The sequence below is a fragment of the Suncus etruscus genome, chromosome 9, assembly GCF_024139225.1.
Source record: "Suncus etruscus isolate mSunEtr1 chromosome 9, mSunEtr1.pri.cur, whole genome shotgun sequence".
NCBI classification, from domain to species: domain Eukaryota; kingdom Metazoa; phylum Chordata; class Mammalia; order Eulipotyphla; family Soricidae; genus Suncus; species Suncus etruscus.
The window spans coordinates 104286787-104358875 of NC_064856.1; the positions used below are offsets into that span (position 1 = coordinate 104286787).

The 72089-nt window shown below is 37.1% G+C and overlaps 1 protein-coding gene and 1 non-coding gene across 2 annotated transcripts in view; both read left to right on the top strand.

Annotated features, from left to right (window-relative positions):
- The window catches only part of MS4A1 (membrane spanning 4-domains A1), a 6388-nt gene extending 4108 nt beyond the window's left edge, over positions 1–2280 (top strand). The window contains exons 5-6 of the mRNA XM_049780853.1: positions 521–622; positions 2071–2280. Of these exons, the coding sequence (XP_049636810.1) occupies positions 521–622; positions 2071–2280 (312 nt within the window). The remainder of the gene's footprint in view (positions 1–520; positions 623–2070) is intronic.
- A 48713-nt stretch (positions 2281–50993) lies between these two features.
- On the top strand, positions 50994–51126 carry LOC126019321 (small nucleolar RNA SNORA51). Its single transcript, XR_007499048.1, has one exon. It is a non-coding gene; the product is annotated as a small nucleolar RNA SNORA51 (small nucleolar RNA).
- The last annotated feature ends 20963 nt before the right edge of the window (positions 51127–72089 follow it).

Consider the following 72089-nt stretch of genomic DNA (forward strand, 5'->3'; position numbering starts at 1 on the left):
AATACCAGTCATTAAGTTAAGAAAACTCCTGCCTTAAACTTAATTAGCAATATTACTAGAACTAGTATTAACATTGTTATTATTGAGATGAAAGAGGAAGAAGTACCTAAGTTGTTATTAATATCTTTTGCCTCAATGTAGAATTTAAATGTCGAAAATTGCCTATACCAAATGTAGATTTTGCTATAGAAACCACTCCTCAGGTGGATGCAATCATAAATCTATTTTATGTAAAATTAACTTGTTATCAGTTTCCACTTCCTTAATCTCTATCAGCAGTAAATATCAACTGCCTGTTACGTGCCAGGAGAGTTTTCCAGGTTAAGGTCAAAAAAATAGTAATAGCTCTAATTATTAGAGTCTAATAGTTATTACTTATTTGTTCAGTGATCACTCTAAGCACTAATGTTCAAACAGTGTTTCAGGGCCCCTATTTGGTGCCAACAATAAAACCAGGGTTAGCTACTGCTTCTATCAGATTTACTATATTTCAACCCTCATTTTTCTGCTAATTTTTCAGGGCATTTTTGCAGTGATGCTGACATTTGCCATCCTCCAGAAATTTGTGACAGCTGGTACAGTTGAGCATGAATGGAAAAGGCTATGTTCTAGATCCAAAGCTGTAAGTCAGAATCACTCAGGACAACTTTCCTCTGGGAAAATCAAGTCTACAAAGGATCATTTAGGAAGAATGTAATATGGGAGTTCCATGAAAAATTAGCCTTGGCATATTTTTGGAAAGCAGAGTCTACCAAAACTCAGAGCAATTTTTGTTTGCTTGTTGTTTGTCTTTTGGGGACACATCTGGTGATGCTCAGGGATTACTAATGATTCTGTGCTCAGAAATTATTCCTGGCAGTTCCCTGGGGGTGACCATATGAGATACCAGGGATTAAGCCTGAGTCAACCTAGTTTAAGACCGATACCCTACCTCTATACTATTACTCCAGCTCCTAGGGAAATATTTTTAAATTTGAAATTAGTGCTAGATGAAACAGAGGACACCATTTATAAGATATATATGTGTGATAGTGATAGAAATAGTGTTGATGATGCCAGTAGAAGTAGTAGAAGCAATGGAGTCAAAGACAGTTGCAGTATTTCCTGAACTCCCAATAAGAGAGAAACTGGACCTCATGTTCACATGAGTTTAATGATTAGTCCAGATCATCCATCCCTGAACTCTTTTTTATTCCATATCTAATGAATCTTGATTCATTCTTGACATCAAGCATCTATTATTGATTTTCTGTTTGTTTTTTTTTATTTTCCGAGTTTAAAAAAATCCAAATGACTATTGTTTCAGGCTCGTAGAAATTACTAGCCTTTCCACCTGATTACTCAGTCTTTCCTCTGCCCCTGACATTCCCCTTGGCATCAAATCCTTCTTCCAAAACAACAGGTTCAAAGATGCTCTATTCTTTGGGGATAGGGATATCTAATAATTTCAATTATTAATAACTTTAATATGAAGAAGTAAATTCAGTTAAGAAGATCATTTTAAAACATATTTGTTTTTATCCCTTTACTAGTGAGGAACATAACATGAAAAGAATGAAATTGGTTTTCCTACATTACTGCCAATAAAAGCAAGTCAAAACTAAGGGCCAAATTTGACCATTAAAGGAGAGTTCTTTCCAAGTATTGTAATTCTATTAAGCAAAATAGCAAATAAAAAAATAGCATTTGGGGAGATAAATTTTGATGATTGCAAAGTATTTGAACACCTGAGAAGTCAATATATCTGGGGTCATATAGAAAATAATGTATTTTATTAAAAATAAAGTATGTTACAATAGGTGAAATGGGGCTGGAGAGATAGCAGAGGAGGCATGGCCGTATCTTGCCCATGGTCCATTCAGATTCAATCTCTGGCACCCCTATGGTCCCCTGAGCACTGCCAGGAGTGATCCCTGAGTGCAGAGCTCAGATCAGCCCCTAAGATCACTATGTGTGACCCAAAGCTCTAGCCCCTCCAGAATAGGAGGAATTTGATCAATATTTGTAGATAGCATTGAAAAATGTGCTAACGGTATAGTCAAGAAAAGTCTGTTTGATTCTGTATTCCAGAATGTAGTTCTCCTCTCAGCTGCAGAAAGAAAAGAACAGGAAATGGAGAAAAAAGAAGGCATTGAGTTGATGCAAATGACTTCCCAACCCAAAAATGAAGAAGACATTGAAATTATTCCAGTCCAAGAGGTAGAAGAAACAGAAATAAACTTTCCAGAACCTCCCCAAGACCAGGAATCCTCACCAGTAGAAAACGATCTCTTAAATTAATTTTTCAGTTTCCTCTTTTCAACAATATTACTCATAGTTTCCAAGAAGCATGTTCACACCCCCTATGTTTGGGGGCCTTCAGCATGTGTTCTTCATAGCATTTCAGGTCTTTGCAAGGAGTAACCATAGAGCTTTTTTTTCTCTCTCTCTCACTTTCAGAGCAGTTTACCCTGAAACAATATATGTTGTCATTTCTCTAGTTGGAGCAGTTTCCTTGCTTTCAAAAGGGCAAGATAAGTGCTTAAGTGCTTTCTAAAAGAGTTTCTCACTAGAGTTTTTCTGGAAGAGATATTTTTAGGAGAAGTAGTGGTAGAAATGGTGGCAATAGAGGTGATAGATGGTATCCAGTAGGTGCAAACCCTACCCAGATTCCTTCTTTGACTATCATTTTGACTATCAATAAAATGGTTATTAAGAATGGTACAAATGAGAGGCCGGAATGATAGCACAGCAGCATTTGCCTTGCAAGCAGCCGATCCAGGACCTAAGGTGGTTGGTTCGAATCCCGGTGTCCTATATGGTCCCCTGTGCCTGCCAGGAGCTATTTCTGAGCAGATAGCCAGGAGTAACCCCTGAGCACCGCCGGGTGTGGCCCAAAAACCAAAAAAAAAAAAAAAAAAAAAAGAAAAGAAAAGAAAAGAAAAAAAAGAATGGTACAAATGAGTTACAAGTCAAATTTTAAGCCTTGGAGATTAAAAAAAAAAGACTTAGGCAGTCACAGTTGAAAATGCATACATTATTGTAGCTGGTTCTTAGGTTCTATTAAGTTGTACTATAAACAGTCTCAGAATTTGCATGCTTGAACATCTCTATAATTGATTGCAGCGCACTCTCTATCTAATGACCCTTACCCATTCCTTTTCATTAGCTGTATGCTGAGTGTTATCGGTTTTTGGTGGCTAGACAGAATTTGCAATATCTCTTCTCTGTGGTATTTCTACTTTTGTTAAGGTCAAAGAATAAAAGATATTTCCTATGGTTAGAAAACAGAAGACAAGCTATTTCTGTTTGTGTCAAAGTTTATAATGGTCTCTAACTGAATAAAATTTTATTGTATTCTGCAAAGAGCTATTCCCAAATAAGTGTTTCTTCCCCAGTCTTCTTTCCTCTGTAGTATCAGGAGGCCGTAGGAAATCTCTAGGTCTGGATGGTGAGCTATCTCATTCTGATACTGATAACTGATATCAGTATTTTCCCATACATATATCCAAGAAAATTTTCATGGAGTAAATCTTAACAGCATTTATTCTCTGAACTTCAGAATGGAACAAATATACAAAAGGTACTTTGTATTATTAATACCTTCCTTATTAATACATAATTTGGGAGGTACCTTATTAAACTGAGGCTCTTTTTCTTTTCACTTGTTTTCTTTTATTTTTAAAGATAGATAACCTGTCTATCTTTTTTTTTTTTCAGAAACTTTATTTATTTATGTATTCATTGATTGATTGGTTTCTGGCCCACACCCAGCAGTGCTCAGGGGTTACTCCTTGCCTGCACTCAGAAATCACTCCTGGCAGGCTGGGATACCATATAGGATGCGGGGAATTGAACCGGATCCCTCCCTGATCAGCCGCATTTAAGGCCGCATTTAAGGCCCCACCACTGTTCTATCTCCCTGGCCTCACTTGTTTTCTTTTTTAACCGTTTCCATTGAAGTATGAGTATTTAGAATATAGTTAACTTTACCTTTACGTTGAAATAATATAGTAATATGCTATGTTGGAATAATATATAACATGACATATTATATATTCTATATATTTTTTTGTTTGGGGGCCACACCCAGTATTGCTCAGGGGTTACTCCTGGTTATGCACTCAGAAATCACTCCTGGCTTGGGGAACCATAAGGGATGCCGGGGGATCAAACCACTGTCCGTCTTAGGCTAGCATGGGCAAGGCAGACACCTTACTGCTAGTGCCACCACTCCAACCCTATATATTATATGATATGTTGTATATTGTAATATATTACATAACAATAAATAATATATTAATCCAACACTGCACACATTGCCAGTGAACCAACTTTCCTCCACCAGTGTTTCAAAGGCTAGCCACCATCCCTCCCATATAAGCTTAATTCTATAAAAAAAATTTCCAGGTCCAATAACTTTGTCCATGTTTCATTCCCTTACTACATTTAAATTTCACATATGAGAGTGATATTATTGAACTTACTATGAAGGTGGTGATACCTACACACACATAGATGGTTAAACCTAAAACAAAATTCCACAAATTTGTAATTAGAAACTTAGAATTTTATTGAAAGATATAGATAGATAGATATAATATTATAATATAGATATATATTTACATATAAAATATAGAAAAACGATAGATAATCATCTTGAAAAGGCTAATTAAGCATTGTCAATCATATGTGTTATTTATTTGCAAGTTACATTCAGAACTGAAGATTAACTATGAGCTAGACACACATTTCCTCTAATAATTTAGATCAATAATATAAAATTCTTATAACGTAAGAATTAACATTTCAGGCTTTACTGAAGCCTAAGAACCACTGGTACCCATGGGGGAAAATTCATTATTATTTTACTTTTAATAATGAATATTCAAAAGTTCAACAATCAGAAGTGGTAGCTTAAGTTGAGTTCATTTATAGAATTCATTTTTTTTAAATACCAGACACAAAATTAAAATGCTACCTGTGTCACCTCAGCCTTTGATCCTACTAGTTGACCCCTTGGCCTTTTACTGTGATCCCCATTTATGTGAATTTTACATGTGGTCCCCTTGTAATATCCTGAAGGTTCATAGGTCATATGTCAAATTAAAAAACAGATACACAGTTTATTTAGTCTTCAAGGACTGTTGAATTGGCATGTGCTATAATGTGGTAAACCATAAAAATATGTAAGAGAAAGAAATCCTATGCAAAAATCATACACCGATTCCATTTATTTGAAACACTCATGAATGGTAAATTCATAAGCACATAAATCATATAGTGGTTTCAGAAGCTAGAGTAAACTGAAAGTATTTTTTTAGGGAGTTAATGGTTACCCAGATTTATAAATATATTTTAAAACATTTTAAGGGTAAAATTTATTTTGGGGGGGGGGGGCACACCCGTTTGATGCTCAGGGGTTACTCCTGGCTAAGCGCTCAGAAATTGCCCCTAGCTTGGGGGGACCATATGGGACGCCAGGGGATCGAACCGCAGTCCTTCCTTGGCTAGCGCTTGCAAGGCAGACACCTTACCTCTAGCGCCACCTCTCCGGCCCCAAGGGTAAAATTTATAATGACAAGTGATATGCCAATAAAAGCAACTTAAGGTAAAATAGTCATAACAAAATATTCCAGTACTTAGAGAAAATACTTGCTCAGAGATAAGAGATAATAGATGACTTTAATGAAACTCGCAGAGTATCACAAATAAATCTTGTGAACTTACAAGAATTTGAGTTTACTCAGAGAGAATAGGCAGAAATTAGATAAGAGAATGTGGACTGGGTATTTTAGGTATGGGAAGTATAATTTATATAGGCTATTAAAAGGAACATTCTAATTAAATTTAGAGGTATCAGAAGAGTAACCTAACTGAATCATTAGTCTTAACTCAATTTTTAAAAAATAAGACAAGGAGGGGCAATAGCACAGCGGTAGGGCTTTTGCCTTGCTCGCTGCCTATCTAGGATGGACTTTGGTCCAATCCCCTGGCATCCCATATGATCCCCCGAGCCAGGAGAAAATTCTTTTTTTATTAATATCTTTATTTAAACACCTTGATTACACATTGGGTTTCAGTCATGTAAAGAACACTCCCCTTCACCAGTGCAACATTCTCATCACCAATGTCCCAAACTCCCACCTCCCCACCCCACGCCAGCCTGTACTCAAGACAGCCTTTCTACTTTCCTCATTCATTCACATTGTTATGATAGTTCTCAATGTAGTTATTTCTCTAGCTGCACTCACCACTCTTTGTGGTGAGCTTCATGTCTTGAGCTGGACCTTCCATATCTGTTTTATCTCTAAAATTTATTGCAAAATGTCTTTTATTTTTCTTAAAATCCATAGATGAGTGAGACTTTTCTGCACCTATCTCTCTCTACTTATTTCACTCTGCATAATAGATTCCATGTACATCCATGTATAGGAAAATTTCATGACTTCATCTCTCCTGACGGCTCCATAATATTCCATTGTGTATATGTACCAATTTCTTTCTTTTTTAATATAATTTTTATTTTGATCATAGTGGCTTACATATTGTTGACAATAATATTTTAGATAAATATTTACATAACATCAGGGGGGATTCCCATCACCCAATTGTCCTCCCTACACCTCCGTTTTTGTCCTATCTCCCGTATCCTCTTCCCTCACTCCAGGGCTGCTAGAATATGTGGTCTCCTATGTACCTATCCTACTACATAGTAAGTCTTGCACCTGATTGATCCAGGTGCCTCCCTTATTTCCCCCTCTAACTGGGAGGCAGGCCTAGCTAGTTCAATTTGCGTGGTTTTGTTTGAAGAAGAGAAAAGTAATAAACTGGGGTAAAAGTCTAATACTTCGAAAGTGGGTGGAGTCCTTCTAGAGGCTCTTATCATCAATTTGAGAGGTGAAGGAGAAAAAAAAGATGAAACATTCCATCAGTACAAAAAAAAGTGTCCAATATTCAGTGAGGACTCCAACAATAATGATAAGCACCACACACGCACACACACAAAAAAAATCAAACAAACGAACAAAGGAAAATAAAAATCAAAAACCGCCATGGTCTTGAGGTAAGAAACATGACATAGCCCATAAAGAAAGAAAAGAAGAGGAAAAAATAGGTATAACTGGGGACAACAGCATCAATAACCACATCCAAGGTAGTCTATTGCATCACTTTGGTCCTTTAAATACTTCTTTTTTTTTTTTTTGGTTTTTGGGCCACACCCTGTGACGCTCAGGGGTTACTCCTGGCTATGCACTCAGAAGTTGCTCCTGGCTTCTTGGGGGACCATATGGGACACCGGGGGATCGAACCGCGGTCCGTCCTAGGCTAGCGCAGGCAAGGCAGGCACCTTACCTCCAGCGCCACCGCCCGGCCCCTAAATACTTCTTTATTTCGTTTTTTTTTTATTTTTTTAGAAATGTGTCTGTCCTACATATACATATGTGAACACATATATTTTTATTCATATATATATATATATATATATATATATATATATATATATATATATATATATATATATATATATATATATATATATATATATCTCACAACCACAACCAGGGTTGTGGGAAAGAATGAGAGTTTCCAGAAGAGGAGTGGCCTTGTGAAGAATGCCCCAACTGAGCTGTCAGAGAAAGAAAAATCAGCGAAGATAAAGTAGAATTGACAAAAGCAGGAGTGTGCTGGCAAAGTCAATAGAAAGAAAACAACCCTGTTGGCCAATGAGCTGCCCAATCTAGAAGAAGGTCCCATTCCCTGACCTTGGACTGTGTGTTCCACTTGTCTTTCACAGTCTCAGAAGCTTTCCAAGAACATACCCCTGAGACAAAAGTTGTTGTTGAGAATGTGGGTACATGACTAATCCTAGTCAAAAACCACCCTATGAACTTTGAAGATTTAGCAAAAAACTGTAGAAAACTGTGGCTATTCTAAAAACGTTCTCCCTGCTTTCCCTTTTCTCCTCTCACTTTTTTTCTGAGTTGTACAACTTCACCCATGCTTGGTTAGGGATCCACCTAGATTTAATTAGTATAAGGACCCTTACCTATGTTAACCCTGTCTCATGTGTGAATTACCTTGTATTGTTAACTTTGGTTAATAAAACTAGCAGGGAGGTTCAAGGGAAGCTAGCAGGCTCAACTCCATCCAAGAAGCTGCTCAACCCTCTGGCCCTATGCTCTTTCTCCCGTGAATCCTTCTGTTTCTTTCACGATGACCCTATTGTTGACCAGTCCATTTCAGGGTCAGAACAAATACAGACTACAACTGCTAACAACCCACCAGCAGTACGCTACTCATTTATCTGCTGCAGAGAATAAAGTTTGTTAAGAAAGTTTCCTTGGGACCAGAGAGATAACACAGCAGTAGGGCATTTGCCTTGCATGTAACTGACCTGGGAGGGTCCTGGTTTTATTCCCGGCATCTCACATGGTCCCCCAGCCTGCTAAGGGTGATTTCTGAGTGCAGAGCCAGGAGTAACCCCTGAGTGCCACTGTGTGTAGTCCAGAAACAAACAAACAAATAAATAAAGTTAAAAAAAAAGAAGCTTCCTTGTTTATTAAAAATCACTATGGCAGGCCGGATAGATAGCATGGAGGTAGGGCGTTTGCCTTGCATGTAGAAAGATGGTGGTTCGAATCCCGGCATCCCACATGGTCCCCTGAGCCTGCCAGGAGTAATTTCTGAGCATAGAGCTAGGAGTAACCACTGAGCACTGCCGGGTGTGACCCAAAAACAAACAAAAAACAAAACAAATAAACAAACAAAATCATATGGCAGCAATATGCCTCTGCTATTTAGCTAAAAACACAAAGAATACAAATTCAATAAGATATGCATCAATATACTCATTGAAGCATTGTTTTCAGTAGCCAAAATATGGGGTGGGAGGAGCAGGTTAGAGAAACTCCTAAATGACAATCAACAAATAAATCCATAAAAATGTGATATACTGGGGGCCAGAGAGATAGCATGGAGGTAAGGCATTTGCCTTGCATGCAGAAAGACAGTGGTTTGAATCCCGGTGCCCATATGATCCCCTGAGCCTGCCAGGAGCGATTTCTGAGTGTAGAGCCAGGAATAACCCCTGAACCCTGCCAGGTGTGACCCAAAACAAAACAAAAATGTGGTATAAGGGCAGGAGCAATAGCACAGCAGAAAAGGAGCTTGCCTTGCAATCAACTGATGTAGGTTCAATCTTCTGCATTCCAGACTCTTCCTGGAGCACTGCTAAGAGGGACTACTGAGTGCAGAGTAACCTCTGAGCATTTCCAGGTGTAGCCAAAAATAATAAATAAATAAACAAAAATATCAGGCAAGTAGAAAATTTGCTCTTCTAAGTAGTGAGTGAGTTTGGGATAGCAATAAAATCTATATAGGTTCTAAAAACAGAAGTTGTTCTATAACCAGTCCTTTAGCTGCTACCAAATAATAAGACTACACCCTTATGTAGTGAAGGAATTGAGGCCAGCTAAGATGCTGAAAGACACAGGCAAGCCCAGAAGAGACTGGATGTCCCACCTCCCAGGAAGCAAAGACAAGGATATGAAGAGAGCCAGCATGCTGGCACAGTAATCAATCTTTTTCCTTGTAGATGGCTGGCCTACATTCCAACCTGCTCCCTTGAGTACCACCAGAAGTGACCCCTGAGAATAAAGCCAGGAGTTAAGTCTTGAGCACTTCTGGTGTGGCCCAAAACACAAACCAAAAATATATAAATGGAGACCAGCTTAAGTTCAAAGTCTTTTTCCCTTGACAATACCCTAGCAAGAGACTCTTAGCAACATTGAAAGCTTCAAGTTGGGGCAATTGATGGGAAAAAGCACACATATAAAACCAACTTTGAAAAAAAAGCAAAATATTTTAATTCACAATCTGTCTTTGCCTAGAAATTCTTTTCTGTGGACTAAAAACAAAAGTCTGAACACAGATGGAATTTGAGACTAACTGATCTTGGAAACACCCACCCTCCATACACATGTACACAGTGGGAAAGAAATGAAAATACCCTGCCTTTGGGAAACTTCTATTACTGAAATGCATTAATTTTCTAGCACTAGTAAGTGGGTCAAGGGAATACTGAAAATATAAAGTAAGGGATACTTCCACTCACTTCAGAACTAGAACTCACTATATAGCACTTCTAACTTTCTGACATGCTAACAACTTGCTGGCGACTGTGGATGAGAGTTTTTCCATGTTCTGAATCTCAAAATCAATATATTCTCAACTTCTATAGGAATAACTACAATAGCCTCGCCAATGCAATTGAGACTAATTTGACGGTTGCACAGTTTAAGCAACATTTCTTCATGGACTAGGTAACATGAATGAAGAGATAAATCATGAGCCATTACTGCATCAAAAAACTTTAATTACAAAAATAACTCTGGCAGCATTTTTCAATCACTTTTTAAAGTCGAAGAGAGGCCCAGACTCACTGCTTTTATATTTAAAGGAAATGAAACTTGGTAAAATTATGCTTTTGTATGTTGCAGGAAACAGCTGCAGTGAGCCCAGGTTTGTTCTAGAAACCATCCAAGTCATAAAATGGCAGAAAGTTTTATTGAAGTTTTACATGGAATTTTTTTTTCTTCTAAGTAAATTCTCATGAGGTGCTTGTCAAAAAAAACAAACGGAGCTATGTCTTGGCTGTATTATATATAGACTTTTGATCTACCAAAGGGAACAGTTAGAGATCTTTTTAAACATTTTCTTTTCTACACTTTTTATAATTATTGAAACTCTATTTCAAAGAGAAACTTTAAAATGAGTATCATTGGGCCCAGAGAGATAGCACAGCGGCATTTGCCTTGCAAGCAGCCGATCCAGGACCAAAGGTGGTTGGTTCGAATCCTGGTGTCCCATATGGTCCCCTGTGACTGCCAGGAGCTATTTCTGAGTGGACAGCCAGGAGTAACCCCTGAGCAATGCCGGGTGTGGCCAAAAACAAAAACAAAAATAAATAAATAAAAATAACTAAAAATAAAATGAGTATCATTGAACAAGAGAATTAGATTTCTTTAGCTGAATGAAAATTGAGTTGGGTATGGATGTTGATCATTTTTTAATTGAGATACAGTGCTTTACAAAATTATTCATAATCAAGTTTCAGGTATACAATTTCCCAACCCCCATCCAATCACCCAATATCAGGCTCAGGAGATCATATAGGGTGCCAGGAATGAAAACTGTGTTGTCTATATGCAATGTGGGTGCCCTACCCACTGCCAGTGGTTCTCAAACTTTTTAAATAGGGTGACAGTTCACTGTCCCTCAGACCATTGGAGGACAAGACTATATTAATAATAAAAACTATGAACAAATTTCTATGCACACCGCAAAGATCTTATTTTGAAATGAAGAAACAAAATGGGAACAAATGCAATATGTGACCCGCAGGCCGTAGTTTGAGGACCACTGCTACTATCAATATTTACAGATGGCAGGATAGTATACATATAAGACCCTGCTAATATCATCAGAAACTGTCAGAAACAATAAACAAATAAAAACTTAGAGCAGTATCTCAAAAAAATCAGGTACCTGAGAATCAATTGAACAAAGGGTATAAAAGACAAAACATTATTATTATTAAAAGAAATAGAGGCATACTTAAGAAAATGGCAAAATATTTCAGGCTCATAGCTGAACAAAATTAACATTGTCAAAATGAACATACTATACCAAAGCATTATACAAGCTCAATAAAATCCATACCAAAATTTTGATAGCATTTTTAAAGCCTTAAAAGGAATACTGCTTAAATTTTTATACAACTATAACTTTCCAAATTTTTCAAAGAAGCACTTCTTTTAAAAATATATGAGTAGATTGTATTTCTTAAAGTTATCCAATAAAACTATCATAATTTAAACAGTATAGTACTGGACTAAAAAACAGGCTTTTAGATTAGTGGAACAAAATTGAAATTCTAGAAATAAAGCTTTAGAATTATGGACAATTCATTTATGGCAGAGAAGCCATGTACATTAACTGGAACATGAAAATCCTTGTCATATATGTTGTTACAAAATCTGACTTGCAACTCAACCCCTATTTCACATCTCATCCCAACATTAACTAAAAATTAATTCAAAACTTCAGTATTCAACTCAAACCCATAAAATACATACATCAAGATAAACACAGGCAGAATTTTTTCATAAAATCGGCTTAGAATTATAAGACACCCTGATAATAAGGAAACTGCAACAACTTGATCTATGGGCAGGCTGCCCTACCTCACCACCCAAGAGTAAGATGAAATCGAAGATGCTCCATCCTAGGATCTGTGCAAGAACAAAGATCTCTAATTACAGAAGAGTGACTACAACAACCATGAATGAACAGTACTTTTCCTGGGACCACAAAAGACTTTATCCTAGGCTTCATGCTAGAATCATGTAAAAACTAAATCTCTAACTACAGAAGTCTGACTTTGACAACTATGACTGAGCAGAACTTTTTCTGAGAGCATAAAAAGAGACATTGAGGTTGGACAACCAACATGCCTAAAGCCTGTAGTTGGTCTTTTGATAGTATGCTTCATGGGTGGAGACACTGTGTATCTCTTAGGCCAATGGAATTTCCTTTCTAATTTCCCCCAATGTTTGCTGTGCCTGTGCAAAAAAGTAGAGAATAGGAAAAAAAAAAGCCACATCTGCCCCTCCCCCATTTTTCTTTTCTTCTTTTAATTGTATTTATATTCTGAATAGGGGCTCCCTCCTTTTTTATAGAACCTTAGAACCTGAGTCATTTTGTTCTGTCTTATATTTCTATGTCTTCGTACAAATTGAGAAAAGAAAATAAAAAGATGGATGGGGCCCAGGGGCCAAGCAGTCTCGGGAAAATTGAGTGGATAAAAGAAATGGTCAGATCTAAATGCCCAAGCCAAAGTCAATGAAAGGAGAATCAAGAGACCCAAATTACAGGAAAATTTGTAACAAAATGGATCTGTTACACTAGTAGTCCTGTGAACTAAGAATGGAATTATGGGATTCGTGCAAGGAACTATGGTGGATGGAGGTCAACATTGGTGGTGTTAATGGCCCTAATTCACTGTCACTAAATGCCTGAAATGCATACAACTGTGAAAGACTTGTAACTCACAATGATCTACATAAAAAATTTTAAAAATAGACCTTAGAGGTCTCTTTTCATGATCCCACTCCATTGACAAAGAAAATAAAAGCAAAGCAAGAGAAATAGCTATCAAACTAAAGTTTGGCAAAATAAAATGTGACTAAAATAAAAAGGCAGATCACTGAGTGGAAGAAATTATTTGCATCCTGTATATTTTTTAATATCCAAAATATCTGCAACCGGTACATCTTTTAACATCCGATATATAAAGCCCTCATAAAATTCATCAGTAGAAAACAATGACATCAGAAAGATGAGGAGAGGAGATGGACACTTCTACAAAGAAGACAAAAATAATAGGATGTGAAATTTTTTTATCATTTTTAATAGAAGAAATGAAAAGCAAAACAATGAGCTATCATCTCACACTAGAGAGAATGGCTATTTCAAAAAAGAACAGATAGGGGCTGGAGAGATAGTGAAGCGGTAGAGCCTTTGCCTTAGACACTGAAGGACGGTGGTTCGAATCCCGACATTCCATATGGTCCCCCAAGCCTGCCAGGAGCGATTTCTGGGTGTAGAGCCCTGAGCGCTGCCGGGTGTGACCCAAAAAACAAAACAAAACAAAAAAGAACAGATATAACCAGCACTGACAGGATTGTGATGAAAGAGGAAGTGAGGAGGGGATTTTCATCTAGTTCAGCCTGTCCGGAAAACTCTGTTAATGCCTCAAAAAATTAAGAAATTTTCATACATGCCCAAAATTCCTATAAATGCCTCAAATGCCTTCCCTACATTCTCTTCTTATGTAAATTCAAAATAAATCCAAATCACACTATAAAAAAATTAAGAAATTAGAAAACATGATGCAGAGATTCCAATCCTTGGCATCTTCCACCAGAATACAAGAATATCAACAAATAGGGGCCGGGCGGTGGCGCTAAAGGTAAGGTGCCTGCCTTGCCTGCGCTAGCCTAGGAGGACCGCGGTTCGATCCCCCAGTGTCCCATATGGTCCCCCAAGCCAGGAGCAACTTCTGAGCACATAGCCAGGAGTAACCCCTGAGCGTTACCGGGTGTGGCCCAAAAATCAAAAAAAAAAAAAAAGAATATCAACAAATAAAGATCTATGCATTCCGATGTTTGTTGCAGCACTCTTTACCATCACCCTGACCTATAAATAATCCAAATATTCAATGATAGAACTGAGTAAAGTAATTTTAGGTTTTAGGTCCAATGAAATACTCTAAGAAAAGGAGAAATATTTCTTTTGGCTATAATCTGTATAAAATTAAATGGGGGGCTAAAGTGATAGCACAGCTAATAGAATGTTTGCCTTGCATGCTGCCAATTGGGTTCAATCCTTGGCATCCTGTATGGTCCCCAAGCTCGCCAGGAGTAATTTCTGAGTGCAGATCCAGAAATAAACCCTGAGAACCACCAGATGTGAACCCCTAAAAGAGATTTAAAGGGGGAATGAGTTCAGCCTAAGGAATCATAGAAAGGCACATTATTTTACTCATTTGTAATATAAAAGAAATAAACAAGAGCATGAACAGTATCTTCGGCTAATAAACCCTTTAACTATGACCCAGAACATAGAGAAGGGGATTGGATGTTGAGGAAATGAAATTTAGATGCATCATTATATCAGCATGCTTTCCTGGACAAGTGATTAATCTATCTGCAATTCAGTTGTAGAAAGTCAACCTATGAAAAGGATTTTGAATTAGAAGGCAAAGCAGAGCTTATCCTTGAATAATATGTTTTTTTCTGCCTAGTTCACTTATACAAGTATTTTCCCCAACAATAGGTTCTAAATTCTTGTATTAAGTCAGCAACTCATGTCTGCTGATTCAAAATAGGTGGACAAAAAGATATAACTAAAGGTCTTGAACATTTATGGACTTGAGTAGCTATGATTGAGGAGGAAGGGGTTTAGGGAAGGTACACAGGCCAACTGATTAAAGATAATAAGAGATAGCTCTAGTTAACATTTGGGGAGTCAAAAATTATGTATAGACAGATTTTCAAACATACAGTAGTTAACTCCCTAGGTCCCAAGTTGTACAGACTCAATGGCATGCTTTTTTTTTTTGGTTTTTCGGGCCACACCCATTTGATGCTCAGGAGTTACTCCTGGCTAAGCACTCAGAAATTGCCCCTGGCTTGGGGGGACCATATGGAACGCCGGGGGATCGAACCGCGGTCCTTCCTTGGCTAGCGCTTGTAAGGCAGACACCTTACCTCTAGCACCACCTCGCCGGCCCCCCCTTTTTTTTAATGGCATGCTTTTAATAATTGTTATTTATATAATAATAGTAGCAAGTATTAAAAATATCCCTACTTTATGCAATTTCCTTATTTTATCTGGAGATCATTTTGGTCATAGATTACATAATTACAACTCTATGAATGCTACCAAAGGAATACATTCCTTCTATTGGTTGAGAAGATCCTAAATGTTAGAAACACATTTTCTAGATTTTTCAATAGCCCTTGTTTCTGAGTTCTGAATTCTGAGCTGCATGTTGATTCATCATCCCTTCGGGAAATTAAGATCTTTTCTTTCCAAACTTAATGGGTAACTAGTAATAGCAGTCACCTGTCTTTAATGTTAAACTCAGCTTTACAATCATGCTTCTAATCTAGAGCCACAGCAGAGTAATCATGAGATGATGGAATGCTGTTTTATCTCCTGCCCTTGGAAGTAGGTTAAAAAAATTACCAAATCAGTAAAATGCATGAAAATCACTAACCTAAAGGCTATATCTTTAAATAGAATTTACTGCATGAAGATGGATTTGGAAGGCTACTTAGAAAGGACATTAGTCATTTAAAAATAGTTCTGTTTCACTTTATCCTTTCTGCTTTCTAAATAACGTGGATAACAACAGTCAAATGCCAGACAATTGTTCCAATTCTGTGGATTAATAAAACAACTTTTGTATCAAGGTCTGGAGTGATACTATAGCAGTTTGATCCCTGGGATCTCATAAGGTTCCCCAACTACCACAAAGAGTGATCCCTAAGTGCAGAACCAGAAATAAGCCCTGAGCACAACTGGTGTATCCTCATTTTAATTAAAAACTTAAAAATAAACTAAATTTAAAAAAATATAAATATGCAATGCTAACCTCTTGTTCTTTTAGTTATCTTTAGGCTTCAAGCAATTATCAATTATTTAAACTCATAAAGTACCTTTTGTCATTAAAAATACATGATACGTTTATAACCACTGAAAAAGGAAATATTCAAAAGATCAGTGAATGAGTCATTGTATTGAGACACTGTTTGATGCAGAATCATAGAATTGCAGGCCCCTGCCTCAGACAATGCCTTTTCTGCTACAAAACATTTATTGGGATTTGTGAGACATATCTGAGAGTAAAGAAAAGAATCACATGCCACTATGAAGATTTCAAATGAAAGCCCTGAAGATAGGAGAGATAGAACAAAGAGCAAGGCACTTGCTTTGCGTGCAACCAGCCAGAGTTCAATCCTGGACTCCTTCTAACGAGCCCTGAGCATTTCCAGGTGTAGCCCAAAAATCAAAGACAAATAAAAGAAAGGGGGATCAGAAGATGATTTTCAACAGGTCAAATGTCCCCTGAGCATCATCAGGAGTGATCTTTGAGCAGAATCAGGCATAAGCCCTAAACATAACTTGTATAGCCCAAAAACCTAAATAAATGCATAGCACAATGCCGAACCAAACTGACTCGGGTTTGATTTCGTCATCCCATATGGTCTCCTGAGCCAGGAGCGACTTTTGAGCACAGAGAGGACTAACCACTGAGTGAGCGCCACCGGGTGTGGCCCAAAAACCAAAACCAAAACCAAAAACAGGGAGGTGGAGATGGGAGGAGAGCAACTTATGTTAGTAGGCAGTAAATTTACACGTTCAGTATAGTTAGCAAGTTTCAAAGACTTGGTAATTCTCCAAAATTATGTCTTTCTCTGTAAAATATAATTATTTATATACAAATGCTAAGAAATCTACCTAAAACTATTATTTGCCACTCGTGGGTAGCAGATTTATGTTAGCTGCTCTTTCCAATGTTTTTTTCTCTCATCAATGTATTTTACTAATGATTTGGGATGGGTGAAAAATTGCTGGAAAAAAAAATAAGCACTTTTGTGTTTGGGAGCATCAGGAAAGATTTCCTCAGGAGAAAGGTGTGACATTTGTTTTGTGCTTTCAAAAAAATGTAATAACCTTCTGTATCCAGTGAAGTATAAAGGAGAGTTTATGGGTAAAGGACTTTGGAATTAAATAAATAGAGGAGACAGCTAGAGAAAAAAATGTACCTATAAAATGCAGATGACTCTCTAAGTCAGGCAGAGAGCTTGAGGAGAAAATATAGAAAATAGAGCAAGCCAAAGGAACAAGGTAAGTTCACTGAAACATCTCTATGTTTGGGCATAAAAATTATCTTTTATTCCCAAATCATGGGTATAAAATGAGGGTTAAGAGTGGACTGGGGTGAGAGGGAATGCTATTCTATCTGTTTTAGTTTTCCATGTCCTGGCATTCCATCTTCTAGGTTGGAGAGAACTGGTTTGGGGAGTGGTCGTGCTGAGATTTAGAATACATCCAGTATGTGCAATATTTGTAACTGGGTCCAGGCACAGGGGCCACTATTGTAGTTCTTAGGGACCATATATGATACGAGGAATTGAACCAGGGTTATTGCATATAAGGCAAGCATCTTAATACCTCTAGTATCTCTACTGTTGCAGAGAAACTATCTCTTGACTCCAGTAAGAAGTGAGGAAAATAAAACACTGAGAAAAAGAAACAGTTCAAAAATAAAATCTTGGGAGGGACTGGAGAAATAGTAGAAGTAGGATGCTACCATTATAGCCTTGCCTGAGGTGACCAAAAATCTAGATTACCCAGCCACCCCCAGCAAAAAAGAAAAAAAGAAGATGAAATGGTAGGAATGGAAATAAGAAAGAAATAAAAGGGCAAGGAAGCTACTACAAACCAAGAGAAAAGAGGTTCAAGGGAAAATTATCAAATGCTAATGCTAAAAATATTCACTTAAAGAGGCTCAAATTATGCCATTCCATAAAGATTGGTACAGGGGGGAAGAAGCAATGTAATTTTGCATATATATGCTGTGATGTGGCATTTCAATAACACATAGCATGGTACAAACCCTGGAGCATTGGTCTCCTACTACTTTTCCAAGTAAATTCCTTTATTTATTCTATTTTAATAAATAAATCCTTTAATTGAATCACCAGGAGATACACAGCTACGAAGTTGTTCGAGATTGAATTTAAGTCGTACAATTTCCAATATCCATACCTTCATTAATGTCCCTTGGTTTTGTTGTTTTCTTCTTCTTCTTCTTCTTCTTCTTCTTCTTCTTCTTCTTCTTCTTCTTCTTCTTCTTCTTCTTCTTCTTCTTCTTCTTCTTCTTCTTCTCCTTCTCCTTCTCCTTCTTCTTCCTCTTCTTCTTCCTTCTTTTTCTTCTTTTTTCTTTTCTTCTTCTTTCTCTTCTTTCTTCTTCTTTCTTCTTTTTCTTCTTCTTTCTTCTTTTTTCTTTTCTTCTTCTTTCTCTTCTTCTTCTTCTTCTTCTTCTTCTTCTTCTTCTTCTTCTTCTTCTTCTTCTTCTTCTTCTTCTTCTCCTCCTCCTCCTCCTCCTCCTCCTCCTCCTCCTCCTTCCTTCTGTCCTTCCTTAATTTCTTTTTTCCTTTTAGACACTGTGGTTTTCAATATTGTTACAAAAAGGGTACTATGCATATCACTTATATCCTTTCAATCATCCAGTTCTTGTCCAAAGTGATCATTTCCAACTCTCGTTGTCATAATGGACCCTTCTCTGCTCTAACTGCACTCCCCCACTCTTTGTTGCAAAATTCCTACCATAACCTCATCCTCCTGGCCCTCATCTCTATTGTCTCTGGATAATATTACCAGAATATCTATATGTGTATAATTATCCCACGTATAAGTGCAATCCTTTCCTAAGGCTTTTGATGGGTAAAAACAAAACTCCGGTGGTGCAAAACAAGGTGACTCCTTTTTACTAGATTAGTAATATAATTCTCAGAAAGTCTATATTTGTCTATCTGTGGATGTGTTCTGTGATACTATGGAAAGGACCTAGTATTTATGTGTTTCACTGTTGACTACCATATCTTTTCAAAGGCAGTAGATAATGTTCCTCTCTAACATTAAAAAAGAGACAGTATTGTTGAAGAGAGATAGAATCCAGAAAAAAATAAATCAAGTTTGCTAACTTTCCCTTGAAATAATATCACTTAAAGATTATTTAAGATTAATTTAAAAAGTGAAATATGAAGCCAGGGAGATGGCTCAAAGGGCTGGAGGACATGTTTTGTAGAGGGGGGCCATGGGCTAGATTGTGGTCACCTCATGATCACCCAGCACTGATGGGAATGCCTCATTTACCAAATAAAATAACAAAATAATGATGATAATAATAATAATAAGCTTCTTCCATTCAGTTATGTCCTTATTCTTTCTTATTAAGGCAAATCTATTTGAGGAAGGGAGAGTCAAGAATTTTCCAAGTGATCAAGACAGATAATTGGTACAATCTATAAAGAAGAACTTTACAGTTTTCCTTTTCAAGTTTCATTTACAGAAGTATCTCTTCAACTGGATAATTGCAGAGTTATTATCACATAGCACATTTTTCCTCTCATTTTGTTACAGTACAGCTGTTGGCACAGTAAGTCATATATATATATATATATATATATACATATACATATATATGGACTGGCTCAGCTAAACTCTTTTATAAAATTAGCACTGAATCTAATATAATTTCCATATGGCTATTGATAACATGTGTCCTAGACAGAACTGAAGTTCACAAAGTAAACATCTGAAGAGAAATTACAAAAAGCAGGAAAATCAAAGGCCTTGAATTTTTTTTATAAGATTGTTCAATGATGGGGCTGGAGAGATAGCATGGAGGTAAGGCATTTGCCTTGCATGCAGAAGGATAGTAGTTCGAATCCCGGCATCCCATATGGTTCCCAGAGCCTGCCAGGAGCGATTTCTGAGCATAGAGCCAGGAGTAACACCTGAGTGCTGCCAGATGTGACCCCCCCCCAAAAAAAAAAAAGATTGTTCAATGAGTCAAAATGTTACAATGATCAATAGCAAAGGAAAAGGTCATGATATCGGACACATAATTATCTAATTGAATGTACATTTTGGGAGTTTAATTGTATACATTAAATAACTCAAATTTAAATAGTGACAACCACTGCTTAAACAAAAAAATTATTAACCTCAATCATAATGTAATTGCTACAGTTTGGAGCATTTGTATATTTTAATACCCATTTGTTTTACTTTATATACTGGGCTTTATATATATAAATATATATTATATATAGAATAGAATATATAATATATAAATATAATATACTTTTCTAATAGTTTTACAAGATTTTGTAATTCTCATAGCAGCCTTCATCTTATTTTATAGTGAATAATGGGATTTAGAAAAACTTTAAATTAGGCAATTTTTTGTTTGTTTTTTGATCACACCCAGTAGTGCTTAGAGGTTACTCTTGGCTCTGTACTCAGAAGTCTTTCCTGGCAGGCACAGGGGATCATATAGGATTCCAGGATTCGATCCACGATCCATCCTGGAGAGACTGCATGAAAGGCAAATGCTCTACCACTGTGCCATCTCTCTGGTACCAAATTTAGCAATTTAGACAATTGCTCAAGAGTTACTGAAATAGAAAAGTAGGTAATAGATACAAGAGTTTGAACACCATGTGTTCATAGAAACCAATTCAAAGGATGTAAAACTTCTCAAATTCTGAAACTTCTGAAAGCTATAGAAGTCCCTCCCACATCACAACTATAAAACTATTTTTATTGCTTAAAGTAACCTTTCATGAATTAGAATTGACTTACATTTGTAAAAGTTAACCCCTTGAGACACATGTATCTCCTTTGTATATCTCGGATGTATTCCCTTAACATCTATAACTCTTTTCGAACATCCTCATATAGTGACAATTTTGCCCACTGGATTTATTATTTGATTGTTTGATTTTCCCCCTTTGAGATCTGTTTTATAAGTAAAACTTGTAGAAGAGTATCTCTGTATAGATTTCATGTTTGAACCAAGTTACGGGGAATGTTGGACTTTATTCGTCAGCCCCCAGATGTACCAACAAAATCTTGTGGCATAGCACATTAAAATGGGAAAATCATACATGGAAAAAATAATAAAATGGGAAAATAATACATATGCAAACAAGTTCTTATCTAGTAGAGATCAGAACACAAAGTTGGTAATGTAATTAGGCCTTTTACCCTGAACATTGGCATAATGATTTGGCTTAGGCCTCAGAAGAATGGGCATCGCCCACACACACCTGAACAACGGATACCATCTATGGAAACAACCACAATTGTCTATAACATTATAAGGATCCAAACCTCTACTAGGGAAGACCTACCACTGCTTTGGCATTGACTTACTCCAAAGAGTGCTCCCAACACCCAGACGACTCAGCAACAGTCTGCATGCAGGGCAGATCGCTCCGCATTTAATGGTATGCTGAAACTAGAGGATGCTCCACATCAGCTTGACATTGATGAAAGAAATGTACAGAATCCAGAGTCTTTAAATATAAGAATCTGATACCAATGATAGCTAAAGTGTGAAAAAGTTTCACCGGGACCTTGAGAATGACTCGAGTTGGACGGACTGGTATGCCTGGAACCCAGAGTCGGTCTTATGCCAATAAACTTCTGGGGTGAGGCCTTTTTGTAATCAGGTCAAGGATTTTTTTTCCATTTTCCCATTTTTCTGGACCAATGCAAACAACAGCCATTGCCACTATCACACCTTTACTATATCTTTTTACTCTTATCCTTTAAGAAAATAAAATACAACTTACTGAACTTAAAAACACATAACTGTAGTAGAATGCCTGTCTCGAATACAGACAGGGGATGGGAAGGGGGAGGGAGTAATGTTACACTGGTGAAGGAGGGTGTTCTGGTTATGACTGTAACCCAACTATGATCATGTTACTTAAATAAAAATTATATTTAAAAAAAAGAAAAAATGTTAACCCCTTGAATGTTATGTTTTTGAAATATGGTTTTGCACTTCCATTTTCATTTGTTAGTTATGTACTTGGAAATGTGCTAACAAACATCTTAAAATCATATATGCTTTTTATCACCATTGGATTGTATTCTTGGTATTTGTATTAGTTACCTATGTGCTGCTATAACAAATCACACAAATACAGTGGTTTCAAACCTCACAGACTCACTATGTGATATCTCAATAATAAGAAGTCAAATACCACTTTTACTGATCTAAAATCAAGGCTTTGGTATAGTTGTGGTCCTTTCTGGAAGTTCAAGGAGAGAATGCGATTTTCCAGTTTTACCAGTTCCTAGCACCACACATGGTAATTGGCTCAAAGCCCTTTTCTCTCTATCTTCAAAGTCAGCAGCACAACCTTTCTCTAATTTTATTTCTATTTCATCTCTCTTTCATTGCTTCTTCATCTGCCTTTGTCTTCCACTTTGGGTAAGAATGGTGTCCTATTTTAAGATTAACTTCTTTTTTTTTCTTTCTTTTTTTTTTAGTTTTTTATTTTTAATTATGAGAACAAAGATGCAAAAAAAGAGGACAAGGTAAAGTTACAGTGGAGGACAATCACCCATAACATAACTCTCAGAAGTTCCCTTGCTGGTATCTTAACTTTGAACTTTCAGCCAAAGATCATTAAGATAAATAAAACAGAATCCATGTACAATTACTTTGTCCCTCGAATTCCCAGATTGTAACACATTATAATATTTCTTAACAGCACACAAGGTAATCTAAGGCCATAAAACTTATGTAACTCCTTAAACATTAGAGGCATAGTATTTTTTACATTTCCATGTACATGCATAATATAGCTTAAGTTAACCTCAAATTTTAAGTGGTTTTTTTTTAAGGATTAGAGTCAAAGGAGCACAGTAAAAAACGGTGTTAGAGTGGCAATTGTTGTTTGCATAGGACCACCAAAATATGAGGGGCATGGAAAGGAATAATCTTGGCCTAAATACAAAAAGACCCTACCCCTGAAGTTTCCTGGCATAAGACCAACTCTAGGCTCCAGGCAAGCTAGATCGTCCAATCCAAGACATTGTCTGTAGTGCCAACACACTTTTATTTTTCACACAGTCTCTGTTGTTGGTAAGATTAACTTCTTATTAATTTTACTTTCACTTGTAAATCTTTTCCACCTACCAGTAAGCTAATATGTATTTACTTAGTCTTGAATTACAATGTGAATTTGCTTGGAGAAAACAAAATAGTGCATTTATGTAATTATTTGGAAGATTATTTGGCGTAGAGCAATCATTTCTTTTTTCTTTTCTTTTTTTTGGTTTTTGGGCCACACCCGTTTGACGCTCAGGGGTTACTCCTGGCTATGCGCTCAGAAATCGCCCCTGGCTTGGGGGAACTATATGGGACGCTGGGGGATAGAACCGCAGTCCGTCCTACGCTAGCGCTTGCAAGGTAGACACCTTACCTCTAGCGCCACCTTCCCGGCCCCGAGCAATCATTTCTATAGTTCTTTTTTTTGGAGGGCACACCCAGTGATGCTCAGGGGTTACACCTGGCTATGTGCTCAGAAATCGCTCCTGGCTTGGGGGATCATATGGAATGTCGGGGGATCAAACCAGGGTCCATCCTAGGTCAGCCACATGCAAGGCAATTCCCTACCACTGAGCCACTGCTCCGGCCCCCATTTCTGTTGTTCTTCAGATACAATAAACTTATGAAAAATCCATATACACATATAAATATGTTTAAAAATCAAATAGGAATTGAAAATAATGGTATTGCCCATTCTCTTCTTTACTTTCCTCAAACAATATCACATACAATATTCCAAAATGAGATAAGAATGTTATTAGTTTTTACTATTTTCCTCTATTTGTGTAGATAATTGACATTTGATACTGTATTCTTTAATTTATTTTCTTGGTAAATAATCATTTTATCTTCCTTTGTTCTACATAGGACATAGATATGTCAGTCCAGGCAACAAATTACACAAACTATGAAGTCACACCCCAAGGAAGAAATGCTGTGGTTCCTATGTTTCCAAGTTACATGAACCCAAGATCACCTGCTCCGTTCAGCATTTCCAGAAACATTTTTACTAACAATCCCTATAGTGAAGAAAATGAAGAACCATCACATATAACTATGGAAACACCAAAATTTAAGAAAGAAGGAAAAGCACTAGGGGTAAGACTGCTTACAATTCAAACATAAGGTTTGAGTTTGCAAAGCTTATAAGTGAAGAGAAATGTATGTTATCACCTACATCTAATCATTAGAAGGTTCTAAACCTTAGTCCAAATACCCTGTAGGTAGAATTAATTCTCCTATGAGTAAACTTTTCCCTTGTTTCACTGTGTTTTAGTGCAAGCAATATTCTAATTGGTGAGAAAGGGTGAATCCTAATAGGATGATGAAAGCACACTAAAATTAAGAGGACACTAATATTTCTAGCTTCATCTTACATCTACAGAGGAAACCTTGGGCACTGTCTATCTTGACTCTGAAATAATTGTAAGTCTAACTTTTGATTGCAGTTGAATCCCTACTAAATTTAACATTAACAACTAACTTAGAAGCAGAAGTAGTTAAAAATGGATCATCTGAGAAACTTGGATATGAAAGAGAGGTCATTTCTTCTACTAAAGTTCTCTTATACTGTAAAGTGTTTATGACTTTATAAGACACACCTTGAACATTCTTGATCTCATAGAGTACATAGTCACTATGAAAAATACCCCATATAACCAATAAAAAAGCCCTAGTTTAGGGTTTGAACTATGACTTGCACAATAATCATGATCCCCAGTCCCAAAGGTCCGGCAGAGACAATTGTAATGGAATGGGGCTTCTGGACAAAGAAAGACAAAGAAAGACGCTATCCTAGGTGCCATCCTAGGTTCAGTGCAAAGACCAAGATCACCAACCACAGAAGATGGATTAAAATGACACTGAGGTAACAGAACCTCTAGAACCACAAAGACTGACTTCATCATAAGTCCCACTTCAGGATCTGTGCAGATACTGAGACCTCTAAACACAGAGCTCTGATTGTATCACCCTGGACAGAGCAGAAGTCTTCCACACACCACAAAAACACCACCGGGAGAGTAAATGATCCTGAGCAAAGTCTAGAGTTGATCCCATGACAGTATACTCCAAGGACGGAGAAACCCCATATTTCTTAGGCCAAGTGAATTCCTTTTCGAATGACCCCAATATTTACTGTGCCAGGGCAGGAGGGAAAAAACAAAAATACTAAAAGCACAAAACCTTGGTTATTTTTTATATATATATTTTACCTTCATTTATTATTGTTATTATTATTCTTATTTACCTATCTATTTTGGTCGATTTCTCTGTTTGGGGGTGATTATTGAAATTGTTGTCCCCAATTATACTTATTTTTTTCTCTTCCTTTCTTTTCTTTCGTTATGTGCTATGCCATGTTTCTTATTTCAAGACCATGGCGAGTTTTTGTTTGTTTGTTTGTTTTTGTTTGTTTTGTTTTGTTTTTTGTTTGTTTTTTGTGGTGCTTATCGATATAGCTGGAGTCCTCACTGGATATTTGACACTTCTTTTGGTACTGGTGGAGTGTTTCACCTTCTTTTTCTCCTCCATCTCCCAAATCGATAATGAGAGCCTCTAGAAGAATTCCGCCCATTTTCGGGGTATTAGACTCTTACCCCAGTTTATTTCTTTTCTCTTTTTCAGGCAAAACCATGCAACTTGAACTAGCTAGTCCTGCCTCCAGTTAGAGGGGGAAATAAGGGAGGCATCAAGACCAAACAGGTGCAAGACTACTAAGTAGTAGGTTAGATACAGAGGGGACCACATATTCTAGCCGCCCTGGGGGTGAGGGAAGAGGAAATGGGAGGTAGGACAAAAACGGATGTGTAGGGAGGACAATTTGGTGATGGGAATCCCCCCTGATTTTATGTAAATATGTACCTAAAATATTACTGTCAACAATATGTAAGCCACTATGATCAAAATAAAAATTATATTAAAAAATATATATACCCCATATATAGATAAATATTATATTTGCCTAGGTAGAATCATTAGTCCCTTTGTTTTTAAAATACCTCCGAAATGCCACCAAAAACAATTCCCCCAATTACACTGTCTATGCAATTCTAGTTATTCTGTTGTCATTAAATTATACCAGTATCATTGATATTAGTTAAATTATACTAGTATTACTGATATCAAATATTGTAGTCTTCTTATCACACATTTTAAGTTTCAACATTTTAAGGAAGTCAAAACAAAACTGGTTCCCTTCCACCAGGAGCATTTAAGCTGTGGAGAGAGCCCATCTATCTTTCTTCCACCAGATTCACCAATTCCCCCTGCCTTGTTAAGCAAATGACACAGATCAGAAACTGGCACAGCCAACCCCACAAAAGAGTTGAAAGGACTGCTAAGTACAAAACTAGTTATGGTCTCAAAATTTGCGTTCCCCAATTTCTATGTTCAAATACTAGTCTCCCTTGGTCAGTGAGATAGTACAGGGTTAAGGCACGTGCCTTGCAGGCAGTCTAATCTGAATTGGTTTCTGGCACTGGAAGATTCCCTGAGTATTGGCGCCAAGCACTGAGTTAGAAGTCCCTAGGACTGTCAGGTGTGGCCTACACAGCTCCAGTTGTATTCTCTGCTTTATAGCTCAAAGATGATGAAGGTAGGTAGATAGAGTCCTTGTGCCTTTGGAAAGGGCTCTAGAGCGCACCCTAGTGTCTCCACCAAATAAGGACACTATGAGAAGTTGCTTGTTAGGAACCAGGATATTTCTTTCCCTCCCCAATACCTAACCCCCTCCCTAAAACCTCATCCCTCCATTAGAAAGAAGCTATATTGGCACCTTGATGTTGGACTTTAAGTTTCCAAAACTGTGAGTCATAGATATCTTTTTTTGTATTCTGCTTGTTCTATGGAATTTTATTTAGCCAACTGAAGATACTGAGGCCCACAAATAATTCTTAAATCTCTGTAATTTAAGCATCCAAGATTGGGAGGATTAACTATAGTAATTAAGACAAAGAATTTAGACTATTACCTAGCATAGATTTAATACCCAATACGTTATTTTTTTCTATGCACTAATTCTTCCCTTTAAGTGGAAATTTCCAAGCAGAGGATCAACCCAGTGAGAAAAAGTAACCATCAAGTCACAGTTCAAGATTTATGTATTCGTCTTTTGGTTCCTCTCTCAGGGAATGCAAACACACATTTAAGCAGCCATAGCATTTTCTGAAAAGTTCTCCAGGGGTGACCCTAAGAAGTTTTCTCAAAGACTTAGCCATGCTCTTTTCCTGAAATCTTGGTTCTAGAGCACATCACAATCTTTCTGGAAAGAAAAAAAAACATTTAGTATTTTGTCTTTCTCCTTTGCACTTATTTCAGTTTGCATCACTCCCTCCAATTCCAAGCACATTGTAGAAAAGTCAAGAGTTCCTCTTTTTTTTTTTTTAAAGTAGTTTCTTTAAGTAGTTTCCATAGTGCATGTATCAAACATTCTCTTGGCTTGTTTTGCTTCTTGGTTATGACAAATGAAGTGTTCATAAATGCAAAAAAAAATATCTTCTTGGCCCTTTTCTTTTGTGGGGGTATGCCTAAAGTGACATCCATCAATCTTAGTAGTGTTAATAAGAAATAAGCAGTAAATAGCACTGAGAGTGATGCTAATGTTTTTTATTATTGATATGTTAGTACTTGAAAAAGAATATAATTTCAAAACCTTTGTTTTCTTTTTTTTTCCAGGCAATCAGTATCATTATTGGATTGGTGCACTTTGGTTTTGGAGTTGTTCTGGCCTTAATAAGCTTCCCTTCTAAGAATTCTGTAGCCTTCGCTTCTTTTACTTTTATTAGCGGATATCCATTCTGGGGTGGCCTCTGTGTAAGTACATGGTTAGACCATCTCAGCCTCATATATAAGACATGCCCATCACAGCCCATTTTTTTTAAATAACCCTCCATCTTATCAGCTGAATAATTTAAAGAAATGACATCTTTGATGGTCTATAAATAAGAACTTTATTCTTCATTTTACCTTGCAATTTACACTCCTTTCTCAAAGCTTACTCTCATTCAGGTAACCAACCAGCCCTAAGCATTAGCTCCCTATTGCATTATAAATGGAAATGTATGTATCAATTGGCAAAAGGAGACCATTGGGAACAAACTTTAAAATATACTGTTGAGAAACTGAGTGATAATACAGTGGATGGGACAACTAACCTTGCATGCATAGGACCTGGATTCAATCACTAACATCCCATCTGGTCCCTGAATCCCACCAGAAATGGTCCCTGAGTAGTGCAAAGATAGCTATGATCCCTGAATACCACCTTGTCTGGCCTGCAAAAAAAAATGGAACAAAAAATTAACCAATTAAAAATACAAATTTGCTGTTGAAGATCAGAGAGATATATACAGCATGTAGGGGACTTGCTCTGCATGCCTGAGTTTGATTCCCAGAACCACATTATGGTGCCCTGAGCCCTGGCAGGAATGATCCCTGAGCACAGAGCCAGAATTAAGTTCTGACTACCACTGGGTATGATCTATCACACACACACCCTATAATGTTGATTTTGAGAAGAGATGGAGCACTGAGTTCAGAAATCAACAGGATAAGGAAAGCTTATGAGTTTGAATTTTTTATATACAGAAAGTGAGTGGATGTAGGGCCGGGCAGGTGTCATCCAAAAGGATATAGTCTCAAAGTAAATCCTGAAATATGAGAAATATGAAAGAATTGCATGAAGAGAACTGAATCTAAATGTAAACATATCACCTCCCATTTCTAGAAAAGACAAGTTTCCAGGTTCAATAAAAAGGATTTACTATCTAACAAATAAATGTTATTTTTAATCTCCAGTTCATTATTACTGGTGCTCTCTCTGTATCAGGAGCCAAGCAAGGTCATTCTTGTCTGGTAAGTTCGAATATTTCTAGTTTTTAGCCCTCCTTAAAGATTGACTTCATTTTTCCAGGAAGAAAAAAAATGGAGAAGAGAAAATTTAGAAAATGTAAAAGGAAAATAGCACTTTCTCACAAAAATGTATAGTGGTTGCTCCTATGTTGCTGTTGCTGCTTATTTCTGATTTTGAGTCTCAAAGACAGAAATTAGTAAAGCCTGAACTGCTGTTAAATTGTAGCATGCCCTAACAACTGAATGGCTCAGCTGGATCACACTACATTAGTAACTCTTCAAAGGGTATTCCAGAAAGCAGGAAACACCCACTTGCTCATTTCAGTATTAAAAATTCCAATACGGCTTTGAAATTTCTGCTCTTTCTGTTCTGATAATTATTTTTCCTTTTCTTTGCACACATCCCTTATGCCTTATCAGATTTGATTTTTGTTTATATTTCTTAAAATCACTGTGACAACACTTAGGTCAGTACTTAAAAGAGCAATATAAATCATCAGAGACAGTCTTTCATTCTTTGTAATTAACAGTCATTCACTCTTTGTAATTTCCTGGCATACTGGAAATGCTTTTTATTGATTTATTATTGGCTTACAATAGTATATTATTTCAGAGGTTTCACTCTGGGTTTTTAACCTATATAAAATTGTCACTACTTCTGCCAATAAACTTTCAGTGTCATCTGCCTCCAAGATGGTCTCTCCTCTCTCTTTTGCTCCCTTCTCTTTTTCCTTTACTCTGATAAACATCAGTTATAGTTGATCTAAGTTACTTTTGTTCATTCTTGTCAACTCATTTTCTTAGTAATTTATATTTTACATACCATTGAAAACATCTGGCAATTGTCTTTCACTTCCTGTTTTATTTCACCTAGTACAGTTACCTCAATCCCTACTACCCCTTTTGTTCCAAAGGGAACAGTTATATAAAAAAGAAAACCATTTGTCAAGAACTAGAGACAGCTAGTGCTCAAATGGTTGCAACAGTGTAGTTGATCCAACATAAAAGAAAGGAATCTTGTTGCTAATGTTCAACTCATCTAAACTAAAATAGAATGAAATGAAACATAAATTAACTAAATCAGTTCACTTCTAACTAATCATTCCTACTGTGATACAAGATAAAATAAGGTATTTCTGCTTAATGTTAGGATTCTTTCTTCTAATCACGATTGTACTGGCATAGCTTTTATCCATTTGGAGGAGATAGCTTCTAAATTATACCAATCAATTATTCAATGACCCTGATTTTTTGAAAGGTCTTTAGAAGACACCAATGAGGGCTAGAGAGAGTACAGTAGGTAGATTGCTTGCCTTACACACTGCTCATTTATTTTTCAATTCCTAGCACCTCATATGGTCCCCACACACACATACACACACACAAGCAATGCCAGAGCAATTCCTGAGTAAACAGTCAAAAGTAAAACCTGAGCATCACCAGATGTGGACCAAAAATCAACTCTGCTCTGTCTCCCTAATAAATTCAACTAAGGACATAATTTTATACTTATTCTGTTGGATTTTAAATTTTTGTTGTAGAAACTGGGGCAATCCATCTTTACCCACAAAAAATTAACAGAATCCGCATTCTAAATCGAGAGTAGTTCTTTATCCAAACAGTAAGGACAATCTATTTTCAGTAATTCTTGAATTTGTCAGAAATTTTTGTGACTCCACCTTTCTTTTTTTTTTTTTTTTGGTTTTTCGGGCCACACCCGTTAGATGCTCAGGGGTTACTCCTGGCTACGCGCTCAGAAATTGCCCCTGGCTTGGGGGGACCATATGGGATGCCGGGGGATCGAACCGTGGTCCTTTCCTTGGCTAGCGCTTGCAAGGCAGACACCTTACCTCTAGCGCCACCTCGCCGGCCCCGTGACTCCACCTTTCTATGTATAAAATGGACTTACCTCATTTGGTGGCTTTAAGAAGTCAATAATGTCATTCATTTACATACTGATAAGATTCTTATCACAAAAATGCTCCTTAGGAAGTTTATTTGCATTTTTAACATTTTTAAGGGAGCTGTTATAATACTTGAGACTTTTAGACAAAGAGATGAGCTTCAATTTGTAGTTTGATTTTTCTATAGAGTTTAGAAACATCCTACATTGGAACTGTCTACAGAATAGTTATTTGGTGGAGAAGTGGTTCAAGTGATGTCTGATTATACTCAAGACATACTCCTGACTCTGTGCTCAAGGATCATTCCTGGTAGTGCTTGGGGGATTAGATGTGCTGCTAGGGATCAAACAGAGTGTGTTCTAAGCAAGCATCTTATACACCTTAATATAACTCCAGCCACAATATAAATTAGTTTTATGTCAATATTTATGAAAGCAGAGGGAAGAGTATTTTATATCAATTTTTCCAGATTTCAAAGATTAAGAAACATTAAGTTAATTTTTAACAGATGTCAAGTTATTCATTTTATTCCTCTTTGCATTCTATGTATATGGTAAATTTTATCATGTATATAAATTTTACTTCTCTGGTCCCGATGGAAGATTAAGGCTAGATCCTTACCATTAATGTGTAATAACTTTCTCTGAAATTCCTATAATTATTTTATTTAATCAATTAAGTGCATAACTTTGTAAAGCAGGCATAGGTGTTTTTTGTTTTGTTTTGTTTTGGTTTGGTTTTTTTTGGTATTTTTTTTTTTTTTTTGGTGTTTGGGCCACACCGAGCTATGCTCAGGGTGTTACTCCTGGCTATCTGCTCAGAAATAGCTCCTGGCAGGCACGGGGGACCATATGGGACACCAGGATTCGAACCAACCACCTTTGGTCCTGGATCGGCTGTTTGCAAGGCAAACACCACTGTGCTATCTCTCCGGGCCCAGGCATAGGTGTTTTAAAGTTAAGAAGTCTTCTAAATTCCCTTAGATGAAGTTTTCCAATCTTCCTGATGGCAAAAGTTTTACATAAGGAAACTGAGTTAGAAAAGTTAACCAACATACTTTGATATCCAGACAACATAAGAACTGAAAGAATTGTGTCCAGTTGTGACTTTAAAATCCAGTCTATGGGGGCCGGTGAGGTGGCACTAGAGGTAAAGTGTCTGCCTTGCAAGTGCTAACCAAGGAAGGACCACGGTTCAATTCCCCAGCGTCCCATATGGTCCCCCCCCCAAGCCAGGGGCAATTTCTGAGCGCTTAGCCAGAACCCCTGAGCATCAAATGGGTGTGGCCCGAAAAAAAAAATCCAGTCTATGACTCACTAAAGTTATAGGGCAGCGTTAAGTTTAATGGAGTCCCATTTCATTTACTGCATTTATGGTTTCTTTTCCTACCATCTCCATTAGGTTAAAGGCAGCTTAGGAATGAGTATTATAAGTGCTGTCTTTTCTTCCTTTGGACTGATTCTGTTGATGGTAGACGAACTCATCAATGGAACATCAACTCAAAATGCCTGGGCAGTGGTAAGTACTACATGGTATACTATCTTTATTCTTTCTTTCCACTCTAAGTTGTTTTTTTTTTTAATTTCTCCTCCGTAGGACAGCTCTACTGTAAATCTCAGAATTCTGTAAAAAGAGCATCCCAAAATTGTTCATCTGACTGTTGAAAACATGATCAGTGGCGAAAACAGCTAATAGCATCTAAAGATAAATGTTACTTTACAAAGAACTGAAATTCCATTATTAATACACTTCTTTTAATAGGATTTAATTTAGAATAATTAAAGGAATGAGAAGTCTATTGTAAAAAGAGCATTCAGGCTTTTTTCTTTTATTTTGAGAGAAACCCAAAGTAAATTTGGTTTATTTATTTATTATTCCAAAAGATTAGTTGTGCAAAAATAATAAATATAATAAATAAATATGTTGAAGAGGAAATGTCTTTTACTAACAAAAATGAAAAGATCTAGAGAATCTGCTGATCAGGAAGTTTACAGGAGTCAATATATAACCTGACCACATTGAAAGCTAATAAGATGCCAGAGTCCATGTCTAGAATTATGGTACTTAGAATATCAAAAAGAAGAGAAATTTGGGGTTAGCTCTGTTTCATTGACTTGAAGAAGAATATAAGCAAAGTATTACTTATGGTTGGAGGAAAGGGTCCAGAGCAACCAATAAGGGCATTTTCAGTCTCTTATTTACAACCCTTTTTAAAGAGCTAGTCAAAAAGTTTTTTAGGTGGAAGTAACTCTCACTTTAAATATTTTTATCTGTGGTTATAAATTTGGCATTTATTATCTACATCAGATTTCTTAACATTTTAAGGTGGAAGTAACTCTCACTTTAAATATTTTTATCTGTGGTTATAAATTTGGCATTTATTTTCTACATCAGATTTCTTAACATTTTAAGTAAATTTACCATTACTTTAGTAGTTATTCATGATTGGATTTCAGGTCTACCTTTCAACAACAGTCTTCTCCCCGGTGTACACTTCCTCCATCAATGCTCCCCCTTTCCATTTCACCCACTGACTGCTTTGCCTCCATTCTCAGCATTATATTTAGCATGTTCCCCTTCTTGTTTACTTCCTATGGCCAACATGTTCTATCCGTTGGCCTTCTATTTCATGGTCATATTTATGTAATCTTCTCTTGTGGGCCTCCTGGAATAACCAGAGGGCTATATGTCTCCAGTTAAGAAATGCTGGTCGGGGTGGGTGGTGGCGCTAAAGGTAAGTGCCTGCCTTGCCTGCGCTAGCCTTGGACAGACCGCAGTTCGATCCCCCGGTGTCCCATATGATCCCCCAAGCCAGGAGCAACTTCTGAGCACATAGCCAGGAGTAGACCGTTACAGGGTGTGGCCCAAAAACCAAAAAAAAAAAAAAAAAAAAAAGAAATGCTGGTCATGGGGCCGGGCGGTGGTGCTAGAGGTAAGGTGCCTGCCTTGCCTGTGCTAGCCTTGGACGGACCGCGGTTCGATCCCCCGGTGTCCTATATGGTCCCCCAAGCCAGGAGCGACTTCTGAGCACATAGCCAGGAGTAACCCCTGAGCGTCACCGGGTGTGGCCCAAAAAAAAAAAAAAAAAAAAAAAAGAAATGCTGGTCTAGACCATCAGGGTAGAATCGAAACAGGGAGATGAAGTGAGATGGTTCAGTGCGTGGAATATTTCTAATGCTTAGAACTTTGCAAAGATAAGTTACACTATTAGGTAATAAGTTCACCTTTGAAGGAGGTGTTTTTACACACTGGGAAAACCTGGGAGAAAGTATAAAAAATTATACACTCACGTGATTGGAGGCAGGGTGTGCCTTCAGGATCCCTTCTAATGTTTTTCATATTCTAATTTTTTTTTGTTTTTGTTTTTGTTCACACCCTGCAGTTCTCAGGGGTTACTCCTGGCTCTGTGCTCAGAAATCGCTCCTGGCAGGCTTGGGAGACCATATGGGGTACCGGGATTATTTCTTTTTTTTTGTTTTTGTTTTTCATATTCTAATTTTTATTTAAATTAAGCATGTGAAATTGATTTTGAACTATGAGAAATGAATATGGAAAAATGGAACAATTGGAAGTTTAATAAATATTTAATAAACATTTTCATTTAGTCCTACTTCCTCATACCATAAAAGTGTATGTGCAAATGGGTAAATAATAGTCTAGTTCAAAGAAAATATAAATAATAAAAGGTCAATTCTGAGATCAAAGAACTGTATGAGAATGCAGGTTACTTAGGATTTTATGCAGTTACTAAATAAACTGTAACGGGCATTGAGCCCCCTGGTTGCCAAAGCAAAAAGAGAAAATCATAGTACAGCCTGGATATGATCAACATGGATTCAATACCCAGCACCCCAGCAGGTCCTCTGGATATGATTAACCTGCATTCAATCCCCAGCACATATCAGATCATCTGAGCCCTCTTAGAAGTAATCCTTAAGTATGGAGGCAAGAATAAGCCCTAAGTACCAGGTATGATTCAAAAACAAAACAGAGAGAGAGAGAGAGAGAGAGAGAGAGAGAGAGAGAGAGAGAGAGAGAGAGAGAGAGAGAGAGAGAGAATGTAATTCAAAACTTGATTCTTAATGCTTCAAAAATATTATCCAAAGATATTCAGAAAAAGCAAAACTTCTTCTGGCTTTCAGCCCTGAAGGGAATTGTTTTGCTTGACAGGAATGGGGTGGGGGACTGATCAGGATCACAAAGGGCCTCCATCACAAAACATACAGCAAATAGAATAATGTGAGCCTTGAAATGCTTCTAGTGCATAATCCTTGAACACAATGCAGCACAAAACAATTGTGTGCAGACTGGGGAAATAAGATTCCAATTTTTTAATGGCATAGGTAACCCTACAATTGAATGTCTCAGCTAGATGTTTGAAATGAAGTGTTGGATATATGACTCACATATGACATAACTTTCAGACCATTCTTTATCCTCATTTGCCAAAATCATTTAGAGTTTGAGGTTATATGCTATGCTAAGAGGTGGTCTTCCTTTAAGTGGTAAACATTTCCCTATTGTTTTATTTATTTTTGTCTTTGTGCCAACTTAGCAGTGCTCAGAGGAATCCATATAAAATGCCAAGTATTGAGCCCAGATCAGTTGCATGCAAGGCAAGCTTTCTACCCGTGTACTATCTCTCCAGCATTTTTTCTCTTATTTTAACTCCTTTTCTTTAATGCCCAGGATACTTGATCAGGACCTTCTTTTCTGTTTCCCTTCACTAACTCTAACCTACAGCCTCTACAGAAGCTCATTTTCCCTTTGTAGTACAAGACAGCTTGTATGACATGTATCCGTCCATTGGGAACCAAATTAAGACATAAAAAATCTTGTCACATCAGGTATCTAATCATCACTAGTTATTTGCTATCACTATTTATTTAGGATGAATTTTAAATTCTGATCCTGATAGAAGGCTGCCATGTTTCATGGATAGTCATAGTTGATTCAAATGCCTTGACTGTAGCTGAATGTAGGATGTTGCTAAAACACAGAGATAATGTGACTTTGTCACCCCTCAAACTCAACTAGCATTGACTGTTTGAAGAATTGGTGGTCTTCCAGACAATGACCAACTGACCAGTGTGCTTGGAGGCAGCTCATCAAAAAACCTGGAGGAAAAAAGAAAGTGTGTGATCATAATGGTAGCCCTCTCCTTCTCTCATCTACCTTCCTTCAGCTCTTATTTGTCCTCTATTAACCCATGTATAATTTTCCATCTTTATTCAAAAATCAAAACCTCTAAGTACAAGGACCTCATCTACCTTATCATCTCCAGAGATACACAAGGTCTGGCATTACAGTCAGCAGTAAATGTGTGCTGGATGAGTTGCGAAAAATATTGAATAACTTTCCCATCTCATGGTAGGGAATTGTTGGAAGTTTGGGATGAGTTCTTCTCCTTCACTTTTGTTTCTTCCTTTTTTGAAAGGTGGGATTTGAGTTCATGGTGCTAAGAATGGGATGTCCCCTTTCATAATAGAGAAGCTAGTAGAGTCTTTGGCTATCCAACATACTATGGGCATAAATTATTTTTGTTCCTGTCTATGGAACTTCATGCCCCTGGTGAATGGAAGTTATGTGCGAGTCTCCATTGGAAACCTTAGAGATGCAAGTGTACCTCCTTCATTGACCCATTGCTCCTATTCTAATAACTAGTTTCTGAGCCAAATAACCTCTCATGTGCAGGCAGTGAAAAGAACAGGAAGGTGAAGAGCTATTTTTCACCCAGCATGGGCAACAGCAAACCTGGAAAGTCCAACTGTGCCCAATATTGGAAAGCAAACTTTCTTTTATTAAAACATTTGTGATCTACAGAGTCCTTTATAGTTGAATTTTAAATATACAATGAGTCAGGGGTCTTCCCACCACCAATGTCAACCTCCTTCCATTAATGGACTCAGAATGCATCCTAAAATTTATTTATTATTATTTTTTCTTCAAGTCAATATCAAGTTTCTACTTTGTAGATGGAAATGAGGCAACAATTAATATGCAAATAAATGAAAATCTTAATTAGTGGAAAACCACCTATCTTATTTTAAAACAAATAAGTCTATCCATGATTATCCACTTCAAGAATGAGAAAACTGGGGCTGGAGAGATAGCACAGCAGCGTTTGCCTTGCAAGCAGCCAATCCAGGACCTAAGGTAGCTGGTTTGAATCCCAGCGTCCTATATGGTCCCCTGAGCCTGCCAGGAGCTATTTCTGAGCAAATAGCCAGGAGTAACCCTTGAGCACCGCCGGGTGTGGGCCCCCCCTCCAAAAAAAAGAATGAGAAATTGGGTCAGAGAGATAGAACAGCAAATAGAGCATTTGCCTTGCATTCAGGATCAATCCCCAGGATCCCATATCGTCTCCTGAGCACTGCCAGGAATAAGCACAGAGTGAGAAGTTAGCCCTGAGCACTGCTGTCTATGACCCCCAAAACAAAAACAAAGAATGAGAAAATCGTTCACTGTAAAAATAATTCAAAGTGTTGATATGTCTTGAATTAACTTTTGTATTTAGTGTGAAATAGGGGTTCAGTTTTACTTTTTGCATGTACCCAACCAATTTTCTTTTTTTGTTTGTTTTTGTTTTGGGGCCATACCTAGTAGCTCTCAGGGGTTACTCCTGACTCTGCATTCAGAAATCGCTCCTGACAGGCTCAGGGGAGCATATGAGATGTGGGAATTGAGCCCAGGTCTGTCCTGAATTGGCCTCATGCAAGGCAAATGTCCTACCCCTGTGCGATCTCTCTGGCCCCACCTAACCAATTTTCTCAACACCATCTCTTGGAGAGGTTTTCCTTGCTTTTTTACTTCATGTGTCTAATTTTTTTGTCATAAATTAACTTTCTGTATCTATAAAGGTTAAGATATAGATTCTCAAGTCTATCCCATTGGCCTTAGACTCAATCTCCCTTTACTCCATTACTATATAGTTTTGATTACTACAGCTTTGTTCTTTAGTTTAAATGTGATATAAACTAAAGCTTTACTCTTTAGAAAATGTAATACCTCCAATCTTGTTTTCTCCGAATTTCTTTGGCTATTCAAAGAGTTACATGGTTCCAAACAAACTATAGAAATATTTTTTTCTTTGCCCTTGAAGAATTTCAGGGAGATGTTTATGGAGGAATGCATTAAATCTTTACAGTGCTTTGGGTAGGTCACTTAATGGTGTTCATTGTTCCAATTCATGAATATGGGGCCAGAGAGAGATAGCACAGTGGTAGGGCAGTTGTCTTGCATGTGGCCAACCCAGGACAGAACTCGGTTCAAGTCCTGGCATCCCATAGAGTTCCCCAAGCCTGCTACAATCGATCTCTGACACATAGCCAGGAGTAATCCCTGGGCACTGCCAGGTGTGGGACAAAAACAAAACAAACAAAACAAGTGACCAATTCATGAACATAAAACATGTGTTTCTTTGTGTTTTCTTTTATTTACGTTAGTAGTGAACTGTGGTTTTCAACAAGTAAATTTTCACCTCCTTTTTTTGAGCTCATGCCAAAGTAATAATCAATAAATTCTGTTTATATTCTAGATAATCGCTTGCACAGAAAAATGAAAACAATTAGACACATTCATTTTTACTTATGCTTATGATATACTCATGCTTATGTTTCCAAGTTTTTGGCTGATTTTTTATATATAATATCTAGTAAACAATGATAACCTGACTTCTTTGCAAATTTGAATTACTTTCATTTCTCTTTATTATCTAATTGCTGGCTAAGTTGTACAGTCATGCTGAAAAATTAGCATCCTTGCCTTGCGCTTGATCATTATTAAAGACTTCCAGGCTTTTATCACTGAGTATGATGTTGTTGTGGGTTTGTTGCATATAGTCATTATAATATTCTTATAAAATTGAGTTATGTCCCTTTCCTCTATTTTTTGTTTTTCTTAATAATAAATAGGTGTTGAATCTTGTCTAATATCATTGAATGATATCACATTATCTTTTATTCCCTGTTATTGTATGGTATCTCACATTAAATTACATGTTTTTGTCACTCCCTCAAGCTTGGTGAAAGATAAGGCAAGCTGAGCATATTCTTCTTTAGATGCTTATTATGTTGAACAAGTTTACTTCTAATCTGGAGAGTTTCATTTGATAAGTACCTTTTTAAGTTAACTTCATGGGGTCTTTTATAAATAAGTTTTTGCTTTGTTCCTGTGGATCTTACGAGTTTATACTTGATTCTTGCCATTTTAATTATAAAGTGATTTGGTACTCTTTTATTTGATCTATTTTATAAAATCAGGGACTTCAAGTGTGTGGATTTCAGTATACAGCTCAATCATCAAACTGGAAAAGTTCTCAGCTGTAATTCCTTCTATCATTACTTCATCCCCATTTTCTTTCTTCTTCTAATACTCCTATAATTCAGTTATTATTTTCTTTAGGCTGTTCCAAATATCTCTGGTGTTTTCTTCATTATTAAAAATATGGCCCCTCAGGGCTGGAGAGATAGTAAGCAGGTAGGGGCATTTGCCTTGCATGTAGTTGACCCTGTTTTGAACCCAGTCATCCCATAAGGTCCTGTGATCCTGTCAGCAGTAATTCCTGAGTATTGAGCAGTGAATAATCATTGAGCATTTGGGGCTATAGACCAAAATTAAAAAATATATATTTTCCCTCTGTTCTTTCTATATATTTTTATGTATCTTGTGCTAGAGCTCTGCTTCATTCATGTTCTTATCATAATACATCTGGACCCATCCACTGTATTTTCAGTTCAACTAGTATAGTCTCCATGATTTCTTTCTTTCTTTTTTTGTTTGTTTGTTTGTTTTTGGGCCACACCCAGCGGTGCTCAGGGGTTACTCCTGGCTGTCTGCTCAGAAATAGTTCCTGGCAGGCACGGGGGACCATATGGGACACCGAGATTCGAACCAACCACCTTTGGTCCTGGATCGGCTGCTTGCAAGGCAAACACCGCTGTGCTATCTCTCCGGGCCCTCCATGATTTCTGATTGAAGTTTTGTCATACTTTTTCTTTCCTTATTGGAGCTATATTATATATATAATTCAATTCCGTAAGATCCTTGCCAATATTGCTTTGAAGATTTTATCAAGTAGATTAGAATGTTCTTGCATTTGTGCAGATGACATTTTTTACTTATTAATTATGTCTAGTATGACATGATTTGAAGGCTCTACCAGGGGGTGATTTTTGAGTCAGCTTTAGAGGAAGTATATGGTTCCTATTTTCAAGTTACACTCATAGGCTTACATTGATATGCTTAGATATATTACTATCAATTTGCTCCCAGCTCCAAAGGCAACAGCAATTGAGAACTGATCTTCAGTAGGAAGTTTATCTTATTAAAGGGAATGGGGGTAGTGGGAGACAGGAGTGGAAAAGCACTGAGACAATAATGGAGAGGAGCTTACACTTTAGTGGAGATTGCGCTGCTGGATTTTTTTATGTAGAAAACCCTAACTATAAAAAAATTTTGCACATGATGGTGCCTAAAATTAATAAATTTTAATTACAAATTTTGAAATAGTTTTTGCATGGTGAAAGAAAACCAGGTTAAAAGGCACTCTGTCAAATGGAAAATATTTGCACCTAGTATATGAAATAAAGGGATATTCAATATATAAAAAGAATTTTTAAAACTACACAACAAAAAAATCAATAACCCATCTAAAAATGGAGAGTAAATGAGCAGACACTTCCAGAAGAAGACATATATAGATAGCCAGTATCACATGAAAATGTATCCACCATCACTACTTATTAAAGAATTGCAAATCAAAATGGTCTAGCATCTCATATTAGTGAAAATTGCTTATTTCTAAAAGACTGTAGTAAAAGTACTGGAGAGGGATGTGATGGGAATGTCATCTGGTTCAACATCTATGGAAAAGAGTGTAGAAATAGTAAAAAAAAAAAAAAATAGCACATAAAATTTGCCATCCACTGCATAGATGAATCTGAAGAGAAGAGCAGGCAAGAAACTCACACCACAAGCTGTTCACCCACTAGCCAGTCGCTCCACCATGTAGAACCACAAGCCAAGATGGCAGCTCCACCTCCAGGCCTCCAGAGCAGACTATATTGGGAGAAATAAAGCCTACCCCCAAGGGGAGTTGGGAAAAGCCAGATAAGGAGGCAAAGGGGAAACATCTTTTTAAAACAAAAACCAAAGGAACCAACTGAGAGACATCTAATTAGAAGGCAATATGAGGACCAATCCAAAGGCCTCTACCAACAGGACAAGATATACTTTCTCATTTGTAGGATATAAAGAATTATAGTAAGGGAGTAACAAAGACAAGGGAATTCAGCTAACCATGCAGCTCTGATAAGCTGTACAGAAATGAGCGTACCATGGTGGTAGATAGGGATGGGACAGCCGCGAAGGGCACTAAAATAATGGTAAAAGGAAGGATATTCAAGTGAAAGGCTCAGTGTTGGAACAATTTGTGCGAGAACCTTTCTTACTAAACCAGCCCTAACTTAACACTGTGACTGGACAATATAATGCTGCCACCTAGTGTTCTCTCCTGTTGTTGCTTGATTTAGTGAGCGAAGTATGCTTTGCATATGCTTGAGAAAGCATATGGGTTGGACTTCCAATAAGCCTACGTTTCTTCTACTCTGTCTGTATTTGCATTCATCTGGCTACACATCAAGCTACCATCTTGGCTAAAGCTAACTCAGAAACCATCGAGGCTTGGTTGTACCAAATTTTGAAATATTTAGTACACTCATGGCTGATGTAAATGGAAAACAGTACAGATTGCAATCTTTCCACCACTTTCCTGCTATCAATTTATAAAAGTGGCTTATGGCATCTGCCAGAAGATCTGCCGCATGCCTATTTTCTTGTAACACTTCCATCTTGGCTCTTTCCTTGGAAGAGTCTCTTTTTAATAGTTTCTCTCAATACTGTTCCATATGCAAGAAAAAACGCATATTCTGGCTTTCAGGATGTAGGTCCCTGAATATTTTAATTAATATTCTAACTTCGATATTCTAACTCCTCATTTATGGCTCTTTTTGTCTAGTTGATTATATCATGGAGAAGGGCAATTATTGAAGTCTCTTATTTTTATTGCATTTCTGTCAATGTGTTTTATGTTTTTGTTTTGTTTTGAGGGTCACATTCAAATAGTGCTCATAGGGTACTCCTATTTCTACACTCAGGAATAACTCTTGGGCTGGGGGATTGGTGGACCATTTGTGATGTCAGGAATCAAATAAGCATTGGCCGCATTGAAGTAAAGCTCTCCACCCATTATGATATTATGTTGGCCGATCAATTTAGTGGCTTTTTTAAGTCTGTGTGAGCAGCTTCATAAAATTTGCTGATGCTTCATTTTTAGCATAAATGTAGATAAGAGTTATAAGAGTTATAAATGTAGATAATAACAGATAACCAGTTTCTGTCAATTGAATGCCATTTTGTCTTATATATAATTTTGGCAGTCCCAAAAATTTTTGTCTTCCATTGGTTTTCTTTTCTGTCCTTTCACTAAATCTTTGTCTAGCCTAGCATTTATATATATATATATGTATTTCCTGTAAGCAGAAAATAGATAAAATTTGTTCCCTGATCCATCCAATGCCTTTTTAGAGGAGTTTTAGTCCATTTACATTCACAAAAACTATTGAGATAAAATGGATGTTGCCATTTTTCTGTGTGTGGGTTTAAATCATTTGGCCACTTTCGGTGCTTCTGGCAGTTTTGGTTTATTTGTAGAAAATTCTCCAGTCTGTTTTTGACTGAAAATGTTTTCATCACTCCCTCAAACCTAAATGAAAGTTTTGCAGGACAGAGTCATCTGGGTTGAAGGGTTTTTCCCCATTAAAAAAACTTTGATTTTTTTTCACGTTTTAGTATGTAATTTCCTCTTTTTTTGCTTGTACATTTTTATGTATTGGAGATATATTGATTCTTGTTATTTCCCTTGTATTTAAAGGTTTGCTTCTCTTTTGATGAGTTTCTATCATTCTCTCTCTCTCTCTCTCTCTCTATATATATATATATATATATATATATATATATATATATATTTGTTTGTTTGTTTGTTTAGTATTCTTTGGGCCTTTTGAATCTGTGCCGAAACCTGTCTCCAGATATTGTGATATATTGTCTCTTTCATTGACTTTTCTACACTTTTTTTCTATCCTGATATTACAATAATTCAGATATTTATCCCTCCAGGTGTTTTCTTTTAGGTATCTTATATTCTCTTCCATTCTTTACCTATTTTGTCACTTTTTTAATTTGGGGGGCACACAAAGCTGTGCTGAGAGCTTATGTCTGGTTCTAGGTTGAGAAGTAAATCTTGGCAATGTTCAGAGGACCATATAGCTTTCCAGAAGTAGAGCATGAAGTTAACAAGAAGTTAACGGCATGCAAGACAAGAGACCTGTTTGCTGTACTCTCATCTATATATGTATCTATCTATCTACCTATCTATCTATTTATCTATCTATCTATCTCTATCTCTCTCTCTCCCCTTCTCTTGCCTGTAAATTGTCACCTTTATGTGGTTGATGAGTTGCACTTTGTTTGCAAGAGCACTGACATAGTTTTCCACATTCAAGATTCTGTTGCTGTGGCTTGCTGTTATCTTTAGCTCCTTTAATTCTATTTTTGTAAAGTCTTTAATACTTTGAATATTCTTTTTGAATTCATTTAATTTATCTTCCAATGATTACTTAATTTCCTTTCTCAGTGAGTGCTTCATTTTCATTGCCATGTAAGGAATGCTGTTCATCCAGGCTTGAGAGTTTTGAGAAATCTGAAGCCTTACTTAGACTCCTGTTTCTGTCTACCAGTACAGCTAAATTTCTTAGTTTTTCTGTTGTCCTTAGGGTTTTGTGGCTAGTGAATTGGAACTTTAAATTTCTGATTATACGAGTACTGGCCTGATGCATGATACACGATTTGACACTAATAGGCTACAGTGTATGACTATTATCTAGACTATTTCCAATACCATTTTTGGTGGAACCTACAGGTTCATGTCTAGTTCTTCCCATTTATTTACCAAAATGTTCATGATAGTATCCTGGCACTGATAAAAAAAAAAACTGTAGTTTTCCACTGTGAGAAGTGCAAGAGATGAATGATGTACGACAGTTGAATGGACCTGCATGTTGATGGGTTGTCATGTGGTCTTCCTGGTAGGGGCAGGAGTAGTGTGGTTCCCAGGAAGTCTACATGGTTCCCAGATGCAGAGGCTGTCTTTCACTTGGCATAAGAGGGTGAAACAATGTGAACTCAACATTTGATATTTTTATTTTATTTACTTTATATAAAGAGCTTGTATCACATAATTGACATAGTTGATCATAATACATTTGTTTTCAGATAAGTAGGAGAGAAATTATTCAAAAAGAAAAAATAAAGGGAAAATATTTTTTAAAAGTACAGCAATAAAAAAAATTAAAAAAAGTACAGCAATAAGAAAATTTGTGAAAAATTATTGTATCTCTGATGAGGTCATTAAGTCATTGCCTGAAAGGTTTTAGTAAATTCTTGTTGCTAGTTGGCTATTCTGTTACTTTTGTTTCTGAACATTAGATGGTTTCAGATAAACACTGGCATCTAAATTGGTATGATCTTACAAGGATAAAAGAATTAATCAAAAATGGAATTGTCAGTGTGCAAAGGAATTCCAAGCACTATTGCTGATACTGTCATTTGTAGGGTGTGTTTTCAGCTACTAGGGCTTCCAGAAGTATGAGAAGGTGGGGGAGGGTGCCTACACTCACTTCAATAAAAGTCCTGTGATATATCAGTCTTAATACCAGAAAACCTGGAGTGTTGGTCAGATTGGTGTCTCTGCAGAGAGCCAGAGTTGAGTTGTGAAGCAGGACCACAGGCAAAGTGGCGATTGTGGATACAGTAGGCATGGCTTCTGGAAGGCAGGCATTTGGCTCTCTCTTCCTGAGATTGCCAGCTCTTCAGCTGCATGACCAGTGTACCCGTAATTTTCATGACTTCTTTTACTTCTCTTTCAAGAACAGATTAAGTCTATGGAGCTGGTCAGGAGTAGACATAAAAACAACCTGGATTTTTAAATACAGCATATTAAGGGGTTGGAGCAAAAGCAGCGTGAGTAGGGCACTTAACCTGGGTTCAATGCCCAGCGTTCCAAGGATGATTTCTGAGTTAAGGTCAGGAATTACCTTCACGCATTGCCAAGTGTGGACCAAAAAACAAAAGAAATAAATGTTAAATACAGGGGCCGGAGAGATAGCATGGAGGTAAGGCCTTTCATGCAGAAGGTCGGTGGTTCGAATCCCGGCATCCCATATGGTCCCCAGAGCCTGCCAGGGGCGATTTCTGAGTATAGAGCCAGGAGTAAACCCTGAGTGCTGTCGAGTGTGACCCAAAAACAAAAAAAATTTTAAATACAATTATATTAATAAAAACAAAGAAAACCTTGCACTAAGAAAATATCTTTCTCCTTCTTAAAGTTCCTGAGCAAAATAAATCTTACCAAAAGGAAAGTCTCACAGAACTTTAAAATCTCGCATTAGTGGTCCAGAGAGATAGTTCAGCACATGACATATTTGTCTTGCATGTGATTGACCTGGGTTTCATCCCTGTCCCTCAAAATGGTCCAGAAGCAGCACTTCAGGAGTGATCACTGAGTGCAAAGCCAGGGTAATCTCTCGGCACAAGTGGGTTGGCCAAAATATTTTCAAACAAGATCTGAAATGAATGTACACTCCCTAACATAGGTGGAAGCAATCATTCCCAGATAATTTCCCAAAAATAACCTTAGAGTAAACAAAGTATGAGCAGTAATACATTTGATCAGTTCAAAACTTTTGGAAATTAGTGTGAGTTTTCTTTAGGTATCAATATTTCAGTGTGTTTATTCCTGATTTCAGCTTTCTGGGAAAGGAATTTCAGCCATGTTGATTATCTTCTCTCTTATGGAGCTGGTTCTCTCTTCTGTGGTGACCCATTTTGCCATCCAAGCAATCTCCAAATCAGTGAGTTGAAAATATCTACAAAGTAATCAGTATATGTGCTGGAGAATCACAGTGGACCACTGTGGACTTACCAGAGTGTTGTGTAATTTATACTGACTGGAGTGGATTAGGAATGTGGGGGTGGCTGGGGCCGGTGAGGTGGTGCTAGAGGTAAAGTGTCTGCCTTGCAAGCGCTAGCCAAGGAAGGACTGCGGTTCGATCTCCCGGCGTCCCATATGGTCCCCCAAGCCAGGGGCAATTTCTGAGCGCTTAGCCAGGAGTAACCCCTGAGCATCAAAAGGATGTGGCCCGAAAAAAAAATATGGGGTGGGTGCGGTAGAGTGGGAAGATAGGGAAATTCTGAATATGATTTTATTAACGGTATGATTTACTTTGTTTATTCTTTGCAGCCTGACAGGTTATTTTAACTATGAATGCAAACAGCTCTGTGACACCAGCATTTTCTATGGTCCATTGAGAAGTGATGAGGCATCATATCCGAATAAGTTTTAAAAGGAAAAAAGAACATCATATAATCTCATGGATAGAGTTACTCTACAAACACTTCCCCAAAAGCTGACCTCTTCTGTGTTTAAAAGACTGTGTTCCATTTATATTTCATTTGTTGACAAGATAACTGTCTCCTTAAAATTATTTCTTCACATACATTAAGATTACATACCCACAAAGGTGAATGAACACAGGACAACAAAAAGTGACCTGTTATTTTCTTTAAAATTTTAAATTTTCATATATTGTTTGACCTTTCCTCAATGGAATATAATGAACTTAAGTCACCATAAAATCTTTGGTATTTTTAATTTTTCTAATTTAAAAATTACAAAGTTGGAAAGTCTTAGATCTGACCAGCCAATGTGAAGCAGAATAGTAAAAAAAAAATATTTTTGGATGATGACTTCTTGGTACCCAGTCACTGCCATTCCTTTATTAACCCTCCCTCCTATTTCTGTTTGGAAGACAAATGCCCAGTTTCTTATGTTAGGGAGTCAGGACTTTGTATAATATTGTTAAATATTTCTCATGTTCATTTTGTACAAACACAAACTATATATACATGTATAATGTCAAACACTTATTCAATTAAAATGTCATCAAATATCTTGTCTTAAATATTTGGTATTTATAGAATTTACACATGAAGCACATTTGTATAATGGGTTAATGACAGGAATAGGATAATACACTGATGGAGTTTATATAATTTAGGTTTTTTAAATGAAATTGGATAAATATAAGCACAAACCTAACCAACAAAAACAAATTTAAATACCCCATCAAAAATGAGTAGAAGACATAAATACGCACTTCCACAAAGAAGACATGTGGATGGTCAATAAGCATATCAGAAAGTGCTCATTGTTCCATGGTATCAGGAAAACACCAATCAAAAAATAATTTGCAGCTGTAAGAATGGTATAAAAAATAAGCACAAGTGTTAATGGGGATGTGGTTAAAAAGGAAGCCTCATTCACTATCAGTTCAAATGTCACTCAGCCATGCCTTTGTGGAAAACAATAATGGGAAAAGGCAAGAATAGTACTTCCATTTGGTTCAGTCATCCCACTTATTAGTATCTATCACAAAACAAGCAATCATTTAAAAAGATATATTATGTATAAGAACACATGACAATGAGACTAAAGGCATCTTCAAGGAGAAAACAGCACCGTACAAACAAGTGGAAGCAAAGATAAACAAATGGGACTACATTAACCTGACAAGCTTATGCACCTCAAAGGAAATAGTAATAAGAGTACAAAAGCCACCCACAGAATGGGACAAATTATTCACCTAATACACATCAGATAAAGGGCTAATATCTAAGGTTTACAAGGTATATACAGAGCCTAACAAAATAAAAAACATCTGAACCCATTAAAAATGTGGAGGAAAAATAAACTGACACTTCCCCAAAGAAGAAATACAAATGGCCAAAAGGCACATTAAAAAAATTCACCACATCACTAATCATCAGAAAGTTGCAAATCAAAACAACAGTGAAGTACCATCTCATGCCACATTAATCTTCAGGGAGATGCAATTCAAAACAGCAATATGGTACCATCCCATGTCATAGAGACTAGCACACATTACAAAGAATAAGAACAATCAGTGCTGGTGGGAATGTGGGGAGAAAGGAACTATCATTCACTGCTGGTGAGAATGACATCTAGTCCAGCCCTTATGAAAAACAGGATGGAAATTGCTCAAAAACCTGGAAATTGAACTCCCATATGACCCAGCTATACCACCCCTAGGGGTATACATTAGGAACACAAAAAACAATACAATAAAAAATGCCTTCTGCACACCTATATACATTATATATACAGTGATATATATATATATATATACAGTGCTATTTACAATAGCCAGTCTCTGGAAACAACCCTGATGCCCAACAACAGATGAGTGCCTAAAGAAGCTGTGATGCATATACACAATGGAATACTATGCAGTAATTAGGTAAGATGAAGTCATGAAATTTTCCTATACATGGATGGACATGGAAACTATTATGCTGAGTGAAGTAAGTCAGAGTGAGAGAGATTGTCTCACTCATCTATGGTATTTAAGAAAAGTAAAAATCATTATTGTAATAATATGCAGAGAGAATAGGAATGAGGGCTGGAAGGTCCAGCCCATGATATGAAGGTGTCACAAAGAATGGTGAATTCAGTTGGAGAAATTACTACACTGACAACTACCATGGTACATATGAGTGAGAGAAATCGAATGCCTTTCTTGAATGCAGGTAAGGGTAGGGGTGGGGATATGGAGGGCATTGGTGATGGGAATGTTCCACTGGTAAAGGGACATCATATATATATATGAAACCCAACTAAAAATGTTTGTAATCATAGTGCTTAAATAAAGATATGTATTTAAAAAAACTCAAGTGTATCCTTTATATCTGTAGTTTTTTATGTTTAGAAGAACAGAGCTTATGAGATCTCTTCAGTAGCTTCCAATTCTAAACTTTAAAGTCTTAAGGTTCAATGATTAATCATAAAATACATGGTTTCAAGGGTTAACTAAATCCATAAATTTTTCTGAGATGCAAAGTAGTTTAGGGGTGAAATCAGCCTAGATATTTAATCCAGTTGTTTTAGTAACAAATATATTGATATTTAGCAAAGCTTAATTCAAGATATTGATCCTGGAAATAGATCCCCCCAGCAATCGAGAGCATAGGTTACAATTCAAAAGATAGACAGGTTACAATTAAAAACCTAATGCATGGGACCGGAGCAATAGTTACAGCATTTAAATCCAAATGGATTAAAGACCTTGATATCATAACTGAAACTATAAGGTATATAGAACAAGATGTAGGTGAAACACTCCAGGATATTGAGACTAAAGGCATCTTTAAGAAGGAGACAGCACTTTCCAAACAAATGGAAGCAGAGATAAACAGATGGGACTATATTAAGCTGAGAAGCTTCTGCATCTCAAAGGAAATAGTGCCCAGAATACAAAGGCCACCCACTGAGTGGGAGAAATTATTCACCCAATACTCATCAGATAAAGGGCTAATATCCAAAATTTACAAGGTACTGACAGAACTATACAAGGAAAAAAAAACAACTAACCCCATCAAAAAATGGGGAGAGGAAATGAACAGACACTTTGAAAAAGAAGAAAGGCAAATGGCCAAAAGGTACATGAAAAGATACTCAACATCACTAATCGTCAGGGAGATGCGGTACCACCTCACGCCACTGAGATTGGCACACATCACAAAAAAGGAAAACAAGCAGTGCTGGCAGGGATGTGGAGAGAAAGGAACTCTTTTTCACTGCTGGTGGGAATGCCATCTAGTTCAACCTTTATGGAAAGCGATATGGAGATTCCTTCACAAACTGGAAATTGAGCTTCCATACGATCCAGCTATACCACTCCTAGAAATATACCCGAGGAACACAAAAATACAATACAAAAATCCCTTCCTTACTCCTATATTCATTGCAGCGCTATTTACAATAGCCAGACTCTGGAAACAACCAAGATGCCCTTCAACAGATGAGTGGCTAAAGAAACTGTGGTACATATATACAATGGAATACTATGCAGCCATCAGGAGAGATGAAGTCATGAAATTTTCCTATACATGGATGTACATGGAATCTATTATGCTGAGTGAAGTAAGTGAGAGGGAGAGAGAAAGACACAGAATGGTTTCACTCATCTATGGGCTTTAAAAAAAATGAAAGACATTTTTAACAGTATCTCAGAGACAAGAGAGATGAGGGCTGGTAGGTGCAGCTCATGACATGAAGCTCATCACACAGAGGGATGAGTGCAGTTGGAGAGATGACTACACTGAAAACTATCATAACAATGTGAATGAATGAGGGAAGTAGAAAGCCTGTCTCGAGTACAGGTGTAGGGGGGTGGGGAGGAGGGAGATCTGGGAAATTGGTGGTGGGAATGTTGCCCTGGTGAAGGGGGGTGTTCTTTACATGACTGTAATCATACAACTACAATCATGTTTAAAGATAATTATAAAAAAATAGTTACAGCATTTGCCTTGCATGCAGCCAACCAGGTTCAATTTCCAGCATCCCATAGGGTCCCACTGAGCCTGCCATAGTGATGCTTGAATACAGAGCCAGGAATAACCACTTAATACTACTGGTTTCTATTATGCTAGGTGAAATAAGTCAGAGAGAGAGATAAACACAGAATGGTCTCACTTATCTATGGGTTTTGAGAAAAATGAAAAATATTTGTGTAATTATTCTCAGGGACAAAATAGAGGAGGACTGGAGGGTCCAACCCCTGACAAGAAGCTCACCACAGGTATCATGTAGTGCAGTCACAGAAATAATCACACTGAGAACTATCATAACAAAATGTGACTGAATGAGGGAAGTAGAAAGCCTGTCTAGAGTTCAGGCCGGTGTGGGGTGGGGATGAAGGGCATTTGGGATATTAGTCATGGGAATGTTGCACTGGTGAAGGATTTTTTGTGTATATACATATATAAATCAAAAAGAAAAGATAAGATAAAGCCTCCCAATTCTTACCACAGGCTGTGTTCTTTACACAGACTGTATAGAAAGAGGAGGTACAGTAAATGCACCCCATATACACCTCAACCCAGGCCCTTTGTCTGGTCTGTATTGTGAATTGGGGAACAAAAAAATACTACTGGTTGCAACCCCAAAACTAAAGAAATAAAGAAAGAAATAATAAAGAAAAAAATTTTAAAACTTAGTGCAAATGACCCAACCTCACCTCTTCTCCACTTGTCTCTGCAGAGATGCCTAGCCAACAAAATCTTCAGTGTTTCATTATGCTGGTTTTGTGGCTGACATATCTGGAAACCTTTGGAACTAGACTCCCTTCTCCCCTCCCAGGCACCTCTATACTTTCAGATGTTCCTGGCAGCTATATCCACAATCCAGAGCCTTCTGTCATGTCTGCAAAAGCAGCCAACATCATAGACTCACATTATTCTCAAAAGATTCTCACCTAAGCAGGAAAAACTCATGGACAAGCTGGCTTCTCAGAAGATCACTCTGGGGCCCTCTGAGGGCCACTATGAACCTCACTGTGACAATATGCACTCATCAGCCTAGATCCATAGTTCCTCACATTTGTGGACCACACAAACACTAATGGGGGAACCCAATACTCTGTAATTTTAATATTGATTTCTCAATAAAAATACACCAAATTAGATGCAAAGTTATCCAAGAAACCAGATGACTCCAACAACCAGAATCAATAACAGAATGCTCCATTGGCAATTGCTGATCGCCTGCCCCGTGGGTCCAGTCAGATTTGTGTCTGGGTGGGGACAGGGACAGGGAAACTCCCATCCTAATTTCTCCCATCAAGCACGAATGGGGCTTTCTTTCCAGCCTTTCCTCAGCCTCCTTCTGGGTTCTAGTTCCATTAGTGATTGTCTCCCCCTTGAGGACAACCAAATTTTTTCTGGACAAAAACAGGGAACCTCACCTCTTAATCCCTCTTACTAAATGCAATGGGGCTGTCTTTTGGGCCTTTCCTAAGCTTCCTTCCAGTTCTAATGCCATTGCTGATCATCTGCTCCCTGGGCCTGTCAGCTCTGTCTCCTCATGAAGTTATTTTAATTTATATCATAGAGTTCCTTACAGATTGGATCTAGTAGTTCTTTCTCTTAGAAAATATAGAGCTCAAACCCAGCTGAACAAACCAATGAATTAATATGCATTTTTATCAAGCTTAGACAACCTTGCTAGTTTAGAAAAATAACCTATAAAGAAGATACATCTTGAGCCAACTTTCATGCAAACAATTCAATAGATCAATTTCTTAAATAAGTTGATACTCCAGCATTCAAAACCACTAAATGCAAAGATCAATCAGAAAGCTAGGAAAGACATCTAAAGCTGGAGATTTGGAGAGAAACCTGGTAAATTAACAACTTTACCGTTTGGGTAACTTTTATATTTTATTTTAATAATATCTTTACTTAATCACCATGATTACAAACATGTTTGTAGTTGGGCATCAGTCATAGAAGGAACACACCCCCCCCACTTCACTAGTGCAACATTTCCACCACCAATGGTCCCCATACTCCTCCTTCCCCAAACTCTGCCTGTATTAGAGATAGGCATTCTACATCTCTCAGACATTAACATTGTCATGATAGTTGTTAGAGTAATTATTTCTCTAACTGCACTCACTACTATTTGTGGTAAGCTTCATATTGTGGGCCAGTCCTTCCAGCCCTCATTTCTATTGTCTCTGGGGATTATTAAAATAGTGTATTTTATTTTTCTTAAAATCAATAGAAGAGTGAGACTATTCTGTGTCTATCCCCTTCCTCTAATTTATTTCACACAGAATAATAGTTTCCATGTACAACCATGTATAGGAAAATTTTATGACTTCATCATTCTTGATGACTGCATAATATTCCATTGTGGTATATGTTCCAGAGTTTCTTTAGCCATCCATCTGTTCTTAAACATCTGGATTGTTTCCAGATTCTGACTATTGTGAATAGTGCTGCAATTTATATAGGTGTTCAGAAAGCATATTTGTATTGTGTTTTTGTATTCCTAGGCTATAACCCTTGGAGTGGTATAGTTGTATCATATGGGGAGCTCCATTTCCATTTTTTTGAGGAATCTCCATCTTGTTTTCCATAAGGGCTGGACTACATGGCAGTTCCACTAGCAGTGAAAAAGAGTTCCTTTCACCCCACATCCCTGCCAACACTGACTGTTCTTATTCTTTTTGTGATGTGTGCCAGTCTCTGTACATGAGATGGTACCTCATTGTTTTGGTTTGCAACTCCCTGAAGATTAATGATGTGGAGCATTTTTTCATTTGTCTTTTGGCCATTTGTAATTCTTCTTTGAGGAAGTGTCTGTTCATTTCTTCTCCCCATTTTGTGATGGGATTAGATGGGTTTTTTTTCTTATTAAGTTTGTCAGTACCTTGTATATCTTAGATATTAGCCCCATATATGATGGACATTGAGTGAATAGTGTCTCCCATTCTGTTGGTGGCCTTGGTATTCTCATCATTATTTTGTTTGAAGTGCTGAAGCTTCTCAGCTAAATATAGTCCCATCTGTTTATCTCTGCTTCCACTTGTGTGGAAAGTGTTGTTACTTCCTTGAAGATGACTATATTCTCTGTATCATGGAGTGTTTTACCTATGTGTTCTATATACCTTATGGTTTTGGTCTGATACCTAGGTGTTTAATCCATTTGTGTTTAACCTTTGTGCATGATGTTAGATGGAGGTCTGAGTTTACTTTTTTGCAAGTGGCTGAGCAGTTGTCCCAGAACCACTTGTTGAAGAGGCTTTCCTTGATCCATTTTGCATTTCTTGCCCCTTTTTCAAAGATCAATTGATTGTATGTCTGGGCAACATTCTCTGAATACTCAAGTCTATTCCATTGATCTGAGGGTCTGTCTTTATTCCAATACCATTCTGTTTTAATTATTATTGATTTGTAATACAATTTAAAGTTAGGGAAAGTGATGCCTCCCATACTCATTTTCCTTAGGGTTGCTCTAGCTATTCTTTGGTGTTTTTATTTGTTTCAAATGAATTTCAGAAGTGTTTGATCCGCATATTTGAAGAATGTCACAGGTATCCATAAAGGAATTGCATCAAATCTGTACAATGCTTTGGGGAGTATTGCCATCAGCCTGGTTGGCCTAATCAAGGAATGGCAGGGCTGTGTGGAGGTCTCCTACTATTACTATGTTGCTACTGATGTCTTCTTTCAGATTTGTCAACAATAATATTAAATCATATTAAATATGATGTTGGTTCTTCCTTGAGTAAACATATGTTTAGGAGTGAGATTTTTACTTGTTGTACATATCCCTTGATTATTATAAAATGTTCATCTTTGTCCCTTATAACTTTTCTAAGTCTGAAATTTATATCATCTAATATTGATATGGCCACTCCAGATTTTTTTAAGGGAGTTGTTTGCTTTGATGGTTGTCTTCCAAACTTTGATTTTAAGTCTGTTTGTTTTGACTCTTCAGAAGTGAACTGGCAGTTTCCTGCACCAGCACCAGGAATCAAACTCCCTCCTGGGGAGGTTCTAATGCGACTATTAATTCACCTTGCTCCATGGTAGATTCATATGACATTTTGATGACAAGAAAACAGCAACAACTTAATCCAAGAGTAGGTTGGCCTACCTGGCCACCAAACTGCGAGATGAAACCAGAAGATGAAACATCCCAGGATATGTGCAAAAACCAATATCTCTAATTACAGAAGACTGACTTTTGACAACCACGACTGAGCAAAACTTCCTGGGACCATAAAGAAATACCCTGAGGTTGGACAACCAACAAGCCAGGAGCCTAGAATCGATTTTATAAGTGTATGCTTCATGGGTGGAAACATCCTGAATCTCTTAGCCTAAGGGAATTTCCCTCTAATTTCCCACAACATTTATTGCACCTATAAAAAAAAAACCTGCCACATCTGCCACCCTCGTTTTTATTATTGATATCTTGTAGATTGGGGCTCTCACCTTTTCCATAGATGCTTAGAACTTGAATCATTTTGTTTTGCCTCATATTTCTATGAGGCAAATTCCTAAAAATTGAGAAAAGAAAAATAAGTAGGTGGACCAAGTGGAGCATTAAGTGAGAAAAAAAATGGTCAGAACTGAACTAAATACCCAAGCCAAAGTCAATAGCAATAGAATCAAGAGGCCTGAATTATAATAATTATAATAATTATAATTAGCTTAACATAAATGGGCCTGTTACACTGGTAGTTCTGGGGCTTAAATGTGTGTAACTTATAGAATAAGGTTAAGACTGGTGGTGGAATGGCCCTAATAACACTATCACTATATGCCTGACATACAACTGTGAAAGACTCAAAATTCACAATGGTCTCAATAAAAAAAATACCCCCAAAATTGAAAATAAAAGTAGAAATACATGTTGCATAAATTTCGAACCTTGGCATCTAACACCATAACTCAAAAATAAATAAACAACAAAAAAGATGTATGCATGCCAGTGTTCATTACAGCACTATTTGCCATAACCCTGGCCTAGAAATAACCCAAATTTTCTTTTTTTTTTTTTTTTTTTTTTGGTTTTTGGGCCACACCCAGTAACGCTCAGGGGTTACTCCTGGCTATGTGCTCAGAAGTTGCTCCTGGCTTGGGGGGACCATATGGGACACCGGGGGATCGAACCGCCCTCCGTCCAAGGCTAGCGCAGGCAAGGCAGGCACCTTACCTTTAGCGCCACCACCCGGCCCCGTAGAAATAACCCAAATTTTCAATGACAGACATGAATAAAGTAATTTTTAATTTTGGTTCCAATAAAATACTCTAAAATATATGTATATATATTTCCTTTTGCTATAATAAGTATAAAATTAAAAGAGGAAAGATCTGCATCAATAGCACAGTTAGTAGGGCATGCCTTGCATGCTGCTGACTCAGGTTCCATCACACCCTGAGCACTGCCATATATGCCTCCAAAAAACTTTTGGAAGGGGATAGGGGCTCAGTCTAAGAGTCAGAGGAAGAAAGACAGATTTTTTTTACTCATTTGTGATATAAAAGGAAATAAAGCAAGATCATAGGCAGTATCTACAGCTAATAAACTCTTGAACTTTGATCCAGAGCAGAGAGAAGGGGATTGGATGTTGAAGAAGTAAAATATGGTAAATACTATAATCAGCATGCTATCCTGGGCAAGTAATTAATCTATCTGCAATTCAGTTGTAAAAAGTCAACCATTGAAAAGAACTTTTAAATTAGATGGGAAAATAAAAGCTTATCTTTGAACAATATGGGTTTTGTATGCCTCGTTCATTTGTAAAAGTATTTTTCCCAATTTAGTTTCTAAATTCTTGTATTAAGTCAACAACTTGTGTCTACTGATATGAAATAGGTGGACAACAAAGATACAACTAAAGTACTTAAACATTTTTGAACATGAGTAGCTATGGTTGAGGAGGAAGGGATCTAGGGAGATACTGATTAAACTGATTAAAGATGATAAGATACATCTCTGCTTAACTTTTGGAGAGTCAAAAATTATACATAGACCTATTTTCAACCATACAGTTGTCAACACCTTAAGTTTACAAGTTGTTCAGTCAATGGCATTAGTTTTTAATGCTTGTCATATAATAATAAAAGCAACTATTATATATATATATGCCTACTCCTACAATTTACTTACTTTATCTGGAGATACTTTGGGTCATAGATTACATAATTACAACTCTATGAATGCTACCATAGAAATACATTCCTTCTATCAATTGAGAAGATGATTAGCTGTTGGAAATACTTTATCTAGAGTATTTTTAGATTCTAATAGCCCTTGTTTTTGAGTTATGAATTCTGAGCTGCATGTTAATTCATTATCTCATATGGAAGTGAGATCTTTTCTTTCAAATCTTAATGTGTAAGTAGAAATAGCAGTCACCTGTCATAATATTAAACTCAGATTTACAAGCATGCTCCCAGTCTAGAGAAATAACAGAGTAATTATAAAATAATGGAATTATGTTTTATCTCCTGCCTTTTGGAAGTGGGTAAAAATAATTAGCAAATCAATAAAATGCATGAAAATTACTAATGGTACCAAACTAAAGACTATGTATTTAAATAAAATTTACTCCATGAAGAGGCATCTGGAAGACTACTTAGAAAGAACATTAGGTTCCAAAGACTTGGGAATTCTCCAAAATCTTAAATAGTTTTCTGTAAAATATAATTATTTTTATGTAAAAATTAATAAATCTACTTAAAACAATTATTTGCCACTCATAGGTAGCAGATTTATGTTAAATACACTTTCCAATGTTGTTTCTCTCATTTTAAAGGCATGCAAGTACAATGTATTTCACTAGTGATTTGCAGGGAAGTGCAAAATTGCTGGGGAAAATGAACATTTTTGTGTTTGGAGCATCAGGAAAGGTTTCCTCTGGAAAAAAATTTCCGCAGAAGAAAGGTGTGAAATTTGCTTTGTGCTTTGAATAAATGTAATAACCCTATGTATCCAGTGAAATATGGAGAAAATTTAATGATTAAAGGACTTTAGAATTAAATAGAGGAAATAGCTAGAGGGAAATAAAATACAGGTGACTCTCAAAATCAGGCAGAATTGAGAAGAAATAGAGAAAGTAGAGCAAGGTAAGTTCACTGAAACATCTCTGTTTGGGCAGAAAAAGTCTTTTATGCCCAAATCAATGGGTAAAAAAATTAGTGTTAATAGTGGGCTGGGGGTTAGAGGGAATGCTTTTCTATCTGCTTTGGCTTTCCATGTCCACGTAATTCCATCATGTAGGTAGAGAGAACTAAGTTGTTTGATAAGTGGAGGTGCTGAGATTTAGGAGATATACAGTATGTGCAACCTTTGCTACTGGATCTGTGCACAGGGGCTACTATTGCAGTGCTTAAGGAAACACACATGATGCCAGGAATTGAACCAGGTTCAGTTGCATATAAGGCAAGCATCTTAATACCTCTATTATCCTCCGTGTTGCAAAGAAATGATCTCTTGACTCCAGTTAGAAGTGAGGGAAATAAAACACTGAGAAAAAGAAGCAGTTAAAATATAAGACCTTGGAATGGCTGGACTGATAGTAAGTATGAGCAGAATGCTACCATTGTAGCCTGCCTACCATGACCCAAAAACCTAGTTAACCAACACTTGATCCCTGGGAAAGAAAAAGAAGAAATGGTAGGAATGGAAATAGGAAAGACATTAAAGGGCAAAGAAGCTTCTACAAACCAAGGAATAAACAAACATCAAATGTTAATGCTAAAAATAGTCACTTAAGAGGCTCAAATTATGCAATTCCACAAATATTTATCCATGGGGAAGAAGCAATATAGTATTACAAATATATACTGTGATGTGGCATTTGAATGACCACATAATATCTATAGTAGTTACCTATGGCTGCTATAACAAATCATACAATTATGGTGATTTCAAGCCTCTCTGATTCACTATGTGATAGCTCAGTAATCAGAAGTTGGGGCTGGAACAGTGGCGCAAGCAGTAGGGCATTTACCTTGCACTCACTAACGTAGGATGGACCACAGTTCAATCCCCCGGCATCCCAAGCCCCAAGCCAGGAGCAATTTCTGAGCACATAGCCAGGAGTAACCCCTGAGCATCACCGGGTGTGGCCCAAAAACAAAATAAAACAAAAATCAGAAGGCAAATACTACTTTCACTGATCTAAAACCAAGGTGTTGGCATAGCTGTAGTCCTTTTTGGAAGTTTAAGGAGAGAATGCAGTTTTTCTATTTGTTTTTTTCTATTTGTGCAACATAATCAAATCAATCAACACCATACACACATCAAAAAAAAAGAAAATATAAAAACCATATGATCATATCAATTGATGCAGAGAAGGCATTTGACAAAATACAATACCCATTTATGGTGAAAACACTCAGGAAAATGAGGGTGGAAGGAACCTTCCTCAAGATAGTTACAGCTATCTATAAGAAGATCAGAGTCAACATTATCCTTAATGGTGAAAAACTGAAAGCATTTCCACTAAGTTCTGGCATGAGTCAAGGATGTCCACTGTCTCCACTCTTATTCAACATACTATTAGAAGTCCTGGGGCCGGGCGGTGGCGCTGGAGGTAAGGTGCCTGCCTTGCCTGCGCTAGCCTAGGACGGACCGTGGTTCGATCCCCCGGCGTCCCATATGGTCCCCCAAGAAGCCAGGAGCAACTTCTGAGCGCATAGCCAGGAGTAAGCCCTGAGCGTCACAGGGTGTGGCCCAAAAACCAAAAAAAAAAAAAAAAAAAAAAAAGAAGTCCTAGCAATAGCAATCAGACAAGAGAATGGAACCAAAAAATCTCAAACAGGGAAAGAGGATGTCAAACTATTTGCAGACAGCATGATGTTATATATTGATAACCCTAAATAGTCCATAGTAAAACTTCCAGAAACAATAAACCAGTACAGCAAAGTTGTCAGTTACAAAATCAATATACAAAAGACATTTGTATTCCTTTATATGAGTAACAAATCAGAGGAGAAAGAGATCAAAGAGTCTATCCCAATGAAAATAGTATCTAAAATTATCAAGTACCTAGGAATTAAACAAACAAAACAGGTGAAAGACATACACCAAGACACTTCAGAAAGAAATTGAAGAGGACCTAAGGAATTGGAGGGCAATCCAATGCTTATGGGTTGGAAGAATCAATATCATCAATATGGCCATCCTACCTAAACTACTATATAGATTCAAAACAATCACTATTCAAATTCAGACATCATTCTTTAAGGACTCAGAACAATCAATTATAAAGTTTGTGTGGAACCATAAAAAGTCTACGTTAGCCAAATCTTACTACAAAAAAGAGAAACTGGTGGCATCATTTTACCAAACTTGAAGCTTTGCTACAAAGCCATAGTGATAAAAACAGCATGGTACTGGAACAAAGACAGTCTTAGACCAATGAGTCAGAATAGAATATCCAGTGACATACCCCAAAATATACAGTCAACTAATATTTGACTACGGAGCCATGAACTTAAAATGAAACAAAGACAGTCTCTTCAACAAATGGTGTTGGAACAATTGAATAACTACATGTAAGGAGTTAAATATTGATCCATATTTCACACTTTACATAAAAGTCAACTCAAAATGGATTAAAAGGGGCCAGAGAGATAGCATGGAGGTAAGGCATTTGCCTTTCATGCAGAAGGTCATTGGTTCAAATCCCAGCATCCCATATGGTCCCCCAAGACTGCCAGGAGCGATTTCTGAGCATGGAGCCAGGAGTAACCCCTGAGCACTGCCAGGTGTGACCCCCAAAAAATGGATTAAAGACTTGAAAATTAGAACAAAACCAGAAAGTTCATTGAGGAAAACATAGACAAAACACACCAAGACTTACAACTCAAAAAAATCTTTGATGATAGGATGCCAATGGCAAGAGCTATAGCATGAAACCTAAATAAATGGGACTATGTCAAACTAAAAAGTTTCTCTATGGCAAAAGAAACTGGGCTAAAACTAGAAGACAGCTAACTGACTGAGAAAAAATTTTTGCATTCAACACATCTGATAAACGTTTGATATCTAGGAAATACAAAGAACTCACAAAGTTCCAAAAACCTAAAAAATCAATCAAAAAATGGACAAAAACAAATGAACAGGCACTTCTTTGAGGAATACCATCAGATGTCCAACAGACAAAAAAAAGTGTTCATCATCACTTATCATTAGAGAAATACAAATCAAGACAACAATGAGGTACCATCTTACACCAGTGAGGTTGGCTCATATCAAAAATAATCAAAATGGTCTGGAGAGATAGTATGCATATAAGGTGTTTGCATTGCATGCAGAAGGACAGTGGTTCAAATCCTGGCATCCCATATCCTTCCCTGAGCCTTCCAGGAGCTATTTCTGAGCATAGAGCCAGGATTAAACCCTGAGCGCTGCCAGTTGTGACCCCCCAAAAAAACAACAAACAATAATCAAAACAATCTCTTTTGGTGGGGATGTGATATGAAAGGAACTCTCATCCACTGCTGATGAGAATGCTGCTTGGTCCAACCCATATAGAAAAAGTATAAAGGGTTCTCTATAAACTCAAAATTGAGCTGCCATATGACTCAGCATCCCTCTCTTGTATATCTATCCCCAGGACAGTAAAACATTCATAGAAAAGTATGTATGCACACCACTATTTATTGGAGCACTTAGTACAATGCCTAAGACTTGAAATCAACCTAGATGTCCAACAATGCCTAAGACTTGGAATCAACCTAGATGTCCAACAACAGATTTGGTACATATAGACAATGGAATACTACATAGCAGGAAGAAATAATACAATCATGCAATTGGAAGCAACATAGATGGAACTAGAAGATATTATGTTAAGTGAAGTAAGCCAGAAGGATAAACACAGAATGATATCACTTATATGTGGTATTTAGAAGAACTGCATGAAGAAACACAATAGCCTAATAGTTCAGGAGATATCCTGAACACCATTGTGCCAGAGTATAGCAAGGAGAAGGAAACAAATCAAGTGGTACAGGAGAAACAAACCCTTTACTCTCTTTTATACAACAAAGAAACCTGCAGAAACAACTATTTATATTGAACAGGTGTTCAATCAACTTCTCACTACAGAGGCCTATAATAGAGTGCAAATGCTTTTATCCATAGAAATGGGTGTAGAATGCCAGAGAAGCCCTCTATGGTGCTCACTATTATTATGTTCTAGTGTCTCAATTTTATAATGTCTCAAATATCCCTTCAACTTTTTTGTTCACAGTGGTTCTTGGTGATATAAGTTGGTCACCCTAATTTTGTATTTCAGTGCTCCATCATATTAGACTCCAAATACAGTGCTAATTATAGCAATGACTTGACAAAATATTCTAATTTATCGATTTACTTTTGATGACATCTGTTATTATGATCTAATACTTATGTCCATAGAGACCACTGCAATAGGCAACTGCATACGCACCATAGACTTTTGTTATAAGCCCCATTCATTGGGTATGTTTCTGCAAATTATTTTTTCAATTCAAACTACTTTACTATTATATCATAGTGCCCACGCTGTCAGTTTACATTCAGGAAAGAAACCGGGTGCACAAAACATAGTAGAAGATACTACCTGGGGTAGATGCCTCTTGTAGTGCTCACCACCATAGTGCTTAGTACTCTAGATGAGAAAATTATGTTTATCCTAAAATGCTCCGTGCACAATCCCTGAAAGCTTCGTTTAGCTAAGTTCACCTTCACCATTGATAAAGTGCCTTGAAATCAAATAACCAATAAAACTGAAAGCATGACATGCAAAATAACAACAGAACTTTAAAATGTTCCTGTCAAGGAAATAAACTGCCAGGGGCATAGAAAAGAAACTGGGGGCATGGTGGAGGGAAATTTGCATTGATGGTAGGATTGGTGCTTGAAAATTTCATGCCTAAAACTTAACTATGAATAGACTATAAATAATGTTATCAATCATGATGCCCTAATTTTAAAATATTAAAAATAAAGATAGCCAAGGGGGTGGAGAGAAAGTATGGAGGTAGAGATTTTGCCTTGCATGCAGAAGGACAGTGGTTCGAATTCCGGCACCTTATATGGTCCCCCAAGCCTGCCAGGAGCAATTTCTGAGTGTAGATACAGGAGTAACCCCTGAGCACTGCCTGGTGTGACCAAAAAAATAAAGATAGCGAAAAAAAAAAAAAAAGATGCTTCATGATGTCCCAGCTACAACCTAGGATCTGTGCAAAAACCAAGATTTCTAATTACATAAGATTGACTATGAAAATTGTGACTGAGTAGAACTCTTTCCAGGCCATAAAGAAAGAACTTAGGGTGAAAAAAAAAAAGAATTTAGGGTGAGAAAACTAGTATGTCCAGATCCAGTGTTAGGTCTTATGACAGTATGTTTCATAGGTGCAGACACCCTGTGTCACTTAGGCCAAGGGACATTCGTTTCTAACTTTTCCCAATATTTACTGCACCTATACAAAACAAAACAAACAAAAAATACTTGCCACATCTGCCACTCCTTTTATAAATCTTCTATTTTCTTTTGTGTTTTTTGTTGTTGTTGTTGTTTTGGGGGTCACACCTGGTGACACTCAGTGGTTACTCCTGGCTATGCATTCAGAAATCACTCCTGGCTTGGGGACCATATGGAAAGCCAGGGATAGAACCACAATCTGTCCTAGATCATCCATGTGTAAGGCTACATGTAACACTACCGTTGAGTCACCACTCCAGAAATCTTCTATTATTTATATCTTCTATTTATATCTTCTACATATCTTCTAATATTTATATCTTCTAGATAGGAGATCCCACCTTTTTTATAGAATCTGAGAACATGAATTATTTTACTTTTCCTCATATTTCTATGTCTTCCTACAAATTGAGAAAAGAAAAAAAAGCAAATGGGACCCAGAGGCCAAGTGGTCTCAGGAGCATTGAGTGGGGAAAAAAACAATCAGAACTAAATATACAAGCCAACGTCAATAGCACTAGATTCCAAAGACACAAATTATAATAATCTCAAACAAAAAGAACCTGTTACACTGGTAGACCATGGGGCTAAAGGTGGAGATATGGGATGCATGCTAGGATCTCTAGTGGAAGGAGGTCAATGCTGGTGGTAGGAACAGCCCTAATTCACTATCACAATCTGCCTGAAATACAACTGTGAAAGACTTGTCATTCACAATGGTCTCAATAGAAAAAAAATTTAAATTGAAAATAAAAGTAGAAATACATGATGCAGAAATTCCAAACCACCATAACACAAGAATGTCAACAAATAAAGATTTATGCATGCCAGTGTTCATTGCAGCACTATTTACCATAACCTGGACCTAGAAATAACCCAAATGTTTGATGGCAGAACTGAATAAAATAATTCTAGGTTTTGGATCCAATAAAATACTCTTAAGAAAATAAAATTTTTTTCTTTTTGCTATAATCAGTATAGAATTAAGGGAGGAAAGGCCAGAGTGATAGCACAGCCAGTAGGGTGTTTGCCTTGCATGCTGCTGGCCCGGTTTCATCCTTGGCAATAAACCCTGAGCGCCACCAGATATTCTCCCAAAAAAATGTTTGAAAGAGGGGGAAGGGTTGGGCCTAAGTAATCAGAGGAAGAAAGACAGATTATTTTACTCATTTGTGATAAAAAAAAAAAGAAATAAAGCAACAGCAATAACAGTATCTACAGCTAATAAAACCTGGAACTTTGACCCAAGACAGAGAGATGGGGATTGAATGTTGAGGAAATGAAATTTGGTAAATCCTTATAATCAACATGCTACCCTGGACAAGTAATTAATCTATCGGCAATTCAGTTGTAGAAAGTCAACCTATGAAAAAGACTTCGAAGGTCGAAGAGATAGCACAGCACGCAGAAGACCTGAAACAGACCCAGATGTGATTACTGGCATCCTATATGGTCCTCCATGCCTGTCAGGAGCAATTCTGAGTGCAGAGCCAAGAGTAACCCCTGAGTGCCACAGGATGTGACCCAAAAATCTAAAATAAGCAAAAAAAGAAAGAAAAAGACCAAACTAGATGGACAAAGTAAGGTTTATCCATGGACAATATGGGTTTTGTCTGCTTACTTAACTTATACGAGTATTTTTTTTCCCAACAATAAGTTCTAAATTCTTGTATTAAGTCAGCAACTCCTGTCTGCTGATGCAAAATAGGTGGACAAAAAGCTAAAAGACTTGAACATTTATGGACTTAAGTAGCTATGGTTGAGAAGGAAGGGATCTAGGGAAGGTACACAGGCCAAGTGATTAAAGATAAGAGACAGCTCTGGTTAATTTTTGGAGAGTCAAAAATTATGCAGAAGATTTACAACCATCCAGTAGTCAACACTCTAAGTCCCAATTCAGAATCAACTGCCTAAGTTTATAATAATTTTTATAATAATAATAATATCAACTATTGTTTTAAAAAAATCCTACTGATGCAATTTACTTACTTTATCTGGAGATCCTTTTGGTTTGGGAGGATTTGTTTTTGCTTTTGTTTGTGGGCCACACTTGATAGTGCTCACAGGTGACTCCTGGCTCTGTGCTCAGAAATCACTGGTGGCAGGCTCAGGGGACCATATGGGATGCTGGGGATTGAACCAAGGCCTGTCCTAAGTCTGCCGCATGCAAGGCAAATGCCCTCTCCATGTACAATCACTATGGCCCCTGGAGATCCTTTTGGTTATAGATTACATAATTACAAATCTATGAATGCTATCAGAGAAATAAATTCCTATTAATTGAGAAGATGACTTATTATTGGGAATACATTTTCTAGAGTATTTTTAAATCCTAATAACCCTTGTTTTTGAATTATGAATTCTAAACTGCATGTTGTTTCATTATCTCTTACTAAAATGAGATCTTTTCTTTCAAAACTTAATGTAGGGCCTGAGCAATAGCACAGCGATAAGGTGTTTGCCTTGCACACAGCCAACACAAAACAAACCTCAGTTCGAATCCTGGCATCCCATATGGTCTCCTGCACCTGCCAGGAGTGACTTCTGAGTGCAAAGCTAGGAGTATCTCCTGAATGTGGCCAGGTGTGACAAAAAAAAAAAAAAGACAAAATAAAAAAGCCTTAATATATAACTAGTAATAGCAGCCACCTGTCTTTAATATTAAAATCAAATTTAAAATCAACTCAAAATCCAGATTAGAAGAAACAACAGAGTAATTAATTATTTATAATTTTTATTGAGACTGATGCGAATTACAAGACTTCTACAGTTATATTTAAGGTACATAATGATGGTGAATTAAGGCACTTGCCTCCATCAGTGTTGACCTCCTTTCGACACTGTTCCCAACATGTTTCCCCTGTCTCCACCCTTTGCTCCCTGGACTGCTAATATAACAGGTCTCTTTTGTGTATAACTTGTTGTAATTTGGGTCTCTTGATTCTATTGTCATTAACTTTGGGTTAGATATTTAAATCTGATCATTTTTATCTCTGCTTAATGCTCATGAGACTGCTTTGCCTTGGTACCATACACGATTTTTTTTTCTTAGTTTGTAGGAAGACATAGAAATATGAGGCAAAACAAGATTATTCATGTTCCATGGTTCTGTTAAAAATAAAAGAGGGCAAAAATGTCTAAAATATATAAATATAAATTTAAGAGAAGAAAAAAGGGGGCTGGTGTGGCAGGATTTTGTTGTTGTTGTTGTTGTTTTGCATAGGCACAGTAAGTGTTGGAGAAATTACAAAGGAAATCCACCATTGAAGCATACTGTTATGAGACCAACTACACTATGGGCATGTTCATTGTTGAACCCCAAGGTATTTATGGTGCCAGGAAATGTTCTGCTCAGTTGTGGTTGTCAAAGTCAGTTAGATCTTGGTTTTTGCAAGAATCCCAAGATGAAGTCTAGAATAGTTTTATGGGTCCAGATGCTCTGCTCAGTGACAGTTGTTGTAGTCAGTCTTCTGTATTTAGTGATCCTGATTTTTGCACAGATCAAAGATGGGGTGTCTTATGATTTCATCTCACCATTAGGATATTAGGAAGTGTGACCTGCCCTTAGATCAAGTTGCTGCTGTTTCCTCATCAACCGGATGTCATATCAATCTACCGTTGGTAAATTGATACCAGTATAGTATTAGGGACTCCCCCAGGGGAAGTTTAATTCCTGGTGCGGCTGCAGGGAACTGTGTCAGTTCTAAAGATTGGGATTCAGGGTTCCGGGTTGGGTAGTCAATGTTTAATTACATGAGGTCTAAGTTGAGTCCTCATGACATATGTTCAGGGTGAAAGGCGGCCCTGAATTATAAAATTTATGGAGTGTTTATCCCTAAGAGATAAGAAATTGATTCTATACATAATATTTCCCCATTTTAGTGTGCATCTGCACAATGGAGAGATGCCATATTATAGTGTTGGTGCATTTGAGGGTAAAAATGACAAGCTATACAATCTCTGTGTCCTGGTTTTGACCTGAGCTTTTATCCCAAGCCAGACTTTTCTACTAGAATTTTGTGCTAAGCAGAACTAAAACAAGCAAAATTAAATTTAAAAAAACTTCATGTATAACTAATAATAGCAGTCACCCATATTTAATGTTAAAATCAGATTTACAAGCATGTCCCTAATCTAGATAAACAGCAGAGTAATTATGAAATTATGGAATAATGCATTATCTCCTGTCCTTTTTGAGTGAGTAAAACATAAACACCAAATGAGTAAAATGAATGAAAATCACAAATGGTACAAACCTAAAATCTACATCTTTAAATAGTATTTACTGCATGAAGATGAATCTGTAAGGCTACTTAGAAAAGACATTGGCACTTAAAAATAATTTTGTTTTACTTTATCCTTTCTGCCTTCTAGATTACATGGATCACATTAATCAAGTGCCAGACAATTGCTCCAATTCTGTGGGTTACTAAAACAAATTTTATAACTTGTCTGGAGTGATATTATAGCAGGTTTGATCCCTGGAAACCCATAAGGTTCCTCCAAGCACCACAAAGAGTGATCTCTGAGTACAAAGCAAGGAATAAGCCTTGAGCACAACTAATGTATCCGCAAATTTAAAATACTTAAAAATGAACTCAATTTTTTAAAAATATAAACAAGCAATGCTAATCTCTAGTTCCTTCGGAGACTTTTAGGCTTTGAGCAATTAGCAGCTATTTAAACTTATAGAGTTCCTTTTATTTCACTAAAACTACGTTATAAGTTCATAAAGACTGAAAAAGAAAATATTCAAAAGAGCAATAAATTAGCCATTACATTGAGACACTATAAGATGCAGCACCATAAAATTGCAGGCCCCTGCCTCAGAAAATGCCTTGTCTGCGACAAGCCATTTATTTGAATTTTCAGACAGAACTGGGAGTAAATAAAAGAATCACATGCCACTATGAAGATTTCAAATGAAAGCCCTGAGGACAGGAGAGATAGTACAGGAAGTGGGGCACTTGTTTCACATGCAGCCAGCCAGAGTTCAATCTTGGACCCCCTTTAAAGGAGCCCTACGCATTTCCAGGTGGAACCTAAAACCAAGGGGAAAAAAATAGCAGCCAGAAGATGTTTCCCCACAGGTCATATGGTCCCCTGAGCACCATCAGGAGCGATCCCTGAGCAGAGTCAGGAATAAGCCCTGAACATAATTTTTGTTGCCCCAAAACAAATAAATTAATCAATAAATGGGGGGAGCCTGTGGGAAGGCAATTTATGTTGGTTGGCAGTAAAATTGCGCATTTGCTTTAGTTAACAGGTTCCAAGGACTTGGGAATTCTCCAAAATCATATTTCTTTGTAAATTATAAGTATTTACTTACAAAAGTTAAAAAAAACCTACTTAATGGGGGAAATGTTGCACTGGTAAAGGTTGGTGTTCTTTTTTTCATAACTGAAATCCAACTACAAACGTGTTTGTAATCATAGTGCTTAAATAAAGACATTAATTTTATTTTTTTAATTAAATCATTTTTATTTTGACCAAAGTAAATTACAAATCTTTCACAGTTATATTTTAGGCACATAGTGACATTGAATGAGGGGCATTCCCACCACTAGTGTTGTCCTCCCTCCACCCCTGTTTTCAGCATGCATCCCATATCCCCCTCCCCTGACATTGGGGCTGCTAGTATAAGTGGTCCCCTCTGTATCTAGCTTGTTGTAGATTGGGTTTCGATTCTGTTGTCGTTGGTTTTGGATTCGGTGTTTAAGTCTGATCATTTTTATTTCTACTCAATGTTCATACACCTGTTTGGTCTTGGTGCCCTCCATTATTTTCTCCTCAATTTGTGAGGCAGAACAAGATGGTTCAAGTTATGTGGTTCTATTTGGAGGGGAAGAAAAAAGAAAGAGGGGAAAAAAGGAAAAATAAAATTTAAAAAAGGAAGAGAGACAGATAAAGAAAAATTAAAAAAAATGGTGGAAGGGCTGAAGAGATAGTACAATGAGTAGGATGCTACCATTGTAGGCTTGTGTGGTATGACCCAAAAATTTACTCAGCAAAAGAAGAAGTGGTAGAAAAATGGAAATGAGGGCCCGGAGAGATAGCACAGTGGCGTTTGCCTTGCAAGCAGCCGGTCCAGGACCAAAGGTGGTTGGTTCGAATCCCGGTGTCCCATATGGTCCCCCATGCCTGCCAGGAGCTATTTCTGAGCAGACAACCAGGAGTAACCCCTGAGCAACGCCAGGTGTGGCCCAAAAACAAACAAAAAAAAAGAAAAAGAAAAATGGAAATGGGAAAGAAATGAAAGGGGATTTAAGCAGCTACAAACCAAGGAGAAACAATATTTGCCACCCATGGGTAGCAGATTTATGCTAACTTCACTTTCCAATGTTCTTTCTCTCATTTTAAAGGCATGCAAATGCAATGTATTTCACTAGTGGGGAGTGCAAACTTGCTGGGGGAAAAAATGAGCAGTTTTGTGTTTGGGAACATCAAGAAAAAATTCCTCAGGAAAAAGGTGTGAAGTTTGCTTTGCACTTTCAAAAAAGGTAATAGCCCTATGTATCCACTGAAGTATGAAGGAGAGTTTATCGTTCAAGGAAATAGCTAGAGAAAAAAATGTACCTATAAAATACAGGTGACTCTCTAAGTCAGGCAGAGAGCTTGGGGAGGAAATATAGAAAGTAGGATGAGCCAAAGGAACAAGGTAAGTGGACTGAAACATCTCTATGTTTGGGCATAAAATATTTTTATATTTTATGGCTATAAAATTAGGATTAAGAGAGAGGGCTGGTGTGAGAGGAAATGCTATTCTATCTGCTTTTGTTTTCCATGTTTATGGTATTTCATCTTCTAGGTTAGAGAGAACTGGTTGGGGGAGTGTGAGTGTTGAGAGTTAAGGCTAAATCTAGCATGTGCAGCATTTATTCCTGACCCTGCACAGGGGTCACTTTTGCAGTGCTTAGGGGACCTTATGTGATGTCAGGGGTGGAACAGGGATCAGATGCATATAAGGCAAGCATTTTAATACCGCTATCTCTCAGGTCTCAGAGAAACTATCTCTTGACTCCAGTAATAAGTGAAGGAAATAAAACACTGAGAAAAAGAAACAGTTAAAATATAAGAATGTGGAAGGACTGGAGAGATGGTATAATGAGTAGGATGCTACCACTGGTGCCTTGCCTGGTGTGACCCAAAAACCTAGTTAACCCAACACACTTCAACCAGCAAAAGAAAGAAGTGGTAGAAAAATGAAAATAGAACAGAAATGAAAGGGCAAAGAAGCTGCTACAAACCAAGGGAAGAGAACTTCAATAAACAAACATCAAATGCTAATCTAAAATGAGTCAAATAAGAGGTTCAAATTATGCCATTCCACAAATATTCGTTTATGGGGAAGAAGCAATGTGATATTGCAAATTTATGCTGTGATGTGGCATTTGAGCGAACACGTAGCATCTGTATTAGTCATCTATGGGCTTCTATAACAAATCAAATATATTGGTTTCAAACAACACAGATTCACTATGTGATAGCTCAATAATCAGAAGTCAGAAACCATTTTCACTGATCTAAAAATCAAGGTGTTGGTATAGCTGTAGTCCTTTCTGGAAGTTCAAGGAGAGAATGCAATTTTTCTTTGTAACCAATTTCTAGCACTACACATAATCCATGGCTCAAAGTACATTACCCTCTCTCTTCAAAGTCAGCAGAACAACCTCTCTAATCTTATTTCTATAAACATCTCTCTTTCATTGATTATCTGCCTTTGTCTTCCATTTTGGGTGAGAACGGAGCCCTATTTTAAGATGAATTTCTTAGTCATCATACTTTCACTTGTAAAGTTATTCTATCTTACTGTGTAACTTCATATTAATTTACTTAGTTTTAGGTTACAATGTGAACATCTTTGAAGAAGAAATAGCGTATTTATAATTATTTAAAAATTATTCTACTGGGGCCGGAGCAGTGGCACAGGCAGTAGGGTATTTGCTTTGCATGTGCTAACCTAGGAAGAACTGTGGTTTGATCCCCCAGCGTTCCATATGGTCCCCCAAGCCAGCAGTGACTTCTGAGTGCATAGGAGAAACCCCTGAGCATCACCAGGGATGGCCCATAAACCAAAAAAAATATATATTTTGCATAGAACAATCATTTCTGTCATTCTTCAGATGCAATAAACTTTGGAAGATCCATATACACATATAAATATGTTTAAAAATCAAATAGGAATTGAAAAATAAAGGCATTAACCATTCTTATCTTTACTTTCCTCAAATAATATCACATACAAGATTCCAAAATGATCAAAGAATAAAGCTTATATTGGTTTACACTAGTTTCCTTTATTTGTGTAGATAATTGACATTTGACACTATTCTTTTTTTTTTTTTTTTGGTTTTTCGGGCCACACCCGTTTGATGCTCAGGGGTTACTCCTGGCTAAGCGCTCAGAAATTGCTTCTGGCTTGGGGGGACCATATGGGATGCCGGGGGATCGAACCATGGTTCTTCCTTGGCTAGCGCTTGCAAGGCAGACACCTTACCTCTAGCGCCACCTCACCGGCCCCAACACTGTATTCTTTAATTTTTTTTTTATGGTTATCTTCTTTTGTGATACATAGGACACAGATATGTCAATCGAGACAACAAGTTGCCCAAACTGTGGAACCACACTTCAAGGAAGAAATGCTGTGGTTCCTATGTCTTCAAGCTACATGAGCTCAAGATCACCAACTCCCTTCCACATTTCTAAAGGCAATTTTACTAACAATTCCTATCATGAAGTAAATGTAGAATCATTATTTTTAAATATGGAAACAACAAAATTTAAGGAACAAGGAGAAGCACTAGGGGTAAGTCTGCTTACTATTAGAACATTAAGGTTTGAGTTTGCAAAGCTTATAAGTAAAGAGAAATTTATTGTACCACCTAACTTCGCATCAACCATAGGCTCTAAATCTTACTCTGGAATCTGTATACTCTGTAGGTAGAGTAAGTCTATGAATAAACCTTTCCCTTATTTTACTGTGTTTTAGTGAAAGCAATATTCTAATGGGTGAGAATAGAATAGAGAATCTAATAGAATGATGGAAGAACACTGAAATTAAGGAGGCACTAACATTTCTAGCTTTATCTACCGAGGAAACCTTAG